This window comes from Culex pipiens, chromosome 3, assembly GCF_016801865.2.
Source record: "Culex pipiens pallens isolate TS chromosome 3, TS_CPP_V2, whole genome shotgun sequence".
Classification (NCBI taxonomy): Eukaryota; Metazoa; Arthropoda; class Insecta; order Diptera; family Culicidae; genus Culex; species Culex pipiens.
Window position 1 is genome coordinate 66,854,521 of NC_068939.1, and position 72,089 is coordinate 66,926,609.

The following is a 72,089-nucleotide window of genomic DNA, read 5'->3' on the forward strand; positions in this document are numbered from 1 at the left end:
CAACACTCGTCAAATATCCTATTTTGATTTTTCTTGCCGTTTTCTTCCTCAGGATAATCCCATTGAGATTTTTTCCGTCTTGTAAAAAATATCCACCCTCTGAAAAAAAACCTCCTTTTCCCCCCTCAAAAAGAAAGCAAAAGTCTAAGAAAAAGACGAACGGCTTGCTGAAAGCGCCCAATTTCCCGCGTTTTTTTCCTCGAAAAGAAATTCAAGAGTTGGGGAAAACGTAAAATTTCATAATGTTGAAGATCGGGGGGTGGTGGCGTTGTGTACAAGCCGATGTTTGTCATGCTTCCCTGCCAATAATTACCCTTATAATAGGCTTCTTCTACGTGGAAGAAGAGGGCGAATCTATACTATGAGCGTTCGTGTAGTGGAGCAAATTTTTGAAGGGGTGGGGACGAGGGAGTGATGAATTTCCTATTGCCTTAAATTCGATTAAAGTGATTTCCGTTTGATGATGGGAAAACGTCAAATGGATTTTGAAATTGAGCATCACAAAAAAATCAAGAAGTCTTTTAAAATAAAATAGTGTTAACGGTACACATCAACCAAAGCTTTTGCACCCAGATTTCTACTACAGACATTTTAGTATCTACAATACTACGGGAACTATCGATATAATTTTTTATTCATCCCCTAAATTACTGTCTTCGTAGTTATTTACAACATAGTTTGACCATTTTTTCAATCAGATTCTTGCAGGATTGGGTCCGTAAGTTTGACAATTTTGGAATAAGAAGACAACAACTTCCTTGGTTGCTGTGCACCCTTAAGAGCTAAAACTTGGAGATTTCTTCAAAAATCAACTTCCAAGCTAAAGTTCTCAATCCAGTATTCAAATAGTGGAAAATAAGTCAAACCATTTTCTCAAGATGTTTGCGATCGCTAGTCGCCATCGGCGAAACAAGCAAACAGAAATAAATAACAATCTCCCAGTGCAAACAATCGCGTTCCATCGCAGAACACAACTTCCACAACTCAGTCGGAAAAAAAGTATTCGATACGATACAACAACCCAACCCGGAAGATACCGATGCGGCATAATGGGAAGTTTATTTTTCCACTTGTTTGAAGCGGCGTTGAAGCATCAATTTGTACACATCTCAAGCGTATTGTCACAGATCTTCCCACTGGTGACGGTATAGTTTTGCTGTTCAAGCAGCAAAAATATTGACAGAGTATAATCCGGTTGGATTTGCTCCGGAGTCGTTGGAGCGTCTTGCAGAAGTAAAAACACACTGTTTCTTAACCCTTAGCTTTGTTTTGACGTTGCAATCACAAAAATATGCAATTATGCAACACAAAAAAAGAACAAAGTTCCAAAAAGGGTGCTTGCAGTTTATTGTTGACCCCTTTAGTTTTAAATTCACTATTGATGTTTTTTTTGCTTTTGCTTAACTTTGTTAAACATTGCTACACTCTTAAACATATCCTTGTAACAAAATCACGTAACACTTTTTAAAAAGTAAAAAACGCTTTAAATGAAAAATATACTACTCTGACTTTTTCAAATTTGAAAAGAATTTAAAATATCCTTGAAAATGACATTTCTCAGAGAATCAAAAAACTTAATTTTGTTTTTTTTTTCAAGCTCATTTTTCACATCAGAGAATCAAAATGTATCACAAAATGCTTTAAAGTTTAATGACTTTTTCTGATCTGTGGTCACATAATTCAAAACTTGCAAAATATCAAAAAGTACCTTGCACAAAAACTAGAAATGAAATTTGCAATGGCCTCATCTAACACGATATTTCTTTTTCCTTTTCTTCTTTTAAGGCGTTGGTTTCTTGACTGAGAGACAAAAATAAATAAAAAATAAAATGTTCGCTCTACAGATCTTTGGATTGTGAGTCGAATTGCCTACCAGCGACTCCACCGAGACAGGACCATGGAGTGTTTTTTCGAGCAAAAAACACGTTTTAGACCGTTGTATCTTTTTTTAGGGGCAAGCTAGCACCATACTCTCTTCAAAAAAGTTTTAGAGCACCGAATATAAGTCCGGTTTTAATATAGCGTGAAACGTGAATTTTATAAATATTAAAATAAAAAAAAGTTTTTCCCATACAGACTTTCATAGCAAATTGAATCGCTTTGCACAAAGTGGGGACTAAACCAATCATTCCCAAACATTGGGGAGTAGTTTAGGACCCCAAAAGGAACTGAAAATCGCCTTTCTGGAAAAGCGATTTGGATATTACACCCTAAGGCCCCCTCAAAGTTTTTTTTAATGACGGGCCGAATTTGCAGATCAAATGAGTATGCGGGTCAAATGTAGAAAACAGTTTGCCTAAAAAACGAAAATTCGTAATTTCAATATAAAAGACTTAAAAAAATACAATTTTTTTTGAAGATTTTTTAAAATTTCGGTTATTTTTTAAACAATTTCGTCATTGCAAAACATATTTATACATATTTTTAAAATGGTGACCTTAACTTTGATAAATTTATGTAACGGCTTAACATTATCTTTAAAAAATATAACTTATACAAAATCACTGCGAAATTATGTTCCAACAATTATTCCTCCGATTTCAATAAATTTAAATCTGCCTATTATCAGGCAGACTAAGATTCGTTATCCAACTGTCATAAGTTCGAATCTCGAGATGGAAGGTTTCTAAGTGCCAACTTACTAAAACTTTCTAAATTTTTTTGATGAAAATGATTTTTCAAAATGGGTCTGCGGGCCACAAAAAAATCACCTAGTGGGCCACGTTTGGCCCACGGGCCATACTTTGGTCACCCGTGCCCTAAGGGGTCATGCTTAAGCTCGACAATCAAAAACTAGACTACGAAAAAAAATAACGGATAATCGAGTCTGGACTGTAAAACTATGGATATTTTCAAGTTAAGTGGCGTATTTCTGTGATTTTTTCATCATACAAAGAATGACATATTTGATAATGTTAGATATTAGACATTTCTAATAAAACGACAACATTTCTAAGAAATTGTAGTAAAGTTACAGTATCTCAAACATCACTTAATATAAAAAATACAGAGTAGTTCCTCTTCGATTTCGTAAATCGACTTGTCTTTGTATTTTTCGATTTTTATGAAACTTTGTCAATAGATTCCCTATGACAGAAGAGGCAATTTTGCATCATTAGTTTTTCCGTAGAAGTCTCCATACAATTTTGCGGGCTGATGGGTACACAGCAAAAAATCCGATGGTAAAATCGCATGCAAAAGCATGCACATCACCTTCGTCAAAATAAACACTTAATATTACATACTGCATGTACAATTTTTGCAAACACAAAAAAAATTGCAACCGACGGGATTCAAACCCACCACCAACAGTAAGGACTGGCGCCTTAGCCCACTCGGCTATCAAAACGATGAAGAGTGGAAAGGATAAACGCATATATGAGCTTGACATTTCGGTCAACTAGGTTTCCCATACTGATGGGCTACATATTTTAAGGTGAAATATTACACAGAATTTCATAAAATAATGCAAAATTTATTTTACACCCAGGCCTTTTACACGCAGCTGGATTACTACTTTAGTTGCTGTGCACGTAAAACTATGAAAATCTGTATCTTGTGAAGGGATTTTGTGATCTATTTGGTGTCTTAGGCAAAGTTGTAGATTATGATGAGGACTTTTGAGAAAAAATATTTAAAAAAAATTTGAAAAAAATACTCATTTATTTATTTATATATTTTTTTGCTAGAGGTTGGATTCCCAAAAAAACGTATTATTTTTTCATTTTAAAACATTTTTGAGACTCAACAAGACATCTTTTGAGTTACAGTACAAAATCTGATTAGGCCGTTGCAAATATTTTTCAAAATTTATGTCACCCTCGCCCCCCCCCCCCTTTAAAATCAGTCCGAAAAATCAGGGGGCAAAAATAATATTTTTAATAAAAAACTTCGAAAATTTAAAGGAAATAGAAGAGTAACTAACTGAAAACAATTTGAAATGCATTTTCCTGCTTTAAAATCATACTAAGCATGTCTGGATTCCACCCCCCCCCCTTCGACTTTGGCCAGAGTCGAGGGACATAAACTTCAAAAACTATTTGCAACGGCCTTACTGAGTCTAAAATATGAAATTAAGAAAATTATCTGTTTGTATAGACAGTTAGAAAAACTCATTTTCATCAATTCGAATTAATTGTGAGGTTGTATCTCAGAAACTGAATCTCCAATTTTCAAAGTCTCAGAGAGAAATAATGGCACAACCTGATATTTTTAAAGGCATGCTAAATTTGGGCTCCCTGGACACGTTCCAGTCGACAGAATTGAGTGTTAATGAATTTCCTGCTAAAACATAACGTTGTAAATTTCGGGAACAAATGATATGATTCAGTGCTATGAAGCCAGGCACCTCCATGGTTAAATTATGAGAAAGAAAAACATAATGGAGTTGTTTGATTTCTTTTAAAGATTTCAAAGCATTTATGCCTGATATTTATAATTGAATTCTTTCGCAGGGAATTCACTTAAATTCTATTCTGTCGAATGATCAGAAAATCCCCTTTCAAGATACAGATTTTCATATATTTACGTACCCATTTTGTTTAACCAGCCCGCAAAATCATATGGAGACTTGTATGGAAAAACTAATGATGCAAAATAGCTTTTTTTTGACATAGGGCTTTCCCGACGAGTTTCATTCAAATAAAAAAAAAATGCAAAGTTGGCGAAAATCCAGAGAATTATTTAATTTTGTTGTGCACCGTTAAGAATTTTCTAAAAGATTCGTATTTTTTCGTTAAACGAAAAAAAGAATTAAAATTTCAAAAAAAGAGTGTCATGTTTCAAATTGTAGTTTTTATTGCGTTTTTCTTCTTCTCTTTTTTTTAAAAAGAAGATGTGGTAAAACATTAAAAACTTAAATTTAAGAAATTAGAACAGAAAGTTTGTCTGTTTGATAGTTTGATTTTTTTAAAAGTTAGAAATAGTTTTCACAAAACGAGAAATAAAACCAAAGAGGGTTATTACGATATTGACCCATTCCGCTTTTCCGTACCTACATCATTGAAAACTCGCTGAAAGGATGTATTACTTCCAGTGAAAGAAAAGGTACATCCATAGATTATCATGATTAGATATGAAAGTGGTGCAAGTCAAAAGCTCACAAGAGCAAACCTGAAGGATGGCGCCGAACGTCGAGAAAGACGACGACGACGATGTTTATTATTATCTTGCTTGTTTGTGTGCCTCGACGTCTGAGTACCTCTGCATTGAAAGGATCGCTGTCTGTGTGTGTGCATGTGTGTGTGTGTAATGAGATTACACTCCACATGTCGTTATTGCACCTGATAAGGATTCTCCGGGGACGACGTGTGGTTAAACTGCTCATTGAAGGGAAAAATCCAGGACATTGCGGTGGGTAAACATAATTCCGGAAAAGACGCTATAGAAGGACAACATTCTAGCATGCAGATGGTCCTATTTTGGACCTTGGATTGAATTAGGTTGATCGACATCACTTTAGGCTCAAAATAGGGACAAGACGGTGTTTATGAAGGAGGCAAGTTTCATTTTCCTCCATGCAAGAATTTGTGGTGCCCATTCAAGCGATAGCTTCACCCTAATGAATGTCATTAGCACAATTACGGAACCGAGCTTTCATGAAAAGCAATTTTTCCATTAGACTATGACATAATAACCTATTTGTGAAAACCCGTTGAGACAAGAAGACCGTTTCATGTCTTGTGGTGGAGCTTCGTCACCACGTCTCTTCCCCTCCACACATCGCGTTACCTTTCCAATTTATCTCTTTTGGCAGTATGTTGGAGGGGACATGATAAAAAAGGATTTACAGAGGCTTGGATTTATTGCTTGGCTGCCTGCGGGGGAAAAAAAGGATCGGCCTGGCGTGCAGTCGCCAGGATAAAGGAGCGTCTCAATATCGTGACGCGGAAGGAAGAAAACCAAAATGGGCAATATATTCGAATCAGGCGTAATTTACATGGGACCTTTGAACTTTCGGGATTGACGTTGTTGGCGAAAAAAGACGATCGTAAATTGTGCCGATAGGAGCGGGAAAAGATTGCTTTGCGATATGAAATATAGGGAGATTTATTTGAACTGAGAAGAGTTCAAAAGTATGTTGCAAAAAGAATTATTTCTTGATTTTGTCGTGAATTAAAAAAAAACCATAAATTCAAGAAATACCTATCAGTACAATTTTTTTTATAGATCCAAACGTTAAACAGTGGAATGTAGTGAAATAAATTAAAAAAATATTTTAATAAAGAAAACGTTACTTGATTCACCTTTAGGTGGTTGGTTCCTTCCTCACATACATAAAGTCAATACATTCACTAAAAATAGCAACATTTCCCCGAACATGTTTAAGAAATCAACTTTATTACTCATTTCTTTTGATAGGTTCGCAGACCTTCAATATTTCTGGCTCATCAGCAAGGTCTGATAAAAAACCTATCCAACGATAGTGAAAGATGAAAGATTCAGACAATATTTCGATCACAATATCTAAAATCCGGCCTCCAAAAAGTGTACAAATAACACTTAAGTGCAAATAACTTTTGAAAGGGTTGTCAGATCTTCGATGGTTTAGGCTCATTTGAAAGGTCTTTTGATTCTCTAACTAACGATGGGTCGCATGATAGATCCGGACATCATGTTTATTGAAATATCTGAGATCCGGCCTCCAAAAAATGAATACATAACATTTATGTGTTAATAACTTTTGAAAGGGTTGTCAGATCCTCGATGTTCTAGGCTCATTTGCAAGGTTTTTCGATTATCTCAGATCTTCAATGTTTTGGGCTCATTGGACTTTTTAATACCTTTCTAAAAAATGTGTGACATGATAGGTTTTCTTGCAAAAACCACTCTTTTTACAATCTTCCGGACAAACGTCAAAATCGTTTTTTTAGCATAACTTTTGAAGTGCTTAACTAAACTTGCTGATTTTAAATAGAGACCTATGGGACCCTAAGACGGATCGACAATTCTCGACTTTTTTTTTTATTAGGTCCTATAAACACATGAAAGACAATAGCTTATAGGACCTTTTCAAAAAAACTCTGGAATTTTTTTTGTCCACCCACCTACACGCATCCACACAGACATTTGCTCAGAACATGATTCTGGGTCGATATGTATACGTGAAGGTGGGTCTACGAGGTCAAATTAATAAGTTCATTTTTCGAGTGATTTTATAGCCTTTACTTAGTGAGGTGAGGAAATCAATACTACATCTTCAGAAAATTCAAGTTGCTTAAAGAATTTGAAAAAAAATTTCAATCATTTTTGAGGAAAAACGTAATTTTCCTGATTTTTATTCTTAATTTAGTTAAAAGAAACTCATGAAAGTCATCAGAAGTTTGCTCACGAAAACATTTCCATGGAAAAACTTGTTTGTGTAACGAAACGTCTGAACAAACAGCAAACTATTTCCTTCCTTCCTTCCGTTCGTTGGCCATTTTAAAAGCTTCAACAATGCCGCTCAATATCATCACTATATCTAAATAAACGACTTCTTCGGCTTTATGATGCGTAACAGGATACATTAATATCTGATAGAATTTATATTTGCTTTTTCCTGCCAGTGAATCGTCCCCATCGTCTTGGTCGTCGTCAACAACTTTCATCTTTACACAAGCACAACTCCACCCAGACATACAATGTCTGCTGCTGCTTCATAGTTGTGTGTGTTGGACGGTCGTCCGGGAAAGCCCATTATAGGGACAACAACTATGTTTGGCTTCCCCATCTAGGGCGATTCGAGGGGGTGGTGGCGGGTAACAATAGCCACAAAGGGACGCATACCACCACCACCCACACAACGATAAAAAAACACACATACACAATATAATGAGTTTTCCCCTCTCTCACAAAGTGAGTGTTTACTCTTTCAATTTTCTTGCTATACGTCCCGGGAACGATCTGTTGGGTTTTATTTTGACCCGATAGTTGTTGAAATAGTAGCCGATGTTTACTGGCAATGATAGTGGGTGGTGGTGTGGGTGTGTTTATGTTTCGCCTTTTTGGAATGCGAATAGGCTTGTTTGTTGATTCGCGATTGCAAACAAATACTTGAGGGTAAAAGTGCCACAATTGATTGCGACGTATTCATTGAACGGTTATTTTTAGACATAGCATTAAAAGCATTTTATATGTCAAGCAAGCTCAAATTTGTCATTACGGTGCACAGTGGTAGAAGAAAGCGTATCAGTTCACAATTGCATAAATCAGATCAAGTTTCCAAAAATCCGGATCTTCCGGTGGCCTGTACTCCGGCCACCGGTCCGTGCAGTGCGATTTTTCATCGGATTATTGTTCCTGGTGCAAAAACGAAGCTTTTGGTGTATAGCAATCGATGGTTTGCGCGAAATCATGTTGCGGTAATTTGTTAGGCCCTTTTTTCCCACTGGGTCAACGTTTGCATGAAAAATCTTAGAAACAACACCCCATCATTTGGAATATATATTGGAATATATATATTTGGATATATATATATAATCAATATACCCAGATTGATTCATTTCAAATTTGTTTGGGAAACTGTACCTGTTTGTAGAACATCATTTTATTTTGAATCCAACAAAGTGCATCTATCCATTCTAATGGTTCTGAAAATGTAACATTGTAGGAAAATTCGGACTCACTCGGTATTTTAAAGATGAATGCGTCAAAAACAATAATTCCATGCAACTAAAATATTTTCAAAAATCATTTACATCTTGCGGAATGTGAATGACTTAAAATAGAATTTGTATCACTAATTTAATGAAAAAAGAGCAGATTTGGTCCTGAAATTTAAATATATTTCTTTGAAAAATCCATGCACTGCCTTATTCTTAATAAATGCAAAATTAATTATTTTTTAAACCTCATGGTACTTGTAACATTACATGATCTTTTTTAAATGAGCAATATTCTACAAAATTGTAGATTGGCATGTAAAGTTACAAAAACATTGGCATGTAACGTTTCGATTATCCGAAGTTCGACTGTTCGGATCTCGTATCTTCGACTTCCGTGAAACCTTGCTCTTAAGGGTAATTTTGGTATCTTATCACGAATCCAAGGTCCATTTTTCGATATTTCGTAACGGTGTTAAGAACCCTTTATTTTTTTATTTTTGCTAGGACACTTTTTTCAGTGTTTTTCAGCAGGCGACATAAATATAAACATATTTGCAACGGCCTAATATTGAAAAACAGACAAAAATAAAAATGTTGATGCATAAACATAAGGGATTTGCATGTATTCTTCACTTGCTATCATAACTTTTTAAAAAAGCTTTTTGAAAAAAAGATGTTTGATCATTTTTGCTAAAATTTTAGAAGTGTTTACCCCTTAAACTTTGTTTTCGAAAAAATCAGCTAATTTTGCACGTGAATGACCTTTTTGTGCCTTGTACATTGAATAAAAAATAATTTTATCATGAACGTATCAGTAACTGGTTGTTTCTTAACATTTGACGTACATTTTTACTCGGGGTGACATTGACATTGAATATTTTTCAAATGGTAGGACTTGCTTCTAGATTAATATTTTTGAAACATGTTGTGGTGTATGTCACAAAATATCCTTGAACGTTTTTTTTGACAAAATAGTTTTATTCAATTTGTTTCGCAGAAAATTATTAAATTATTATTTTAAAAACTTTGAAGAGTACTCGAAAACAGTTTTATCCTACCGCGGTTCAAACTGCTATGATGAAACTTGTTTTTACTTGGGTTGGAGTAAATTTCAACTATTATTTGGTTTAACATTGTCCAAAGAGTTCGATAATGCAGTCCGCTCTTCGATTCGAGCTCATTTAGGAATATCTATAGATAAACATGATACTTTGAGAGTATTTAAATTAACCTTACTTATCAATTGTTGTTGTTGTTCATTTTATTGGGGGAACTTATCAATGATTTCATGCTTAGTTAACCTTCTTTAAAATTCATTTAAAAATTTGTTGAAAACTACTATTTCAAGTACCGTCAACATTAAGGTGCCCAGAAAAAATGACCCCCTGCTCCACAAGCGGAAAATGTTTTTTTTTGGGTTATTTTAAGCATCTGTGCAAATTTTGAGCGAAATTTGTTGAGGTTAACCCATTGATTTTAAATCGCCAATAACTTTTCAGGATTGAGTTTTACTGCTTTGGTATGTTCGCACAAGTTGTAGCGCATTAAATTTCCAATGAGAATCTCACTTTTGGGAATATTTTGATGGATGAAGCGCACCGTGCAGACCAAACCGTAAGAATATTAGGTTTTCCATACTTTTTTTTCGATTTTTCCCATACAAACTTCACCTTTGAGTATCAATGGGTACGTGTTGACCAATTTTGCTCATATTTTACCCAGAGTCCTAAAATAGCTCAAGGTACAATATTTAGCTTGTGGAGCGAGGTTTTGAGAAAAAGTCCCACCTTAGTAAACATTTATCTATCAAAATGGAAACATATTATTCCGTTTGTATTTAATTTGTATTTTTCGTATTGCAAAAAAAATACCCTCTCACTGTCACCCCGGCTATCAATGCAACAGTTGTTGCAAACAGAAAGGGGCAACTTTTGGTTTGGTTGAAAATTAGGGTGGTTTACTATTAGAGTGATTTTGAAAATCTTACTTTCAAGGAATATTTTAGGGATTTTTTTGTCTTCTAGAAAGTTGTTGGGCTTGCCAATTCAAACAATTTTGTCGAGACATCAAAAAATGTATCCCCTAATCTACGCCTTCTACACCCAAGTTTATAGAAAGTATCTGAGCAAACCATCAAAAATCAGTTTTTTGAACGTAGCAATTCAGGGTTAAGTTTCCATTTTCCACTTAATTTTGCGGTCTGGACCTCTGTTCAATGCCACCTCAGTTTAGAATAGAAAAAATGTGAAGGGTTTATTTTACTGTTTATAACATTCCTCAAAACCAAAGCCTGAACCTATTTTTTTATCAGTTTTGGAAAATTCGCTCTCCTTCTCCGTAGGAATTTGTCGCAAGTTGACACCCGACACCCACTCTCGTCCACAAGCAAGGCAAGAAAAGAAAAGACTTTGCACCAACATGAAAGGGGTGTTATTTAAAAATTAATATCTTTAATGAGACACTTTGTCACCGCCCAGCGTGAAACAGGAAGAAAATGCTCCCGCCAGAGTGGGTGTTGAGGGGGGACGTCATAATGGGAAAATGATCCCTCATTGTTCACCGTAATGAAGTGGGGTTAACCTTACACATTGTCATTCTGGGCTGGCGAGAGTGGTTGAGGGGGATGCTGGAGAAAAGAACAAAAGGACAAACTCCCCCCCTCCCCCACTTGGTTTTTTGATAAAAGTGGGGCGATGATGTTTGAGGGTTTGTGCTGCAAAGTGTTAAGTGTGACGGCTTGGAAAAACATTGTCGTAACGAGCGTTATTTTAACATGATTTGTGGTTTGAGGCAACGGGAAAATATCGTGTGACATGGCGTTCTGAGGGGACATCATCAGTCTTGTTGCTTTGAAGACTTTTGGTTAACATATTTTACCTTTTAATATCCGTTGTTGATAAGTGTTGCCAAATTATTCAGTCTGATGATCGTACCAATTCTCGAAAATAATATTTTTTGTTGTTTAAGTTTAAGAAAAGTATAGAGTTGTTGAAATAAGTCAAACGTTATCTCAGATCTGGCAGCACGGCCAGTTGTTTGATTTTAGGGTTCAATGCTGCCATGTTTGCTCAGTTGCCCAAATTTCCATCCCTAATGACTTCATTATGTATTCAAACACCGCCCGAAATCACGTGTCAAAGCTCTCCCCCGTGACTCTCCACCAAACCTTTTCCGTAATTAATTGAAATCGTCTGCCCTCGTCGCCAACTTTTTCCGGTTTTCCACACTAATTGTCTGGAAGTGCAGGCACCAGAATTTTCCCGATCGATTCCACCAACATTTGTCTTCTGGCAGTTCCTTCCAATGCCCGGTTCTGGCCGGGACAGGCCTGATGGCATTGTCTCTCTAGTTGCTGGAACCACTTGTTGAGTTGATTCCCCCCAGCCAACCGAGTCATCCATAAGAATTAGTCGTAATCTAGTTCAATAGTTTTCCATTTTCCTCCCCCGCGACACGGCCGCGTTTTTCCTCACTGGTCAACTTCAAAAGTCCGCACTCTCGAGGGTTCTCGTTTATTTCTCAATCGTTTCGCGATTAAAGCAATCAACAATATTTATTGTCTCCAGCGCTGAGGGGTGAACAGAATAAAAGGGTTGAACGTGGTGGCGGCAGACCGTGGCCATGGCGTTCTGCAGCTAACCCGACCAACCCTCCGCCCGTCTTGCTGTTCCCGGGTCAGAGCCACCCCGTTGTCGTCGTGACTGCGGGGTCACTCCCATCTGATCGGCTTCCGTTAGTTTAGACGAAAAATAGGGTAATGTATCAGCGTGAAAGGATTGAATTGACAAAACATTATAATTTCTGATAATTTACTTATTTTATTGTTGATCGAAAGAATTTGAAAAACACAAAATTTTGGTGATAAACAAAAAAACAAGTTTATCTCTGAAAAAAAAAAATACTTTTGAAGATCTGAAAAAGTTCCCTACAATTTTAAAATGTTTTTATTGAAAATGAAAATCGATAGCTTCCAAGAAAGGGACATTTCGCTGTAGGTCACTCAGCCGATTGGGACGTTTCACCAAATTGGTAACATGATGATTCGAAATCCGGACACTTTGTAGCATATCATTTTTGTTATTGCTGGCAAAAAGTCAAAGTAGTTATGTCACAGACATAACCGGAATGGCGTAGACTACGTAAAGTTTTGAGATGTGGACATAGAGTTTTCCATATCTTAATTTTGAAGAATAAGCTAGATACTTGAAATACATTAACGGAATAAGATCGTAAATGGGAGATGGACCCCCCAAAAAGACAGAACTTACACACTCCAGTCAACTCAATCGGACCGCAACTGCCATGTAACCATACTTTGAATGTGTTTGTAAATCTTTGACTAGAAAGCCTTTGTTCGTGCAAGACGGTATTTGTGTCCGTCCCATGTGTATTTACTTCTGTACCTTTTCGAGAACAATAAACTTGTATTCTGCCTCTTCGCGCGCTGACCACCGTCCGAGACGGTTGGCTCAGCAGTCACCACAAACTAGTTGTTTTATTTCAATCAATTTGGAAAATTCTACGCGCCTGGACAAGTAAAACACAACGTACGGAATTTAAAGTCGGCCCCTGGCCGAACAGCCTTATTTAAACAATGGAAACATCGAATGGAGGAGAGAAGAACGAAAAACGATTTTTTCGCGAACCGAATGAAAGTTTGGTAGCATAATGTGGAGGAGAGAGAGGGGTTGGGGGGAGCAGCCTCAGAAAGCTGTGCAATCTGTCACCCCCGAGGACCAACACCCAACACTAGTTCCTGAAAGGCATTTCACCGACTCATCACGGGTGGGACGAGAGACGGGGAGTGAGGCAACTCCGAAGAGTTGGGAAATCCTCACCCCCTACCACGAAAGATCCAAACGGTCCGGCCATCGAGAGGCAACTGGCTGACGGTGACGACGAGAAGGCGATGCGCGCTTCTTTTGCAGATCTGTTCCCTCTCTTTCCTGCTGCTGCTGCTCTGGGCTGAGCTTTCCTGCTGCTGCTGCCGGTCCGACTTCTGAGACGTGAATGATGGTCTGAAATCTGGCGCACTTTCTTATATATGTTTTCGGCCCGCTACTTCCCCTCCTTTTTCGCGACCGGTACCGGTCGCGCTGCTTGTGTGATTTTCCCCTCAAAATAGGTACTTGACCTTCCCGTCCGTAAGTGGGAAGCGATCATTTTGCTTGCAAAATCTCTGCATTTTGAAAACATTTTAAAACATTGAATTGTTTCAATAGTAAAACTATTTTGCCAACATTGAAAATTCAATAGCTAATTGCTGAATAATTTTCGAATCGAATGAAATCAAAATCGTGCCAATTCGATTTGAGGGAAGGAAGATATAAGCGATTGACGGATGACGGAATATTCCAGGGCCTTCGGCCCGGGTTTTTTGGAATGGCACCCCAGTACCTTCGACAAAGACGTAAGTCTACGTCAAAAATCATGTAATAAGTTGGAAATGTAGAAATATCAGCAGGATGTATGCAATGCATGCAAAAATGTCTTTTCTAACCATTTTTAATCGGAATTTTAAAATTAAAATGTCTTGTTGTGCTTCGAATCCCGGACACTCATAAAAGCTTATTCGAAATCCGGACACTCATTTTGCAAATGAATCGCACAAATTTCGACTGAAATTCTAACGAAAGCTTTCTTTAGAACTGAAATAAGCTGTTAACATCAAAACAATCGATATTTTGTTCAAAAAAAATTGCTAGAATTCAAGGAAGTCATAGCCATAAATTTCTGCTTTGCCTTTCTTTCAGTGAAGTGTTTCACATTTTTGGTAAACTCATATTTTCATTTTATTTCATTGTTTTGGCATTTACTACAGCGTCCAAACAAATTTGAAATAAAAGTTGATGTTAGAATTTATCAAATAACACAATTTTGACATTTATTACGCGAACTTTTATCCAAATAATTGATGAAATAAGAGATAAGTGTTCGGGTTTCGAAGCGTCCGGGAATTCGAAGCATGACGTTAATTCTCCGAAAGGTTTATTTGTTCTTTGAGAAATTCCAGCCACAAACAGGAATTTTAACGTACTATTTTCTCGACTCTCTCCGATTTCACAATCTCCTCAGAAATGTTGGACGAATGAAAATTGTTGGATCACCTACACCTTTAAATTTGACTTTTGAACTCAAAAATAAATAAATAATAAAAGTGACGTATTTTTTTCTTTCAGTAAGGCCGTTGCAAATATTTTTCAAAGTTTATGTCCCCCCCCCCCCCTTGAAAATTGGTCCGAAAAATCAGGGGGCAAAAAAATATTTTTTTTTTCAAAAAAATATCAAAATTTCAATGGAAATAGAAATCATATTTTACATGTTTGGACTCGTTTGAAAATATTTTGTACTTTTATGAAATTACAATGTACAGCACCGCAAAAAAAAATTTCTCGCAAAAATAAAATTTTCATCAGTAGGCGAAATATACCCTTTCTAATCAAACACCTATCTTCGTCATATGGAGAGTTTGATGCTCGATTAAAGCTCCAAAAGTACTATTTAGGCTGTAAACTTACCAGCAACAGCACCGCCTCGAGTAAGCACGCAAATTTATGCCACTTACTGGTCAAAAAGATCAAATTTAATGCACTTTTGATCATAATTTCTATTTTGCGAGACCATTTCTCATCATTTTGGTGGCACACACATCCACACGCAAGATCAGAGGTTAACTGCTAAACGAAAGTCGCCATCAATATCTTTTCACTTGCGCTAACGATTTCAAAGCGCTTAAGATATAAAATTGCTTCCAACTACCGGCTACATGTTCTTTTGACCGTTACTTAGTCACTCACTTGAAAAATAATCCCGAAACATGTAAATAATTAGCAAGCGCCATAAAAAAAACAAACTCGCTAAGTCTTTTGACGTTTCAATTTCGACCATCCATTCTAATCGAAGGCTGAAGAAACCCGAGCGAGAAGCGAAGGCAAATAAAGAACAAAGGGTGGCCACCAAAACCACCACCAGCGCTTGTGGTGTTGCCAGGAAACTTTCTCTATAAATGCTTCTTTTCGTGAGTGTTCGCTCAAAATTTCATCAATTTTGGCAGCACGAAGCAGACCCAAACGAGCGTTGGAAGAAAAAAAGAACTAAGCTGAAAATACAAAAATGGGCGAAGCCCAATGCACACGACTGATTAGAATGCGTTTTTGAAATATTTTTTTTAAATGTTTGTAAAAGGAATAGCATAACTTTTAATAAAAGTGAAAATAAACAGAAATGTTCACAAAAAGTTGCTCTACTCGTTGGTGTACTTGGTTTTACTGAATTTCAAGGAACACTCCAGATTATCCAGCATCATTCAAACAAGACCGCTTATTAGGCTTAAAATGGGTTTATTTCCCCTACTTAGAAATTTTGGAAATCAATGATTGCAAAACAACAAGACAGGTGTATGATGCATTTTAAAACACTTTTTTTTATTAAAATGTTGACACTGTGGCCTGTAATTTCAATTTTTAACTTTTATTTTTATTTTTTTGCCCTCCCCTCGACTTTGATCAGAGTCGAGGGACATAAACTTCAAAAAATATTTGCAACGGCCTAACAAAATTTTTTTTTTTTATTTTGTACTTTTACCCTAAAATTGGAGTTCTGCGACCCAATTTTAGTAAAATTTGAATGGTTAATTGCCTATTAAATAAAAAATGCATTTTTTTAATATTTCTTATTTTGCCACCATCTTGGATTTAAAAAATTCTAAATCACTTTAGAGTAGTTTATGGGTTTCGTGATTCGATTATCGGAAGTGAAGACCGCTTCTGGACCGGGCCTGGGCCGAAAAATATTTTTTATCAAAACCAATTTATGTTAGAAAGAATTCAAAAACTAACCACATTTTTAAATGCGAATTCATTTTAAAGAACTGATTATTTTGAAAATAATGCAAAAACTCCAAGAAAATTATGATATCATCTTCTATCTTGTTCAAAGAACTTATTTTGTTTAAAAGAAATAAAAAAATACAGATTTTTTTTTGTTTAGTAACAAATTCATTCATTAACTGGATAGGTTGAAAATAATGCATAAACTCCCAGAAATGAAAAAAAAAACACATCATTGAGATAGTCCAAATATTTTGAGGAATGTAAACAATAATGCGTTTTTTTAAATAATTTGATTTTCAAAATAAAAAACTCTGGTGAATATTTTATTTTTATTTTTTACTGTTAATGTATTTTTCACAATTCGATATCTGCAATTTTTTCATTCGCAAAATGTCCATTCGGAGAAACGATCGTTGGCGAAACAACTTTAGTCATAACTGACATTTTCCCGAAGACACCAAAACGATCATTTATTCCCACTCATGAAATAAGTTTCAAATATTAAATGTATTTTTGTGCGTTTTTTTGTTTACTTGAAATTTGAACTGAATTTTCGGTGTTTACCTGAAAAATCTCGAAATTGGAAGTTTACCCATAAAAGGCTCAATAAAATTTCAGCAGCTGTCCATACAAAAATGGTACGTAAATTTTCGAAAATCTGTACCTTTTCAGTTAATTCTCGAATGGGTACTAAATCTTCGGCAAAGTTCTACAACTGCTGAGGACTATTCTGATTTTTTTAAAATTAATTTAATTTTTACCCTGAAACATATAAAAATATGCAAAAGCAATTAAAATGGATCTTGGGAATTGAACATTGGCAAAAAAAGTTATGTACAAAATTCAATTTTACAAAACACACATTTTTTCAAACATTTCTTCAAAAGAAACAGATTTTCGGATATACAGTCAAACCTCGCATAAGAGCGCCTCGCATATGCAACTTTGCATATACGAATCATTCCACCTGATTCGGTTTTGTCGCAAGAGTTGCATATGCGAGGTACAGAGCTTATGGGATTTTGGCTATATGGGAGACATGGCCTATATTTTTGTAAAAAATCATCTTAACTATACAAATTTATAGTGTTTTGGAATCGTTATGAAGTCAGCTATACAGTATGTAAAAAAAGTATTTACACCCCTTGGGCACTATGCACATTTTGTGATGAAACATGTAAAAAATTTAAAGTTTGACAGGAACCTAGTACTACGTTTTGTTCAGAAACTCATGCCAAACATTTTGCTACAAAAAGCTCATGAAAAGATGATTTCTATAAAAAGTTATATAACAAATACTATTACGAAAATAAAAAAAGTGCAAAAAAAGTTTGTACACCTTTCGAAAAATTAACATAAATAATGTTATTTGTTAACAAATCACCATAAATCCAGTCTCCCAACTCCAAATAGGCATCCTTGACTGATTAAAAAAATAATTTGGATTGAATATAAAGTTTACTAACTACTTAGTATAAAAGTTTATATAACTCTGGAAATTCTATATAAAACTTATCTAAACTTAATTTTGCAAACTTTTAATTCAAATAAATGTTAATATATTACCATAGAATTGCTATATAAACAATTTGGAGTGGGTATAACACCGTTTTGGGGGTATTAGTATCGATAGAATAGATTTTTCGTTGGAATTTCGTACCAACCCGGAATTACGTCGTCGGAAAATCCGCCGGCTTCTGAGCCGGTCCTCAATTCACAAGTCAACCTATGTGGCATCAGAAAGGGCATAAAATTTCCGATCTTTTGATACCCATACATCCAGGTTTTCTATAAAACCCACGTTTTTAAATACCTAAGCAAAAACGTTGTTATGGTTTCGTTTGAGCAACCTGCCAAAAATGTATGGAATTTCGTAATTTTTGTTCTCGTGGATCAAACTTACTTTTTGCCCAGGTATTTAAAAACGTAGGTTTTAAAGAAAACCTAGATGTATGGGTATCAAAAGATCGGAAATTTTATGCCCTTTCCGATTCCACATAGGTTGACTTGTGAATCGTGGACCGGTTCGGATGCCGGCGGATTTTCCTACGACGTAATTCCGGGTTGGTACGAAATTCCAACGAAAAATCTATTCTATCAATACAAATACCCCCAAAACGGTGTTATACCCACTCCAAAATGTTTATTTAGCAATTCTATGGTAATATATTGACATTTATTTGAATTAAAAGTTTGCAAAATTAAGTTTAGATAAGTTTTATATAGAATTTCCAGAGTTATATAAACTTTTATACTAAGTAGTTAGTAAACTTTATATTCAATCCAAATTATTTTTTTAATCAGTCAAGGATGCCTATTTGGAGTTGGGAGACTGGATTTATGGTGATTTGTCAACAAACAACATTATTTATGTTAATTTTTCGAAAGGTGTACAAACTTTTTTTGCACCTTTTTTATTTTCGTAATAGTATTTGTTATATAACTTTTTATAGAAATCATCTTTTCATGAGCTTTTTGTAGCAAAATGTTTGGCATGAGTTTCTGAACAAAACGTAGTACTAGGTTCCTGTCAAACTTTAATTTTTTTACATGTTTCATCACAAAATGTGCATAGTGCCCAAGGGGTGTAAATACTTTTTTTACATACTGTACAGCTACACCAAATTTACAAGGTTTACGATGTTCTAGGTCATCCGAAACTTTCTCAAGTTAAGATCTATGTGTTCACCACCGTACTAGTATGAGGTAGGCGATTGGGACTTTGGTTTTTGACCTCAGATCATATCCGGATAGCCTCAGGGAGGTCCGGGGACTAGTCTACCGATATGTGGTGATGTTCTAGGTCTTCTGTAGAGTCCCGGGAGTTACGGCCGGTGGGTCTACCGCCGTAACAAGATAGAGGTCGGAGGTTTTTGACCTCAGATCTTATCCAATTAGTCTCAGGGAGGTTCAGGGGCTAGCCGATGTGTGGTGATGTTCTGGGTATTCTGTAGAGTCCCGGGAGTTAAGGCCGATGGATTTACCGCCGTAACAAGTGAGGTAGGAGGTTTTTGACCTCAGATCATATCCGGATAGCCTCAGGGAGGTTCGGGGACTAATCTACCTGTAGAGTCCCGGGAGTAGGGTCCCCGGATCTCCCTGAGGCTATCCGGATATGAACCGAGGTCAAAATCACCGGCCTCATTCTTGTTACGGTGGTTGGCCCATCGGATCTTACAGAAGACCCAGAACATCACCACATATCGGTAAACTAGCCCCTGAGTCTATCTGGATATGATCTGAGGTCAAAAACCTCCGACCTCTATCTTGTTACGGCAGTAGATCCATCGGCCTTAACTCCCGGGACTCTACAGAATACCCAGAACATCACCACACATCGGTAGACTAGCCCCTGAACCTCCCTGAGACTATCTGGATATGATCTGAGGTCAAAAACCTCCGACCTCTATCTTGTTACGGCGGTAGACCCACCGGCCGTAACTCCCGGGACTCTACAGAAGACCTAGAACATCACCACATATCGGTAGACTAGTCCCCGGACCTCCCTGAGGCTATCCGAATATGATCTGAGGTCAAAAACCACTGACCTCTATCTTGTTACGGCGGTAGACCCACTGGCCGTAGCTCCCGGGACTCTACAGAAGACCTAGAACATCACCACATATCGGTAGACTAGTCCCTGAACCTCCCTGAGGCTATCTGGATATGATCTGAGGTAAAAAATCACTGACCTCTATTTTGTTACGGCGGTAGACCCATCGGTTGTAACTCCCGGGACTCCTCAGAAGACCCAGAACATCACCACATATAGGTAGACTAGTCCCTGTACTTCCCTGAGGCTATCCGGATATGATCTGAGGTCAAAAACCAAAGTCCCAATCACCTACCTCATACTTGTACGGCGGTGAACACATAGGCCTTAACTTGAGGAAGTTTCGGATGACCTAGAACATCGTAAACCTTGTAAATTTGGTGTAGCTGTATAGCTGACTTCATAACGATTCCAAAACACTATAAATTTGTATAGTTAAGATGATTTTTTTATAAAAATATAGGCCATGTCTCCCATATAGCCAAAATCCCATAAGCTCTGTACCTCGCATATGCGTGCTTCGCATAAGAAACCCCCATATGAGTTGCATATGCGAGGTTTAACTGTATACGTACCATTTTTTAAAGGACAGCACCCAAAATTGTATTATCTTTTTCACTGAGATCTTTTAAAACATGCACAAAGGAAAATGTTCATCTTTTGTGCAAAACGAGAGAGAATTGAGAGAAAAATGTCCATTTCCGGTTTCTTTTCGCTCAATTCTCTCCCATTGTTCGTCGAATGTCTTCATTTTCTTGACTCTCGCGTCCTATTTCCTACTCCCTGATTCCTGTTTGTGAGCTTTACATGCATTGGAGTTCATCGCTCATAAATTTGAGTTGATTGTAAGTGCTCGTTTGAAAACCTACCAATGAAATCTAGAATATAAAGCCTTGCAGTGTTGCAAATGAGTCCCGTGATTCCCAGCGATGGCATTCTCTCTCTCTCTATCACTCCTCCCATTTTCCTCGACTGTGCGTTCTCACCGCTGAGTCTCTCAATCTCTCCGAAAGCTCCTAATCGCGAGACGGTGATTAGGAGCTGGCCACGCATGAGAGAGAAAAAGGGAATGTCAAACGCGAGTGTGTAAACACAAAAACGTGTTCGGCAATGTTCGGCGCAGAAAATATTAATACTAAGAGACGAGCAGTTGTATTTGGGGCATGAGTATTCAGTATAGAGAGCCTGGAGCTCCAGGCTCTCTAATTCAGTAGAGAAACTGGAAACAAAGGATTTTGCCCGATTGGTACCTCCGTTTGACAGTTCTCGTGCTTCGATTGGTACTTTGGTTTGAGATGGCCGTTCTCTAATAAGCTCCAGGTTTTCTAATATTCAGAATTGATAATTGTTGTTGCTTAGAGCTGATATTTTGATATTATTAACAGCCCTGGAGCCTTGTTTGGGGAACCACTGTCACAAAATTGTTCGTATGGTCATAGAAAAGACCCCCAAAAAGTCCGAGCCAAATAAAAAAATAAAAATAAACGAAATCGGCCAATTTCGGAGAGAATTGATCAGAAGAGATTCTTTTTCTTACATCAATCCCTTGGGCGTCGTCCATAAAGTATGTCACGCTCTAGGGGGGGAGGGGGGGGGTCTGAGCAAGTGTGACATTGCGTGTTGTAAGTATAGGAAAAGCGTGACAAAGGGGGTGGGGGGTAAATTTTGGCTGATTTTAGCGTGACGTACTTTATGGATGAAGCCTTGGGTATACACAGCTAAAAAAGTAGTAATCCAGCTGCGTGTAAAAGGCCTGGGTGTAAAATAAATATTGCATTATTTTATGCAATTTTATGTGATTTTACACCCAGAAATATCCCAAGTAACATTTTAGGCTTTATCAAAGCTGTCACAACCGCTATAAAACCTATCAGCCAAAACCAACATTAAAACCCCTTAGTCGTAACACACTTCCAGAACCTTGATAAACCCCACTTAAAACCCAAAAGGACCTCCGCACAATGTTGTTACGGGCTATTTATAAAACCTACATAGGAGTTCAAGGCTTTACAACTGAATCCTAACAACATCCGCAGGGCCTTGATAAAACCTTTGTTAAAACCTAGTCAGGAGTTATGGAAAAATGACATTTCATACGTCTTTAAACGTCTTATGCCAAATAGGTTTTATTTTGGCAAAAAATAAGTCTTCGTCTTGCCAAATGAAATTATGGAGATGGTTGTCAAAAATGGCGATGATAAATAATAGATATTAGAGGTAATCCAAATAATTTGAAAGCTTATTTCTCACAATTGATGGCTCAAATTCAGCTGCGGTTTTATTGATAAATGTAGGGGAGATAGAGCCAAAAAATTCAACTCGCTTCATCAAAAATCAATATTTTGTAATCATAGTGTTTAATGTTAAAAAATATTTTATTGCAATTCTTTGAAAAAAATGTTCAAAATATTTTAAAACATCTATCGCTATATAAATCATACCAGAAATTCAGCATAAATGTGTATTTTCATCAAATTTAAATCAAATTTTTCAGTTTTCTATTTTTCAATCAAGATGGCGGTCAATCATATTCAATCAGAGCACGCGTCTAGCGCCATATTTATGCACTGCTATTTGGCCGCGATAAATGCTCTTTAAGGAGCTTATGGTTTTAAGTGAGCTTTTTACATGCCTAATGGCACTTGACAGCTACAACACCCTAGGTTTTAACAAAGCATGCGATAAAACCGTTTGGCATGGCTTTGCCATCTGGTTTTCAAGCCTCTGTTAAAACTTTCATAAAACCTTATTGAAAGCCAGTCGGCTTTTATTTCCACCCGGTTTTATGTCCGAGGCATAAAACCCTGTTAGAACCTATTAATTAGCTCTTGCTTGTTGGTTGCGGTGAATGCCCAAATAAAACTATTAGGCAATCAAGATGCTACAATAAACCCTTAATAAAACTTGGTGGTGGCTAGCTGGTTTAAAAATGTTACTTGGGATGTAGGCCATCAGTATGGGAAACCTACTTGACCAAAATGTCAAGCTCATATATTCGTTTATCTTTACAACTTTCCATCGGTCTGATGGCCGAGTGGGCTGAGGCGCCAGTCCTTACTGTTGGTGCTGGGTTTGAATCCCGTCGGTTGCATTTTTTTTGTGTGCAAAAATTGTACATGCAGTGTGTAATATTAAGGGTTTATTTTGACGAAGGTGATGTGCATGCTTTTGCATGCGATTTTACCATCGGATTTTTTGCTGTGTATGTTTGATCAAGAAAATTTTAACTTCTTACTTCATCAGAATCTTGACAAACTTCTAGGCCACGTGGTTAATGTACGAAAAATAACGATTCTAAATGATTGTGAAATGTTTGAACTTGAAAACTATTATTTGGCATCAGTTCACAAATGTAGTCGGATAGTTTTTTATTTTAAATATTCATACAGTTCTGTTAAACTACAAACGTCTCAATACCTTACTCAAAATCGCCAACATTACCCCAAAAAAAAAGCACCAACGTTCAAGACGACACAGAACATACCAAGTTCAAGTTAGGAGAAGGCGAAAAAAAAAAAAAAGATTCCAGCATGAAAATTTATGCTCCAATGTCCACCCGGGTGGTCCAGTTTGTAGTCTTTTGTTCCAGTGAACGAAAAACGACGCTCGAAACGATTTGGTCGTCTGCAGAACAAGTCTGCGAGTGGCGAGCACAAAAGGATTTGAAAAATGTCATCACAAGCTTAAAGCATAGACTCGAAAAGCGGCGGGAACTCGCCGGAAGTGCAAAGGATCGTTTTGCTGGGGAGCTGCATGTGTTGCTGTCGTCTTTGAAGAATGTTTGGACAGAGAAAGAAAGAGAGTGAGTTTGGTGCGATGAAAAATGGGTTTGAGAGAATGACAAAAAAAAATCCTACGACGAACAGTTCAGCAAAATATGGCACACGCAATGGCACGAGGACATGATTCAAACAGTCAGTTTGCCCAGTTCTTACGAGGTTTGCTGGAGAGAGAGTTTGGATCAGGAGATTAATTGTTCTGGGAAACGGTTTTGACGGGTTATCTGTTGTCACAGCTCATAATTCATCTCCGATGGCCAAAGGACAACTTATCCGGATGTGTTCTACTTAATTTTAAAAAGTGGGCATTTTTGTTGAGTAATTCTTTTAAGAAACTTAACTGTTTGAAAAATACAAATGTCTTAGCTTATCTAACAAGCTTCTAATGTTAATACTTCAAAAACTTGCACAATTATCCCTCCAAAACCCAAAAAATCATCTTTGTATCGCAATATTGCACTTTTTTCCCAGTCATCCTTTTCGCGTCCACTATATCTCAAGCGCCAAGTTGTGAAATATGAAATGCAAAATTTACATTATGAGGTACTATAAATCAACTTGGAAAACCCCTTCTCCCCCTCCTCTGACGCCACTTTTCATTTCTTCCTGTTGCAATTCCACACTCCATTCAAACACCCGCCACACAAGGCTCTGGGTATTATCTTACTGAAGAACCTCCCACCCCACCGACCCCACCCCGGAAAAAGGTTATGACTAAGGTTAACCAGACGTGAAAGTGGTTATATTTCGCAATTTATTACACCCAACAAGCCCCGGCTCCGATTACGAACGTTTGTCGGGAAGGGGAAGAAGCGGCGATGAGAGTTTGAGCTTTTCACCTTCTTAGCGTAAGTAAGGCAGTGTCTTCACATTTCACCGGATATCATTTCAATTGCATTAATGTGAGCTTTAGTTAGGGTTATGTTTGGAATCTATTTAACTTGCTGTGTAAAGTTTAGGCTCGCCATGTGATTTGAAAAAAATATGTGTATATCATTTTAAATCCTCATCATTTTGACGACTTAAGTCTTGAGCTTGTTCAAATTTCTAATTGCTCTATTTTCTAATGATTACAACACATATTTTTTTTAATTATTGATTTTTCTAAATCTTTTAACATTATGTTTCCATAGACATAATGAATTTCCATCGTAAATTTATCAATTCGAATCAGTTGACTTCAAATTAGATAAAATTGAAGAGTAATTCTCAACTATTTCGAAAATTGACTCTCCTTTCTATTTTTTTTAAATGCAGAAAACCGAAAAAAATCAGAAAAATATAAGTAAAACTAGCTATAACTTCAAAACGGGACATCTTATCAAAACAAAAAAAATCAAAGTACTTTTCGATTGAAAAAAACAATTTTGCTTTTAATTTCAATATTCTCAAACAAAAAAAAGCAAAGGACTTAATACTTATTTTAAATAATGTTTGTACTAAAAAAAATTAAATGCGATTTAACGGTGCACATCAACCAGAGCTTTTGCACCAAGATTTTTGTTACAGATATTTTATTATTTTCGAAACTACGGGAACTATCGACATAATTTTTAATTCATCCCCTAAAGTACAGTCTGCTAAGCGAATTACAACAAAATTTGCCTATTTTTATTATCAGATTGTTGCAGGATTGGGTCCGTAAGTTTGTCAATTTTGGAATCAGAAGACAACAACTTCCTTAGTTGCTGTGCACCCTTAAGTTAAAAGTTTCACATGCTATTGAAAAATAATCAAGAATATCTTCAGATTTATAGGCATTTTTTATATCACAAGTTTTAAAGCAAATTTTGAATTGTTGATTCTTGCTACGAAATTGATTTTGGTAACAACAAAATTAGATATTTTTGTTAAAAAAAAAAAACAATTTCATAAGAGTTTTTTATCAACTTTGAAACTTTTGAATTCTTAACCTAACATGTACATACATTTCATACAAAGTTATTGAACTTAGTAAAATAATATTTCATTTTGATTTTTTCAAATTAAATATTCAAAGTAACTTTACCATTGGTCAATAAAAATTTCAATATGCACACTTTTTGGCTGAAATTTGTAGGAAATACAGCGATTAGTCACCCGGTTCTAAAAATAAAAATTTTCAACGAAACTAATTTTAAAGCACTTTTGAAGTAAACTTTTTTGTGAAAACGTACATGGACATTGTTTGGCCTACCCCAGTACATGTTTTTAAAATATTAATCTTGATAATATTTAAATAATAAACTGAAATCCTATCAATGTCACTCCGGTTTACGGTACCTACCTATTTTTTCGAAAAGTCCCAAACAAAACCTTGTATTTTCATATTTTTGTATTTTTGTATTTTTGTATTTTTTGTATTTTTGTATTTTTGTATTTTTGTATTTTTGTATTTTTGTATTTTTGTATTTTTGTATTTTTGTATTTTTGTATTTTTGTATTTTTGTATTTTTGTATTTTTGTATTTTTGTATTTTTGTATTTTTGTATTTTTGTATTTTTGTATTTTTGTATTTTTGTATTTTTGTATTTTTTTGTATTTTTGTATTTTTGTATTTTTGTATTTTTGTATTTTTGTATTTTTGTATTTTTGTATTTTTGTATTTTTGTATTTTTGTATTTTTGTATTTTTGTATTTTTGTATTTTTGTATTTTTGTATTTTTGTATTTTTGTATTTTTGTATTTTTGTATTTTTGTATTTTTGTATTTTTGTATTTTTGTATTTTTGTATTTTTGTATTTTTGTATTTTTGTATTTTTGTATTTTTGTATTTTTGTATTTTTGTATTTTTGTATTTTTGTATTTTTGTATTTTTGTATTTTTGTATTTTTGTATTTTTGTATTTTTGTATTTTTGTATTTTTGTATTTTTGTATTTTTGTATTTTTGTATTTTTGTATTTTTGTATTTTTGTATTTTTGTATTTTTGTATTTTTGTATTTTTGTATTTTTGTATTTTTGTATTTTTGTATTTTTGTATTTTTGTATTTTTGTATTTTTGTATTTTTGTATTTTTGTATTTTTGTATTTTTGTATTTTTGTATTTTTGTATTTTTGTATTTTTGTATTTTTGTATTTTTGTATTTTTGTATTTTTGTATTTTTGTATTTTTGTATTTTTGTATTTTTGTATTTTTGTATTTTTGTATTTTTGTATTTTTGTATTTTTGTATTTTTGTATTTTTGTATTTTTGTATTTTTGTATTTTTGTATTTTTGTATTTTTGTATTTTTGTATTTTTGTATTTTTGTATTTTTGTATTTTTGTATTTTTGTATTTTTGTATTTTTGTATTTTTGTATTTTTGTATTTTTGTATTTTTGTATTTTTGTATTTTTGTATTTTTGTATTTTTGTATTTTTGTATTTTTGTATTTTTGTATTTTTGTATTTTTGTATTTTTGTATTTTTGTATTTTTGTATTTTTGTATTTTTGTATTTTTGTATTTTTGTATTTTTGTATTTTTGTATTTTTGTATTTTTGTATTTTTGTATTTTTGTATTTTTGTATTTTTGTATTTTTGTATTTTTGTATTTTTGTATTTTTGTATTTTTGTATTTTTGTATTTTTGTATTTTTGTATTTTTGTATTTTTGTATTTTTGTATTTTTGTATTTTTGTATTTTTGTATTTTTGTATTTTTGTATTTTTGTATTTTTGTATTTTTGTATTTTTGTATTTTTGTATTTTTGTATTTTTGTATTTTTGTATTTTTGTATTTTTGTATTTTTGTATTTTTGTATTTTTGTATTTTTGTATTTTTGTATTTTTGTATTTTTGTATTTTTGTATTTTTGTATTTTTGTATTTTTGTATTTTTGTATTTTTGTATTTTTGTATTTTTGTATTTTTGTATTTTTGTATTTTTGTATTTTTGTATTTTTGTATTTTTGTATTTTTGTATTTTTGTATTTTTGTATTTTTGTATTTTTGTATTTTTGTATTTTTGTATTTTTGTATTTTTGTATTTTTGTATTTTTGTATTTTTGTATTTTTGTATTTTTGTATTTTTGTATTTTTGTATTTTTGTATTTTTGTATTTTTGTATTTTTGTATTTTTGTATTTTTGTATTTTTGTATTTTTGTATTTTTGTATTTTTGTATTTTTGTATTTTTGTATTTTTGTATTTTTGTATTTTTGTATTTTTGTATTTTTGTATTTTTGTATTTTTGTATTTTTGTATTTTTGTATTTTTGTATTTTTGTATTTTTGTATTTTTGTATTTTTGTATTTTTGTATTTTTGTATTTTTGTATTTTTGTATTTTTGTATTTTTGTATTTTGTATTTTTGTATTTTTGTATTTTTGTATTTTTGTATTTTTGTATTTTTGTATTTTTGTATTTTTGTATTTTTGTATTTTTGTATTTTTGTATTTTTGTATTTTTGTATTTTTGTATTTTTGTATTTTTGTATTTTTGTATTTTTGTATTTTTGTATTTTTGTATTTTTGTATTTTTGTATTTTTGTATTTTTGTATTTTTGTATTTTTGTATGATTAAATAATTCAATTTCATGTTAAAGGAAGCTCAAGAATTCGTAGAAAAAAAAACGCCTCCCCACCGGTAGTATTATGCTAAAATCTTCGCCCCACTTCCGGTCAAAGTTTTTCGTTTTTCCTGTAAACATTACGCAAAGCAAACAATAAAATTGGGATTAGGCTGAAGCTCGTTTTTCTTTACGAGCTGGTGGCGGTGGTGGCGCCCGCCGTGCCAACGATAAGAAACTTTCCTCCCATAGCTCATTCACCACCGTCTTGCCGTCACTAGGAAGGGGTTGAAAGTTGCAAAATCCTTAGAAGAAGCAAAAAAACAGTATCTTTCACTTTTATAACCACGGCACGATTGGAGCATATTTTTGCCGACTCTCCAAGCGATAGGAAATGAAGCGTGTAGACGAAATATATGGTGCTTTCCCAGAATTTATATGCTGCAGAGTGTGTGTGTGTTTTCTGCGGAGGGAGCTGAAAGTTTACTTTCACTTTCTTAGAGATACAGTTAAAAACTTTTGAGAAAAATTGTTTGTTTGAAATAAACATATTAAAAGATTCCCAATTTATTATGTTCTTAAATTTAATATTCTTAAAACAAAACAAAAAATTACAAAAATTGTGCAAATTCAAATGTTAAACATATTTTTAACTGTGGAACTCCCTTCTTGCCGTCGCCGTCGCCAGATTTTGTGTGTTCTTAATGGATTATACCGGGGAAGGAAGTTAAAAAGACCAAGACGACGAGTTAGTCCATACACAAACACACAAATTGAGAAGTTAATATCCGACAAACCCACATATTGGAAAATGCTGCCGCGAAGACTAGGCCAAATGTTTGCCAAATCATGGCGCTTATGTTAATTTGGGGTGTTGGCTAAGCTGATGCGATTTTCTGGGGATGAGAAAAACATCTTAGGAAAAGTTTGGTTGAAGTCAAACATGAGACTGAGAAGTTTTAGAAGCTCTAAAATAAACATTGAACGCATTGATTGAGGTATTCCGGTTTATATATTGAAAATACGTATTTTTGAAACTATACATTTTGAAAAGTCTTAATCATTACCTATGACTTTGCCGAAGATACCAAATCGATATGTAAGTCCCTTCTCAAAATATGGATTTTTGAATTTTTGCATGTCTTTTTTGAATCATCAGTGAATTACTCAGTAACCATCAAATAATCAAAGACTCGAGTCTTGCATTTCTATAATTAATCAATTTATTAAATAAAAATTAAAGGTTATAATATAATCTCCCTTATCCCTTATCTACAAAAAACTCCCCGTACTATGCCGCATCGCCTTCGCCCGTGCTACCAGCTCCAGCGCCTTCTTCTTGCTGCGCAGGGCACAGTCCTTGAGCGAGTCCGTCGAGTCGAGCATCACCGCTTGCTTCTTGCGCAGCGCCCGCAGCTTCTTGAGCGTTTTCGCCACCGTCGGAGAGTCCGCCGGCGCTGCCTTGTGCCAGTCGCCGTACTCTCGGTAGGCAGGACTTTGTTCTTTTTGCTGTTGGCTGTTTGCCGGAGCTTCACTACTTTTGCCTGGCTTCGGGGATTCTTGGTTTTCCTTGGTAGGTGTGATTGGTGGGGCATTCGTCAGGATTTGATTGTACAGGGCTTCGGCTTTCTGGTATTCGCCGAGCTTCACGTAGCAATTTCCCAGGTTGTGTTTGGTTTTGTTTACGTTCGGATCTTCCGGACCGAGCTTTGCTTCGTAGATTTCCAGAGCTTTCCGATAGAACTTCTCAACCTCGGTGTACTTTTGGAGGTTTTCACAAATAAGTGCCAGGTTGGTGAGCTGCTTCGCTACATCTGGATGATCTTCCCCGAGCACGTTCCGTCTGATGATGAGAGCCCTCCGACAGAGTGGTTCAGCGTCCTTGTACTTGCCACATTTTCCATACAAGACGGCGAGGTTGTTCAGGGTGGCTGCCACAGCAGGATGGTTCTCACCTAGAACTTTCTCTCGAATCGCCAGTGCGTCGATCAACAGTTTCACCGCCTCGCGGTACTTCTCCTGATCACGATACACCAAGGCAAGAATGTTAAGCATCGTCGCAACGTCCGGGTGGTTATGTCCGCTGGTCTTCTCCAGATCGTCCAGGGCTTGCTGACACAACGGAACAGCGACTTCGTACCGCCCTTGCGACGCGTACTCAATGACCAAGTTGTACAGCGTTCGCAACCTCGGAGGTGTCTCGTACCCGCTGTACTGACTCGGCGGGGTTGGCGATCTCCCGTCGGAACAGTCTTCCGTGAAAAGCTCTTCTATCAAATCCACGTGGGACTTCTCCAGTGGGTGATCCTCGTTGTCTTCGTACTTCTTCAAAGACAGCGTAAACTCCAGATGTTTCTTGTCCTCCTGAAGCTGGATAACTTCCTCCTCTGAAGTCTGCAGCCTTTTCTGAGCACTTGAGAGTTCTTCCCGCAGCCAGGCACTTTCCTGGTGCAGGCGTTTAACCTGCAGACGCAGTCGTTCTTTTTCGATCTCCAGCGATTGAAGCATCGTGGCCAGGGTGGTGATTAGGTGGGCTTCATCCAAGCCAAGTTCGATGTTTGCCAAGTTTTTGGTTAGAATCTCCAACTTGAAGGGGTTTGCTTTGCTGGCTTGGTGGGATGCTAAGGTGGTGTATTGAGATTTCAGTGCATCTAGAACGTGCATGGAAATTTTGGTGTTAGAGATGATTTGAGTACGGGTTAGGGTTGCCATCGTGATTAGATGGGAATATCACACTTGTGTCTTGACTGGATAACTACAGCAGTTGAGTAGCTTTAACTATTTTATATGACAAAATTGTGATACCAGCATTGGCCTTACCTAGCATACGGTAGAACTATCACAAATTAGCAGGTAAATTTGAAGCTCTATTTTACAAAAACAAATTTAGCATGCTAAAAAAAAGTATGAAAGTAGTGTTGTCAGATCTACAAAGAAATTTTAAGATTTTTAAAAGTTGCATGGTGTCGATTTCTGGAAAAGTCAGAGAAAACCTAGAATTGCCAGAGCAAGTAATTTGCAATTCAAAATATTTAAGATTAATCATGTTATACCAAAAGTGGTCTCTTGTTATTGAAGAATCAATTGTAAACAAACTTTGATTAATGAAACTCGTTTAGGCAAGGTGATAAAATGATTGAAAATGATCACCTTTAAAAGCCTACTAGTTTTAACTAATCCTCTACGCAAACAGGAAATGATTTTCATGTTCATATGTTGAATCATTTTAAATTTTCGAAGGGTTTCCCTCAAATTATAAGTCTCGTTTTGGATCATTGGCTTGTCCATATTAGATTGAATTCTCAAATTCCATATTTTAAAATGTCCCAAACATAAGGTGACAAAAAAGGCATCTTTTGAGCTAAAGAACAAGACTATAATTTTTCGATTTTTTTTGGCTTTATAGAGAAAAAAAAATCTTATTAAAAATATTGAATATCATATTTGCATGATGTAAAATCGAAAATACTATAAAACTGATCAAATTATTGCCATTAAGGGTTTAATATGGAAAAAAACATTTTTCTTAATTGTGACTATTACTAACCATTTCTGAATATTTTATGCAAAAAAAAATAAAAAAAACATTAAAGTTTGCATAAGAAACATTAAATTTGTGGTTCTCGTTTTTGGGATAGAAATATTTAAAAATAAAGAAACATTAAATACAGGTTTTAAAATGTCAAGCAAATTTAAATGTGAAAATTACCAGTTGTAGGCTTTAAAAAAATGATATTTTTCTCTAATTCTAATTTAAAGTGGCTGTAAATTAAAATCGGTGTGTGCCTTCAAAAAAAAACTTTTTTGATTAAAATAATCATAAAAAAGAGATTGAAATTATTTTCTTATGGTTTTGATTCTTCCATAAAAAAATCTTTATTCTCAAAAAATAGTAAATCGGTGGCAATTTTTTGCCAGTATTTTCTCAATGGCTCTCAAGGTGCATTTTTTGTTTCCTAAAACATTTCAAAATATTTCAAAAAGTTTTAAGTACAAACTATGGGAATTCCATTTAAAAATTAAACAGCTTTAAATATTACACCAAACCAATTTGACTATTTTGAGTTATTACTCATTGGTTTTCTTAAGAAGTCAAAATTTAAGGATACGAATTTTTACTTGGTTGCAATTCTTATAAAGAAAATGAAAGTTTTTTTTTTGAATAAAAACTTTAATTTCAAGCTTCAAACCATGGCAAAGGCAACGTTTGAAAATATTGCAAAAAGCTAATTATTTTTAAATCAACATGAACCCTTGCTTCAACTTTTTCAACCATTATTTTTTAATTGTTTTTTTTTTGTGGAAATGAAGTGAAATCAACTGAACTCAAATTTAAGGTAGTTACTATTACGATTAAAATATGTTTATCATAAATTTTGTAAAGGGAAACATTTTAAGCACGGATCACCTATACATTTTTGGATGTTGCATAAGAAAAATAGACAAACAAAATAAAAAGGAGTTTTAGCAAAATCAATAGCGGTTCAATGGTTTTCGTTTCAGAACAAAAAAAAAGTTTTACAAATATCACTTACTTTGAATATCCAGATTTTTTAATATACAAAAAGGGGAATTGAATGAATCAGGTAAGGAAAATGCGAGGGATATTTTCTGGGATTTGAATTGACACCATGAAAATTTAACTTTTGCTAGCTTCTTAAGCTCTATACTAGCTCTTCAACGTTGTAAATCAGGCCTTTTTTATTGCTTGCCTGCAGAATTCACATTCCACCTTCCTTCACTTTTAGCATAGCTAAATTTCGATTCATCTAGATTGAAACTTCATGGGGGAATCCCAATCTATAGCTACGAGCGTAATTTTGTTTTCATATTCAAAAATAAAACAAACGCCGGACACTTACTCACATTTCAAAACAACCTTGATAGTAGACTGTGTGCTTCTACTTTACTTCCCCAGTCGACTCAGTGTTCTCAAATCTCGCGTTCTAGGTCGTTATCAACCAATGTGCTACGTAGGTCTGGTGTTTGCCGAATGAAATAATATTGTGCTGTTCAAATTAAAAGCTTATTTTAACAATTTTCGGAATGGACTTTCAAAAGACCTCTCCCAAAAGTGAAAGAATTCCCCACGCAGCAATTATCGGCCTGGCAGGTTCAATTTATCAATTTCATGCACCATAAACTTACAGCCATTATCAGTGCTTTGCTATGTATACAGGTTTTAAGGTTCTGCTATCTCCGGTCTTCCCTATGGTTGGTCCACGACACACGTTCTTGAACGGTTTAGTTCCCGAACGTGATGTTTTTCAACTCCATCAAGATTTGAAGCGCCGGCCGGGAGGTGGGGGTGTCCTTTTGCCATAAAATCGATCGAATCGACCTTGATGGGGGAGGTGGTGGATTACCAAACAATTTCACAGCTGACGGTGGTGTCGGAAGTGAATATCATTACGTCGGGGTTTAACATGAGGGGCGTGGTTACTTCTAGTGCGTTGTGAACTATAGTGGTACCGTATTGGACAGAATATTGAAAACTTAAACATACTTGAAATTTGAGTTTTTGTTTACAAAATAACAATTTTACTAAAAACAATTTACATACAATTTAATGAATATTTTAGGATTGATGAACTTCGTCAAAAAAGCTCAAGATAATATTAATGAGAAAATTATTTCAGACCAATTAGAATTTTAAATATTCTGTTTATAATATAGGTTTTTTTTAAATATGGTTATCCAAATGTTAATCCCTGTATTCTTTAAGATTGAGACTATTGAAACGCCCTTCAATAATGCATGAAAATCACCATTTTCCACGAGTGTTGCCACCGTTTTCATCGCCAGTTCGTGCGTGATTTGAGTGGCACAGTATCGCCATTATCATTATCCGATCGACACCTTGACGGTATTCTCCTCAGGTGAAGGCAGGGAAATGGGGGAGGAGGACCGTTACATAACTCGCACCCGCACAACAAAACGCGCCTCATTACGATTCAATGCAAACAACACCCCACCCCCCTCCCCTTGTGGGGGTGCGTTTACAAGTGTACATGTGTGGGTAATGAAAGGAGGGAGGAGGAACGTTGAAAGCTTAATTTTCTCTTGTCACTCAACCGCCTTGATAACGCCGTGGTCCTGGTGGGATCGCAACGGGCAAATATTACACGCACACTCGCACGCTCATTACACAATCAGTCCCACATGGTGTCATGAATTTTAACAATGTTACGTTTTAATGAGACATGGTGCAAACAGGGAATGATTGTTGAATAAGATGGCTTTAATGCATGATTTTTAAATTTGTTTTATTTTTCCTTTTTCGTTTGTAATAAATATCATTTACATGTACTAAAATAAGTTTCTTAAATTACTTTTCAACTATTTGGGTCAACAAAAACTATATTCTAAGTTTTTTTTGCCAAAACATTGTTTTTAAAACTATATCTTTCCTAGTATTTCGTCACGTTTAACCCTTCTGAGCAATTCTCTATGAAATCAGTCTTTTTTCTTTAATTTTACTTTTTGTATTTTTTTTAAATCCTACTGATACTTTTTTGATGCCTTCAGTATGCCCAAAGAAGCCATTTTGAATCATTAGCTTGTCTGTATAAATGTCCATACACATTTGGCAGCTTCTCATTAGGGTGTCCAGAATATGGGACTTTTTTTCAAAACCTCGCTCCACAAGCTGAATATTGTTCCTTGACTTATTTTAGGACTCTGGGCCAAATATGAGCAATTGTTAATCTCAAAATGCATGGAAAACCCAAGTTTCTTACGGTTTGATCTGCACGGTGCGCTACTTCCATCCAAATATTTCCAAAAGTGAGATTCTCATTGGAAATGTAATGCTCTACAACTTTGTAGAACAGACCAAAGCTGTAAAACTCGATCCTGAAAAGTTATTAGCGATTTAAATAAGACATTTTTGTATGAAAAACAAATTTTTCGCCTACTTTAGGCTCGGGTATCAATGGGTTAATCTCATCCAATTTCGCTAAAATCTTACACTGATGCTTAAAAAACCCGAAACCGTTTTCCACTTGTGGAGCAGGGGGTCATTTTTTCTGGGCACCCTACTGCCCAGGAATGATATATAAAAATTCAAAACTCTGTATCTTTTGAAGGAATTTTTTGATCGATTTGGTGTCTTCGGCAAAGTTGTAGGCATGCAAAAAAATGTAGGTGTTGCAAATTATTTTTATCGATTTATGAAATTTTGAATCCATACTGATTTAAAAAAATCTAAACATCGGTCGCAATAAATTTTCAACTTAATTATTCGATATTAAATCTAATTTGCAATCAAAAGTACTCCAATGAAATTTTAATAAAATGCACCGTTTTCAAGTTAAAGCCATTTTAGGTATCTTTTTTGAAAATAGTCGCAGTTATTAATTTGTTTTAATTTGTGCCTATGTTTGCCAACTTTTGATAAAAAAAACTTTTGAAAAGCTGAAAAAATTCTCCATATTTTGCTTTTTTGCACTTTGTTGATATGACGCTTAGTTGCTGAGATATTGCCATGCATAGATTTAAAAACAGGAAAATCGATATTTTCTAAGTCTCACCCAAACAACCCACCATTTTCTAATGTTGATATCTCAGCAACTATTGGTCCGATTTTCAATGTTAAAATATGAAACATTCGTGAAATTTTCCGATCTTTTCGATAACAATATTTTCATTTTTTTTTAATTAGGACTAGCATTTCAAAAGGGACAAACATTTAACATTACGCCCTTTTGAAATGTTAGTCTTGATTTTGAAAGATGGGTACTCATTTAAAAAAATAAACAGCTGCACTATTTTCTAAAAAAAAAACACGTAAAAATGGCTGTAACTTGAAAACGGTGCACTTTATCAAAATTTCACAAAAGAACTTTTTGATTGCAAATTCGATTATACATCAAAAAATAAAGCCGAAGAATTGTTGGGATCAATATTAAGATTTTTTGAAAAAAATCAGTATTGATTCAAAAATTCAAAACTCGGTTAAATATTTTTTGCCCGTTCTGGAAATATCTGAAATGTGTGCAGTGTAAAATATCAGAAATTAAAAAAAATTAAATAGTGTCTTTTTAGCAAATCAAGTTTTAGTGACTTACAGTGAAATAAAAAGTAAACCATTTTTTTTTACCCTGTTATTTTTTTTTTCAGTGTTGTCTTTATTCATACCTACAACTTTGCTCAAGACACCAAATCGATCAAAAAATTCCATCAAAAGATATAGATTTTAGAATTTGTATATATGATTTTTGTATAGACAGCTGCCAAATATGTATTGAAAAATTATATGGATAAACTTAGTGCGTCCATCTCGAGAATTCCCGGTTTTGGAAAAAAAATCCCGGGATTTTTTTATATTTTGTTCCGGAAATTTCCGAAATTGAAAACAAATCAAATTTTGTTCTAGAAATTCAGATTTGCTTGTAGAAATATATGAAAAGTTGAATGCTTTTTAATCGATAAGAATTCCAAAGCATTAAAATATGTTTTTCGGCATTTATCAATATTAATTTGGCTTACAAGGGAAAATTGGTAAAATTTTTGTTTACAAATCCGCAATATACTTTGCGCCCAAAATATTTTCTTTGAAATTTTATTTATTTAAAAAAAGACTCTCGTATAATTATGACTTTAAACTTGAACATAATATCCCATTTAAAAAAAAATATTATTAATTTTACCAAAAACCGGCATTTGGATTAAATCTGGACAAAACGAACAAATTAAGACAGTTGTTTAAGCTATTTTTTGCATAATGTTCTAATTGTTTTAATTGATTTTGGTTACAACAGGAATAGAACAATACAATTAGTAGACCGATTCAGTCCCGATTATCCCCAGTTGGTGGTAATTACTTAAAGATAATTTTTAAAATATGTTTTTAATATAAAACATAAAATTCCAAACTCATCCAGAGTACTACATTGTCTGGTATAATTTTATCTGTTTTCATTTCTTCTTTTTTTTTAAATTCAATGAAATTGTTCATGCTTTCGTAGTCAAATTATATAAATAAAAAAAGAAATATATTTCAAAAATTGGTTCAATAAAATTCCAAAGCACATCAAAGAACAAAAACATTTGTTTAATGTGTTCCAAACTATCTTAAGACTGGTGTCCTTGTTCAGATTGAAGTGTAGCTTATCACCAATTAACAGTATTGTACTGATTCTTTGATTTATGCTTGAAAAACATAAAAAATATAATGAAAACATAGATTTTATTACTGCTTCAAAAATTTCCCGGGATCCCGGGAATTCCCGGGATTCAAAAAAAAATTTCCCTGTTTCCCGGGAAATTCAAAACGCGGGAAAATTGGACGCCCTAAATAAATTAATGATGCAAAATGGCTTCTTTGGGCATACCAAAGGCACCAAAAAAGTTTCAGCCGGATAAAAAAAAAAAAAAAAAACAATCGAATGACCGGAATCTCAGAGAATTTGTTAGAAACCTTGTTAGAAACAGGTATTTTCTTTTTTAATAATACTACAAACGTACCATGGAATTTGAACATTTTTTTCCATTTTCATGAACACTTGTTCACGACCGAGCCACGTAGCCTAGTGGTAACGCTTCCGCCTCGTAAGCGGTAGATCGGGGTTCAAATCCCGGCTCGGACCAACACAACTGGTGATCTTTTCTTTTCTGGATTCGATTGCTTAGTAAAGGGAAGGTAGTGTATCGTCACAAACTGGACCTTATCAAGACACCTTAGGAAGACAACCAATGGAATGTTAACATTAACCTTAACATGTTAACATTAAGTTGATTAATAAAAAAACTGTCACTGAATCCGCTTTGTGAATGCCGGCCCCGATACTCTTTACGGGTGTTCCCCTCAGGAACAGGGAAAGATTTACTTACTTTTTGTTCACGATTTTTGAAACTCAGTTTTCTCCTTGCAGGTTTCAAATTAATAAAAAAAATTCTTATTGTTCGAGCGTTCAAAAATAAAAGAGGCCGTACCGCCCCGCTGCCACGAGATATCGAAAAATGGAGTTTAGAAGCCCAAAAAAAATTACCTCCAAGGACAAAGTTTCTCTTACATCGAAGAGGATTTGAGAAAGTCGAGTACCGAGAAATGGCAGCGGGTTTTTAGCCATTTTTAATCAAAAACAAATATTAAAGGACCATCTTGCCCCATCGTCACAAGATATCGAAGGACACAACAACCTCTGAGAGTATAGTTTTATTAAAATTTAAGGGTGGTTATGACACCATTTTCCGATTTCGTGGGTAATCCCTGAGCACAATTTTTCACTTCAAACCGCTCAATTTTCGAACGTCAAAACTCAAATGAAATTGCCTCAAACATAAACGCATGCAAATACCTGACACAAATGGGAAAGTGGCTCAACCGGAAAAGAGCCTCTCAAATTCTGAAATCGATTCCCACACCATCGCCACCCTCAGCAAAACAAGCTAATTTGCATTCATCTCTTTATTTTCTTCTCATCCGGTGATGGGCTTGCGAGGAAAGTGCCTTTTCTTCGATGTTATCAAAACAGCATTTTGCCAGTGAGTGAGAGAAGAGGTCTTGACGAGTCTTTCTTAAGGAGAAGCATAGACCGACTTCTGGCTGATGCATGAAATGGAGTTGGATTGTGGAAGCTTTGCATTTTCCAACGAATTGGAACTGGAGTGAAGAGGAAAAGTGTTTGTTTTGAACGCAATCAATCAAATTATTTGTGCTTGCTAGAGTTGAGGAGATTAATGTGGAGCTGTGATACAGTGTTTCTTTCATCTGAAGTAGATGATCTTAGAAGACAAGTTAAGTGTTTTTCAATACCTCGATTAAATAGTAATTCAAATCTGTTTTCAAAACTTTCTTTTTCATTGACAAACTCCTTAAGTAAGTCCCTCATTGTTTCAAGCTGCAAAGGCCAAAAGTCCACTTCCTTAACCATTACCTTTATCCCCCTGGCCGTCTCTGATTCGCGTAATCCACCTTCCGGGTCGTAACATCAACCATGTCGAGACAATATATTACAAGTGTCGAGGCCCTCGCAGGCAGTAAAAAGGGGTTTTACAAGGGCCTCCTCTCTATTCATAGCCTTTTTCCTTCCGCTCGTTGTCACCCTGACTGACTGGCTGGCGAGAAAAGTCAAAGGAACATTTCCTCCGCCCGGATAGACTTTCACACCGCAATGTCGTTAAATGTTCTGAGTGATGGTCGGGGAGCGAGAAAAAAGGATTCCTTTTAACAGCATCTCACCTCATTTTTTGTTGCTGTTGCGATGGGATGCAAAGAATGCGTGTCCTGGTAGGGTGTCCTAAGTTTTTCTATTTGCCTGAATACAAATTTCTAGCCATATCGCGAAACTGACTTTTCCTTTTTGGCAATGCTATAATTTTTTAAGACATTTGCAAAATTTGAAAATAGTAGTTGAAAAACAAGTTGCAAAAAGAAGATTTTTTCAGCACGAGTCGTACAGTGCTATACAGTGCTGAAAAAACAAAATTTAGCAAAGTTTTTGCGATTCCAAAAAACGTCTTTTGAATGGAATTTTATGTCAAACATCAATGTGTTAAGTGAATTCATCGTTCAAAACAAAAGAATATTGAAAAATTTTACTTTTCGATGCTAGTGCTGAAAAGTTTAATTTTTCAGCACCCATTTGGTATTAAAAAGTATTAATTTCCGTTTTGTTATTTTTGGTAGAGAAAAGTAGGCTCGAGAATGACAGGAAAAGTAAGTAGTTTCACGACGGAATTGCAAAAAAAAAAATCATAAAATCATGTTTCGATGAAAAATTTAGTTTGCAATCCAAGATTACGTTAAAACATTTGATAAAGTATTATAACTTATTTTTTATGAGAAAATAAAAAAGATTTTGATTCGATTTTTTCATGTTGAAAAATAAATCTTTGATGGAAGTTTCTCATGTTTAAAAAAATCTTTTTTTTAGATTTTATGGATTCGACTCTAAGATTTTAATATTTTAAATGGTATAAATAAATATGATGCAAATGAAGTTAAGTTCTTCGTAGCACAACAAATTTACAATTAAACCTAGAACACTGAAAAACTAAAATGATTCAAGTATTTGGTTGATTTTATCAACCTTGTCAATCTATCTTGTCATCCGTAACATTGGTAACAAAACTTCAGTGTTCGCTAAGTCAGAAGATTTCAAAATAAACAAATATTGATTTTGTGTTAGAAAAACGAGTTTAAGAATTATTTTAAACTAAAATTGTTTATGTTGAATGTTTGTGGGGTTTTTTTAATTGACTTTTTTGGAAAGTGAATTTATTTAGACAAACGGCTATTTAAAAAAAACTCGGCAACACTTCTTTATAAATTCTAAACATAAACATTCTGGCAAAAATTGTTTGTTTCTTGAAGAAACGAAAAAAACATCTGAGTATTCGAAAATCTGTATCTTGAGAAGGATTTTTTTTATCGATATGGTATCTGCAGTAAAATTGTAGGTTATGATTACACAGAAAAAAAGTTGAATTTTGGAATGTTGAAAATTTGGTAGGTTGAATATTACCTTTTTTTGAGTAATATTACATAAAAAATGTGTAAAAATGTAAACCTGATGAATATTCATCAAAAAATGATGATAATTCATCATTTTCTGTGGTAAAATTAATCATTTTTTGACACAAAATCTGTCACCATTTCCTGATGAATATTACCATATTTTTTTTTTCTGTGTGGGCTGGTACAAACTTTATCTTAAGTTTTTGTCCCTCGGGTCATGCGAAGGAAAAGTGGTGGGGGGAAGATAGTAAATTTAAAATTTCATGCCTAATTTTCAAAATTTCAAAGCAAGTAATATCAGCATGGCGCTACTGGGCTATTCTCCACAAAATCGGACATTTCAAAAGGGCGTAATATTGATTTTTTAATCTCTTTGAAATCATAGTCTGAATTCCGAAATTAAAAAAAATGAGAGGATCAGAAAATTTAAAAAATGTTTCAGAGATCCAATCTTCAATTTCTCCAAGGCAATTTTATTGGAAATTTTCTCAGCCTTTAGAAAAAAATATTTTTTAAGAATGGACAATCATGGATACTATTTAAAAAATCGATTGAATTTTTCAGTTAAAATTAAACTTCAAGTGGCTATATCTAGAAAACGGTGCACTTTATGAAAATATCTGTGCAGTACTTTTCAATTGCAAATTTAGTTTAACATTAAAATCTGAAGTCAAACATATTTTTTTAGTAAAATTTATTTTTTTCCAAAAAGCACAATATTTCAAAAAATCATAACTTGGCGACAATAGTTTTGTCCATGCTTTTCTATAGCTTAAAAGTTGCATTTTCGTCTCTTAGACAGTATACAAAAAAATACAAAAGTAAAAAATGTGGGTTGTGGGAAATCATATTTTTCTGATAAAAAATCTAATCCAAAAATCAGCTTTAACCAATTTTCAGAGTACCATTTTTTTCTTAATATTTCCTACAACTTTGATGAAGACACCAAACCGATCAGAAAATTTCTTCAACCAATGACACAAAATGGCTTCTTTGGTCATAGGTAAGGCCCTTAAAAAGATTGAGCCTATTGAAAAAAATTGAGCCTATTCAAAATTTGCCGAAAGTCTAAAGCTTATTCTTATTATTTTAAATTGTTTATAATCAATTGAGCTTATTTTCCAATTAAAAAACCTTAATTTTTAGCTTAGGTACCGTAAAACGGGGTGACTTTGATAGCCGGGGTGACTTTAATAGGTTTGCGATTTTTCTGCAAAATGAAGAGTACAATTAAAATACGTAAGGAATGCATTAGAAACATACTGACCGTGGTAGAGAAGTGTTCAAAGTACCTCAAGAAGAACTTTTCATAACATTATGACAAGTTTAAAGAGTTAGTTAACTATAGTTAAGAAAATGTTGATTAAAGCCATTATTTAAACTTCTTAAAGTGTCATGATTTTCTCAATGAACATGATTTTTAATCGGAAAACGGAATGCATTTTCGGATTCTTTGGAAATTTTTCACTAGGAGAAGGTTAAAAAATAATAAATAATATGTGTTTTTCAAACACAATTAAAAAAAATCTCCCAATTTATAGGCAATTTCAGTTGAACAAATTTCATGTAAAATGTGAAAACTTGTGATTCGTGCTTCAAATTCAGTATAAAATGCAATATAAATCGATAATTTTATGAACAAAACTAGTTTTAACTAATTTCAGGCAAAATTCCGACTTTTTAACAATTTTACCTAAAATTTATATGTATTTTGCTTAAAAGCTTATACACTTAGTTAACTAAATATAAACATTGATTTTTTCTTAATATCTATATCAGCTACTTTAGTGATGGTACATTTAACGTACAAATAAAGTTTGAACATCTTAAATATGATTTTAACAAGAAAAACTATGACTATCAAAGTCACCCCGGAATTAAAACTAAGAATTTTTAACGTAACTATTTTTCTAAACATTATTGAAAAAACTTTTTTTCCGAAATAGTGCATGGACCTTGTGTGGTCTACCCCAGTACATGTTTTAAAAATAATAATCTTGAGAAAAACCTTACCTGTTGGAAAATATTCTAAAAACAATTTGAAATCCTATCAAAGTCACCCCGGTTCACGGTACACAAAAAATCCTGATTTTTCAATTTGACTTTTAATCATTTTGATATTGGTACCGGGGATTATATTTTTTGAAAATTAAATGATACTTTAAAAAAACAAAATTGTTGTAAAACTTAATTTTATAAACCAATTTTAGATGCAAAATCAAATTTGCACTCTGCAATGGCTTTAAACATTTTAAACATTTTTTGGTAATGATATTTTCTAGTTATAAATATTTTTAGGTGATATTTTTCGGAAATATTTTTTTTACAGCTTAAAAACACTTTATGTAGGAAAAACTATTTTTTCAAGCCAGATATTGCAGATTGCAGCGATTTTTAGACAATCGTGCAACTTGTGGAAATCTCTATACAAAAGTGCACACCTCAAACAACAGCAGAAAAAAAATTGTCTAAGACACACTCCCCTGTCTAAAACTGTTTTAAAGTGTTCGAAAGCATCAAAGCTCAGTTGAGACACGCACCACTATAGGCAAGCGGGGGGAGAAGGGGTAGGATTTCAAGTGTGCAAATATTTGGTGTGCAGATATTATTTTCAAGGGTGGAGAATTTGGTGCAAAGTTTGCAATACAATGTCCTACAATATTTATTGATGACTTTAATTTATTGATCGGACTGCTGGTTGCTGAGATAAAGCTTCCTAAGTATAAATTTTGTGAAAAATGAGTTTTTCTCAGTGTCACCTAATTAGCCTTCACGATTCCCTGAAACTATAGGTTCGATTTTAAAGTTTTGTAATATTTTATTGTTTTTGTTATAACAATAGTTTTCAAATTCGATCATAATTTCAGACACCCTAGTAAATTTACTTCTTCCAGGGACAACCTTTTCTTTTACTGTCTTCTTCTTCTTCATCGCCAACCCAAAGAATGGCAAACCTGGAATCCCCTTGTACTATTAATGTACTTTTGATACCTCGTTTTATGCTTTTCATCCCACCCACAATCACCTTGGAAGAAAGACCAATTCATTTGCGTGGGGGACCACATTGAGCAAACAATGCACAGTGGTCCAGATCGCAAAATTAAGTGGAAAATGAATTTTCCGAAAAATGGTTAAGTTTTGGAGCTTTGGTGTCTTCAGAAGAGTTGTTGCAAATGGAAAGGGGCAACTTTTGGTTTGGTTTAAAATTAGGGTGGTTCACTATTAGGGTGATTTTTAAAATCTAACTTTCCAGGAATATTTTTGGGAATTTTTTTTGTCTTCTAAAAAGTTGTTGGGCTTGCCAATCCAAGCAACTTTGTCGAAGACACCAAAATTTTATCTCGTAATCTACGCCTTCTACGACCAAATTTAGAGAAAGCATCTGAGCAAACCTTCAAAAATCAGTTTTTTGAACGTAGCAATTCAGGGTTAAGTTTTAGAGAAAAGTGTTATTCGGAGCACTTTTAGAGCTCTAAAAAACAAACATTTTTATTATCTGACAAGTCAATTTGGACTTAAGGGTCAAAAGTTACAGCCATTTTAATGTAAAAAAGATGCAAATTTAAAACTTGAATATCTCGAAATGGCGCAAGCCAAATTTTAAGCACTAGGTTGCATTTGAAAGAGCAGATCTAGCACTACAAACGCTGAAAAAATCTCAGGGGTGTTTTTCTTTAAACTCGAGATATCTCCATTTGAAAAAGTCTAATTTTCAAGGGAAAACCATATGGGACCACCCTAACGAAATTCGAAAATTTTCCAAATATATGTTTTTCCATGTAATTTTGCCCGCTGAATCTGAATCTGCCCTCAGAATTGAGCCAAAGTGTCGAAAAATCGATTTTTGGTCATATTTTTGGTTTAAATGATAATTTTACATGGAAATCCAAAATATGACCAAAAATCGATTTTTCGACACTTTGGCTCAATTCTGAGGGCAGATTCAGATTCAGCGGGCAAAATTACATGGAAAAACATATATTTGGAAACTTTTCGAATTTCGTTAGGGTGGTCCCATATGGTTTTCCCTTGAAAATTAGACTTTTTCAAATGGAGATATCTCGAGTTTAAAGAAAAACACCCCTGAGATTTTTTCAGCGTTTGTAGTGCTAGATCTGCTCTTTCAAATGCAACCTAGTGCTTAAAATTTGGCTTGCGCCATTTCGAGATATTCAAGTTTTAAATTTGCATCTTTTTTACATTAAAATGGCTGTAACTTTTGACCCTTAAGTCCAAATTGACTTGTCAGATAATAAAAATGTTTATTTTTTAGAGCTCTAAAAGTGCTCCGAATAACACTTTTCTCTAAAACTTAACCCTGAATTGCTACGTTAAAAAAACTGATTTTTGAAGGTTTGCTCAGATGCTTTCTCTAAATTTGGTCGTAGAAGGCGTAGATTACGAGATAAAATTTTGGTGTCTTCGACAAAGTTGCTTGGATTGGCAAGCCCAACAACTTTTTAGAAGACAAAAAAATTCCCAAAAATATTCCTGGAAAGTTAGATTTTAAAAATCACCCTAATAGTGAACCACCCTAATTTTAAACCAAACCAAAAGTTGCCCCTTTCCATTTGCAACAACTCTTCTGAAGACACCAAAGCTCCAAAACTTAACCATTTTTCGGAAAATTCATTTTCCACTTAATTTTGCGATCTGGACCACTGTGCAATGGGCATTATCGCCCGAATGGGGCTACTGCCTACTTGTGATGTGTCCTCGTTACAAATTGTTCGAAAATTTACGGTCCTTAAACAATTTTTCCCATTCTCACCGCCGGTAAGCTGCCGGTAATGTGTTCCATGTTTTGCAATTTATTGGGTAATCCTGCCTAGAACAAGTCCCACTCTCCACCACGTTAAGGTGGCCCTCGTCGAAACTGTTTATGAGGGGGGATTATTCGTACATTTTTCTGTTTCACACTATACCTGTCGGTTCGGACGGAGTTGGTAACTAATTCAGACCGTAATGATGAACAGAACTTTCGTGGTTGGTGGTTCGTTTTAAAATGAACGGCGGTGAAGTTTGAGCAGTACCAGGCAGCAGCAGTACGAAAAGTACTCCTATTTGTCAACGAAATTGGAGATTATTTGGTGTGAAGATGAGAGCAGTACAGTCAAGTATGAGTTTACAGTGGTGTTTGGTATGATTGAATGGTATAATAATGAACAGAATTCTCTCCTACTTATTGCATAGAAATTTGTCATAATTTATTATTGATATTTTTCATAAGCGCAAAAAAAATCATGTACATCAATTTGAAGTAAACTGTTTGGTTTAACATTTGACACCACTGATCAAAAATCGCTTAAAATCCACCAAAATCGCGGTCCACCGGCATAAACGCTTCTGATGAATAATATCGATGTGCGATCTCGTCTGTACAGGTCCGGTCCTCGACATTCCAGCAGGATAGTCGAAATTCAATCCTGCCAGCTAGTGCATGGCTCCAATTTGCACCATGGCGGGCGTAACGTTAAAAGAGTGGGCTTGTACACCATTTTGAACAGCGAGCGAGCGTTCCAAAATTGAAAACTTTTAATGAAAGTGTCACGTCAATCTCTGTTGCTGGCACCTACTCCACCCAGAACTCGGGCCTGAATCTGTTGCCGCGTTGTTCGGTACGACACGCTCTTCAAACGCTGTATACTGCTCTACGTATCGATAGCTGTGATTTGGAGGTTGTTGTACTGAGACACTGTGGGAGATAATTATGCTTTGAATTTAATACTTCGAATTGCGTATTGAATGAAAAATTTTCGACTAAAAGTTTTGACCACTTCGAAAGTCTCACTGTGCACTCCCAAAGTCATTTCACACTGTATTGAACGTTACGCTGTTGCTGCTACGCTGTGTGTCCGGCGTGGCCATGCTGGTTGCCGTTGGTCATGGTTCTGGTTCTTCGCGGTACAATGACATCGGGGTCCTTTTGATGGATAGGGTGCGAGCAGGTTGCATCGGATGTTTTGCAACAACACTGTCGGTCGAGACTGGAAACGGTGCCCGGTTGTGAAAAGTGAGAAAATGAAACGGTTCCTCTGCAGGTGTGAAGTTGTTGGTAGCAATTTTGTGTCAAGTTATTGGGATTATGGTAAGGATGTTGAACTGGTTGGTAAACCTGTGGATGGAATTAATTAGGTTAATTTTCAAATTATTTTTACGAAAATAGTTTAACCAAAAAAAAAACAATTTAAATCATTAAACATTAAACATTAAACATTAAACATTAAACATTAAACATTAAACATTAAACATTAAACATTAAACATTAAACATTAAACATTAAACATTAAACATTAAACATTAAACATTAAACATTAAACATTAAACATTAAACATTAAACATTAAACATTAAACATTAAACATTAAACATTAAACATTAAACATTAAACATTAAACATTAAACATTAAACATTAAACATTAAACATTAAACATTAAACATTAAACATTAAACATTAAACATTAAACATTAAACATTAAACATTAAACATTAAACATTAAACATTAAACATTAAACATTAAACAATAAACATTAAACATTAAACATTAAACATTAAACATTAAACATAAAACATTAAACATTAAACATTAAACATTAAACATTAAACATTAAACATTAAACATTAAACATTAAACATTAAACATTAAACATTAAACATTAAACATTAAACATTAAACATTAAACATTAAACATTAAACATTAAACATTAAACATTAAACATTAAACATTAAACATTAAACATTAAACATTAAACATTAAACATTAAACATTAAACATTAAACATTAAACATTAAACATTAAACATTAAACATTAAACATTAAACATTAAACATTAAACATTAAACATTAAACATTAAACATTAAACATTAAACATTAAACATTAAACATTAAACATTAAACATTAAACATTAAACATTAAACATTAAACATTAAACATTAAACATTAAACATTAAACATTAAACATTAAACATTAAACATTAAACATTAAACATTAAACATTAAACATTAAACATTAAACATTAAACATTAAACATTAAACATTAAACATTAAACATTAAACATTAAACACTAACATTTGTTTTTGTTTTTGTTTTTGTTTTTGTTTTTGTTTTTGTTTTTGTTTTTGTTTTTGTTTTTGTTTTTGTTTTTGTTTTTGTTTTTGTTTTTGTTTTTGTTTTTGTTTTTGTTTTTGTTTTTGTTTTTGTTTTTGTTTTTGTTTTTGTTTTTGTTTTTGTTTTTGTTTTTGTTTTTGTTTTTGTTTTTGTTTTTGTTTTTGTTTTTGTTTTTGTTTTTGTTTTTGTTTTTGTTTTTGTTTTTGTTTTTGTTTTTGTTTTTGTTTTTGTTTTTGTTTTTGTTTTTGTTTTTGTTTTTGTTTTTGTTTTTGTTTTTGTTTTTGTTTTTGTTTTTGTTTTTGTTTTTGTTTTTGTTTTTGTTTTTGTTTTTGTTTTTGTTTTTGTTTTTGTTTTTGTTTTTGTTTTTGTTTTTGTTTTTGTTTTTGTTTTTGTTTTTGTTTTTGTTTTTGTTTTTGTTTTTGTTTTTGTTTTTGTTTTTGTTTTTGTTTTTGTTTTTGTTTTTGTTTTTGTTTTTGTTTTTGTTTTTGTTTTTGTTTTTGTTTTTGTTTTTGTTTTTGTTTTTGTTTTTGTTTTTGTTTTTGTTTTTGTTTTTGTTTTTGTTTTTGTTTTTGTTTTTGTTTTTGTTTTTGTTTTTGTTTTTGTTTTTGTTTTTGTTTTTGTTTTTGTTTTTGTTTTTGTTTTTGTTTTTGTTTTTGTTTTTGTTTTTGTTTTTGTTTTTGTTTTTTGTTTTTGTTTTTGTTTTTGTTTTTGTTTTTGTTTTTGTTTTTGTTTTTGTTTTTGTTTTTGTTTTTGTTTTTGTTTTTGTTTTTGTTTTTGTTTTTGTTTTTGTTTTTGTTTTTGTTTTTGTTTTTGTTTTTGTTTTTGTTTTTGTTTTTGTTTTTGTTTTTGTTTTTGTTTTTGTTTTTGTTTTTGTTTTTGTTTTTGTTTTTGTTTTTGTTTTTGTTTTTGTTTTTGTTTTTGTTTTTGTTTTTGTTTTTGTTTTTGTTTTTGTTTTTGTTTTTGTTTTTGTTTTTGTTTTTGTTTTTGTTTTTGTTTTTGTTTTTGTTGCTCCATAAAATAATCAATTCAAATTAAAAAAAAACATGAGACATGTCATTTACTGCATCCCTGACTTCAGCTTCAAAAATCCTTCCTTGTTGACGACAAAACCTATATCAGCGTCCATTGTCAATTGCTGTGACTCGCAAGGGCGTTGGCACCATCTGCAACTCCAAACTCTCGTGCTCATCAAAGCAGAGAGCAACTTTACACGCAAAATGTTGCCCTTTTTCAATTTTATGTCTCAACAGACTTCAACATGTCATTGCAAAGGTGTGCGGGCGCGCCTCAATTTCGAAAATCCCACGAATTCCGTACAACGACCTTTCAAATTTCGGTTCATAAACGAAACGAAAACTAACCTAGTTGGAACGGTAGTTTTGATTGGTGATTGGACTTCGATTTCTTGTTGCACCAAACTGTCAATCACAAACTTTAACCGTTCGTCAGTTTGAGTTGATGTTCTGTTTCGTGATTTTTTAACTTTATTAGTTTTTCATTTGTTTTATCCTAATTGACATTTTTTCAATGAAATTTGAGTGTAATTAAATTGAAGCATTTGAGATTGTTTCAATATTCAATTTCAAAAAATCTCAACCTTCTTGACAAGGATTTTATTGCTGATGATTCGACCCTCAGGGCCGCTCCCGGGCAGCGATTCTAATGAAAAGAAATTTAATTAAAAGTTTGCTCTTCGAATCCTCGCCTGCTCCTCTGTCAGGCGTGATGAAAAATGGATGTGACAAAAAGTCGACGTCGAAGCACTTATTAATTTGAAATTCAATTCCGTTTCGCTGGCCGTCAATTTTATTTCATCGCCGCTTGTCGTTTTGAACAGTGTTGTGACATTAACTGGCCTGGCGATTTTTTTTTCTTGTCTGAAGAGTTTTGTAGCTCAAATTGCGTTGATTTGATTTTGTTTCATTTTTGTTATAAATGTTTAAAATGTTGTTTATTTATTTATGTTGTAAATTGAACTCGTTTGTATTTTCAACAACTTCATAAATTGCCGATCTCATTCCCTCAAGTCCACTTACCAAAAACCCATCTCCATTAATTTGCCATTTGCCCAAAATGACGCCCATTTAAATTCCATCTCAACCGACTGTCAATTAAATCCTTATTTATTCAAGTGTCGATGATTCCACGGGCAACCTATTCATGCTCCCCCTCAAATACCCCTGGAGCAGATTTTTCTAGCAAAACATAAACTACGCCGGAGAGGACCGGCCGGCCAGGCCTCGCGCATGAATAACTCTAGACGATACAGCCCGGGGCGAAAAATATGTGTGGCACATTCTACACGGTATCCAGTCCACCCACCCACCCTAGAGTAGCATTCTCCTCATGTTGGGCTGGAAACACAACGCTGCTCATCAACAGGGAGTTCGTCTGGGGCTGGCTGGCTTGGAGTTGTAAGAGACAAGTTAGCTGTGGTGTTAGAAGTTGGACGTACACATGAGGAATGGTACCGTAATTTAAGACATTTTTGAATTGTTTTACTACAAAAATTATAACATTTTTTTTTGTGATCTTCGAAATTTTTTTATTTATGCAGAAAATTTCCAGGAAACCGAAAAGTTGTAGTTTTAAGTTCTGAATCAGCTAAAAAATCAAAGTTTTTGCCTGAAAAATCAGGTGTCAATTTTTATGCTTTATGGTTTCAACATTTTAATGAAAAAAGTGTTTCAAAATGCATTATTCACCTGTCCAGTTGTTTTGCCATCATTAGTTTCCAAAATATGTAAGTATCGACGAAAATTTTACTTTTACGAAAAATATTTTTTTTGCGGTGCTGTACTTAACTATCTTATCTATTTATCTTAACTCTACTATCTTTACTCTACTTTCTTTACTATCTATCTATTACAATCAATGCAGAAAAATGCATTTTAGATTGTTTTCAGTTGATTAGACTTCTATTTTCATGGAAATTTTGAAGCCGTTCGTAAAAAAAATTTTTTTTGCCCCCTGATTTTTTAGACCATAAACTTTGAAAAATATTTGCAATGGCCTAAAAAAAATATTTCAATCGAAATTTAAAATTGTCTTTAGAAAAGAAAATTAAACACTTCGAGAATGTGTGTCGAGAAAAGTCTGGAATCCCAAGCATACTCGCTTGAAAATTATTTTCTATTGTCTGAATAATTATGTAATATGTGCTTTGTTTAATTTTTTGATTTAATTTTATTTTTCTAATAACTTTATATGTTTTGTTGATTTGAATTTTAAATCGTTCGATTGGAAGCTAATTCAAACAAAACTGAAGAAAATTTTAATCATTCTCTCCTTTTTTTAATTTATCGTAAAACGGGGTGACTTTGATAGCCGGGGTGACTTTGATAGGTTTGATATTTTTCCGCAAAATGAAGAGTACACAATCAATATGTACGGAATGGTTTGGAATCATATTGAACACGGCAGAGAAGTGTTCAAAGTACCTCAAGAAGAACTGATGCTTTTGACTGATTCTTTCACTTCAGTAAGTTGGAATAATGTATGTTTAAGGAACTTTACTAAAATTAAGCGAAGAACTGCTCAATTTCGAGCAAAATTAAGGGGGTCTAATAAAAGACAACGAAAATCCAAACTTTTCCAAAAGTGGACCTCTGTTAATTTAACCTACAAAAATGAAGAAAACTGTGTATTTGAGCAAACTTTTTTCTTAAACATACAATAAATGCTTGTTGTAATCAATCTTAATGATTTTTTTCAATCGTGAGTATGAATATTGCTGTTTTCATGTTAAAAATGCCAAAGTTGCTGAAACTGTAAGAATTTTTAATCAATCAGTACTAAAGTTAATTGTACTTAACCGAAGCATCATAATTGAAGTTTGAAATGATATTTCATAATAATTACTCAATGACAAAACTTTTTTTTGTAAATAAACATGTGTGGTTTTATTAGCAACTGCAAACAAATCTGGTTGGTTTTGGTCAAAATTACTTTCTTTAAATAACTTTTATGTTTGCAATGGTTTTTGACACGTTTTTTTTATCTTTTTCGGAAATAAATGTCTTTAAAAGTCTGTCAGGTTGTTATGTTGTTCTAAGCTATATCTGTTAACAAAATTTATTTGTTTACTTTAGCAAATGTTTTTTTTTCTTTATATCTATCATAAGACCCACACCATGAATCAAAACATTAAATATCGTTTTTTTTTTTATAAAAAAAAAACACTTTGTTTCAAATAGCTATTTTTCTACACAAAAGCAATGAATAGATGAAACAAATTGTCAGAATTGTTTAAAAGACTTCAGATTTCAATGTTTTATACAAAGGGTTATTAAATAGTGCTTAAAATATTGAACAATTGTCAAAAACGCTCGACGGCTTTACAAGGGGGTCCACTAATGGTTAAAATACCCTAAAAAATGTTTAAAGAATTAGTTTCTTCAAAATTTCGCATGAAGCTACAGTTTACGTTCTTATCTAACTAAAATAAAATTGAAAATATTGGAATACTGATGAACTATTGAATTAACATATTTTTTGTAGGATTAGATATTTTTATTTTCTTAAGAACAAAGCTGCTTCTTATAAAAAGAACAAATTTTTACATAATGTTTTTTTTAACTATCCGCCACTTTCTATTCTTTTCCTGATGCAATCAAAAAACGAAGAAATTTTTCTAAATGTTTAAAATAAACCATAAAATCATATTTTATTTTTGAGATATATTTTTTCATTGGTTCAGTTTATTTTAATTTGTAGAAATTATGAGGACCTCAAGAAATAATTCAAAAAAATGGATCGAAACTTAAGTTATTAATATTTTTTAAATTTTAAAATTATTTTCGGTGGTAGATGCTCACTTTTTCATTACAGCAATACAGGAAATTTTTAGATACTTTTTTCTCGACCCTCTAAAACTTTCTAGTAATGTAATCCTATGCATATGTAAGCCATTTTTGTGTATATGAGTGTATATTATGACATTTGGAAAGGGCGTAAGTGTTTTAAAAATGTTTGTATTTCGTAATTTAAATATTGCTGTATCTCGTATCAAAAAGTGTTGTAGAAAATTTGATGGATGGGATTTCCGAAAAAATACACTTATAGAAAAAAAACATGCCACTTTCATGGGATTTTTATTATATTAAAGTTTTAATTTTAGTTTTTGTCAAAACAGCCTAAGATGTTACAAAAAGACTCGCAAAAATATAGGATAGAGCAACTCCCCCAACAAAATACAAAAATTATTTACTGAAACTGTTTTTTTACTCTAATCGTCAAAATTTTCAAAAGTCGAATACGGGAATCGATTACATTAAAGTCTCCATATTGACTACTGTCCTAAGTTCTTGTGAAGTTACATCGGTTTTAAAAATAAAAATGTTGAAAAAAGGTATTTTTAATGGTTTTTGGCAATATACGCAAAAATTGCTTACCTAAGCGCAGGATAACATGTTTTCAAAGTTTCATTGAAATCGGAAAGGGTTCGGTACAACCAATTCCCTATTTGACATGGAATTGCTCATAATCAGTTTTTTTTATCATTTTTTGGGTAAGAAATTCCTATTTTTGAGGTTCTGGAAAAGTCTGGAATTCATACACGGGATTTGAGTGGCCACTCTGAGTCTAGATATAATGATAAGGTAGAAATGAAGATTTAAAAATTATTGTATAAATGTTCACAAAAGTTATTTTGGAGGAAATAATGCCCACGGGGTTTATGTATGGCCCCATTTTTTTTTTTGATAAAGTGTGCTTTTCTCCAGATAAAGGTATTTTGAGGGTCACACCTTATCAGACTTTGTTTATAGGACTGCTTGTTACTGAGAAATAAATAGCCTACTAAAGTTTAAAATTGTCATTACGGATAGAATTGAACGTTTCCCGAAATTCAATTACAAAATTGTTCCACAAATTTGCTATAATTTCAAAGGATATAAAGTACCTAAATTTACAAGCTGGACTCTTAGGGAAGGCGACCTATGGATTGTTAACATTCAAATATATATTGTTTTAAAGTAACTTCATTGCACTTTATCTGAACCATTCACGATGGAAAGAGGCTGTTCAAAAACACGAGATTATTCAACATATTTTCTTGCGTGTACACTGTGTACACACACACACACCTCCCACCATCACCCAGCAGGGCACTCAAAGGCAACGTTTTTCCTTTCAAAGGGAGCAGAGCAAGGCAGGAGCAATTTTCCCCGTCGAATCCGGTCCCCTTTTAAAATGTCCAAAACTCAATTACGATGCGTTCCTCCCGAGTTGGGCGGGTGGAGACGATTTGTGTGCATGCACTCGGAGTGAATTCTGCCTAACATAAATTCGATGGTCTGACGCCCGAAGGACAAAACCCGAGAGTGCGTGCCACGCTGGGATTGACGCCGGCGTTTCTCAGATTGAGAAAGCAGATTCACACGAAGGAGAGGAGGATTATCTGCAGCATTACGAGGGGGTGGTTTTGGATTTTCAGGGCCCGAAGAAGTGGCACTCCAAGTGTTTAGCCGGTCCTTGATGTTCCTGCCAGCAAATTGGTTGCTTATCTTGGGTGGATTGCCAGAACAGCCGGTTGTTGGGTTTGTAGGAATCAGACCAGGCGTGAGATGAATGTAGAGTTGATTGGAGATTTATTGGATTTGTGAGAGCATGCTGATGGAAGTGTCGATGAATTGCGAAGCAGTTTAAAAGGAAGTTAATTGGAAGCTTTTATGTAGTAAAAGCATTATGAGTAAACATCAATTTTATTTTCTAATTTCGAGAATTTGTTTCAATTTAATGATATCTCAAATTTGATTAAAATTCAACAGCATTATATTATTGAAGTACTATTATCAAAAATCTGATGCACGTCACCTGTCACTTTAATAACGTGTCAATCCGAGTGATTTCACCAAATTTGAATCGTTCGTGGACACTTCCTCATGAACCCATGAAGGATGACACAACAAGGGATCAAAATATGATAAATTTGCATAAATTGATTATCACTCATTTTTGGCGTAGGTTGGGAAGCTGCTCTGTTGATTGCACCTGAGCTGTTGTCAGTCGAGATGATTGAATCTTGCATCTCATAACACTTGTTCGTAAATTTATCGTCAACAATGGCGTGAAATTAATCGGGTTTTGGCCAAAAATTACGAGCTCTTGTTTTTGGTGAAAATTGTTGAAATTTAGTATGATTCTGATATTCTGGAAATGCAATAATTTTGTGGGGGTTAAAAGTACTTAAGTGTTATCTTTGAATTAAAATTTCCTTTCCCGCAGCTACTCGACTGGTTCCAATTTGCTGAAACTTCCCAATTTGTTGGGATGTGTTTACCATCGGAATTGCTTCATCCAGAAATGGGCAACAAATTTCTGTCGGGCGAGCTTATTTGTTCTGGCGCGTGCCGAGCTCATTCTAGAGCTGGTAATCGTTCTCTGCAGCATCAACCGACCCCCCCTTTAGTCACGAATTTACAACTTGCGGGGTGATAAGTTCCCCTGGGTTGGGATTTTTGGGGTAGCGGGGGGAGGAGGTGGTTTGATGGAGTCTGGTATCCTCTTTTCCATTTCTTTTTTTATTTAAACCGTAAACGAGTGATGTTGGGGTGTTTTTTATGAGAGTATGTTTGAGGAGGCCAGAAACTGAAACGAGCGGAAATGTTTGTCAAACAACATTAAAATGCAAATTTTTGATAACAATCCACCTCCCCCCGCACTGGCGTGCTTGCTTGCTAACTGAATAAAGTTCAAGCTGGATTGATGGGGATGGAGTGGAACCGCTAATGTTTCGCGATGTCTACAACTGAGGGGCAGTGAAGGGTAGTTCGAAGTTTCAATTTTTTTTTTGTCAGATTCGGTCACCCTAAAAGCCAAAAACAAAAAATACGGGTCTAATTATTTCACCAAGGAACCTTACGCCAATTTTGGGCCCGATGGGACATTTTTTTTGTTCAGGCCGTGATGTTTTCGTAGGGAATTTGTATTTAAATATTATTAAAGTTTAATGTATTTCTCAATAAGAATGACTTCAAATCGGGAATAGTATCAGATTTCTTGGACAAAAATACACTGCAAAAAGTTGAAATTAGTTTCTCTGTTGCAAGTTTTAAGTGTCAAGGAAAATTAACTCTAAAAAAACGTCAGATTTATAAGCATTTCCAGTAGAACAAGTTTCTTAGAAAAGTTGGAAAATTCATGAATGCTACGAAATAGGTTTTGTGACAACTTTATTTTTAATTTATCTATTGGATTCAATGAAAAATGATTAATTTGAAACTTTTTAATTTCTTATTATCGTTTTTTAACACAATTTACAAGGCTGGTGCAATTTTTTTTAAAGTTTTGCCTTCCTCTTCAAAGCCGGCCCAAAACAAAATTAAAAAAAAGTTCAAATTTTCAATGTAAATTTTAGTGCAATCAACTGAAATCTATTTAAAACGCATTCCCCTGCGTTAAGAATCACTTTAAGCATGTTTTGGTTTGTTTAAAAATCATTTGAATTTTAGTGAATTCGATGTAAAAAAATCAGGAAGTTTATTTTTTGTAATTTTTTTTTCATCAAATTCTACATTTTTTGAAAATTAATGATTGCGTATAAAGTATGGGTGTATAACGCATTTTCTAATAGTTTTTCATTGAAATTCTGAATTTCTGTCTCTAAAACGAAAATATGCCTGCTGAATCCAAATCCAAATCCAGAATTGCTTCAAATGGTCCCAAATGTGAGATACACCTCTTTGAAATGTTAGTTCATGTCAAAATTAGCTCTATTGATGACTATTTTACAGAAGAACTATTGATTAAACAACTTAACCAATATATGTATCTTAATGTTCACGTTTTTCCCTTTCCGAAACACTTCTCGTTTTATAGCCATTTAAAAATTTTAATTTTTAGGTGGTTCTCATTCAAGTTTTCCCAACTTGTATGCAAATCAAATCTTACAAGGATATCAATAAAAAAATCAAATATGTTTTGCAGAATGTTAAATAAGGCTGTGTCTCGTCAATCTTGTGGATCATTATTAATGTAATTTTGTCTAATGAATCTATTCCCATCATTAGATTTATTCGAAAAGGTCAGGATTTTTGATTATTTGATGATTTGTTCAAAATAAAATCTATTTTATGTTTAAGTTTGTTTCAGAGATGGCACAATGTTGATGTCTCTTCAATATTTTTGATCAATTTGATGTTATTTTGTCTGCTAAATCTATTATCATCACTAAATTTATTCGTAAAGGTCAGTCTTTTGCGTTAAAACAAAACGTTGCAGATTTTATCGAAAAAATCTATTATATTTTAAATTTTGTTTCAAAGATGGCACAATAACGATGTCACTTCAATCTATTTGATCATTTTTAACCCAATTTTGCCTGCTGAATCCATTCCCATATTTAGATTTGATCGAAAGGGTCAGGTTTTTGTGTGGCGATTGTTTAACGCTCCAAATATCCAAAAAAGTGTCCACGTGGTTTATGGATGACCCTTATTTAGGTATTGCTGTATCTCAAAGCCATCGCATCGTAGTAAAAAGTGGTCAAACACAAACTTGAAGCAAATTTGATGAACTTTCTGAAAAAATACACTAAAATTAAAAAAAAAAACACGCTATGTCTACGAGGTTTTTTGATGTAATGGTTCAAAGGTTATACAAGTCCAACAGTTTTTTTGAGAAGCGATCAAAATTTTCAAAGGCATCTTAGAGAATTCGAATAAATTAAAACATGTTTTTATGGTGACACCTCTAATTTTTAACTGACGCTACCTCGAAAACTTTAGTTTTTATTTTTAATGTAAAGAAATAAAACTTTTGTAAAAGTTTCTAATCCTTTCAACAAAACTTAATTCAAAATTTTAAAATTCGGTTCAAAGTATTAAACGAAGAAAATTATTTATGAGTAGACCTCTTCAAAAGTTATGCTTGATTTTAATGTTTTGAAATATTTTTTTTATTAAAATGAAAGATTTATTACATTTTATCAGTGAAATGTGATGTGAAATTCTTTTCAATTGCAAATTCGATTCGGTGTTTAAATTTTTTTTAATTTTTTTTTGTTATTTTTTTAAATGTTTAACTCCGAAACCAGATGTGTTTGGTCTCCTAAAACATATAAAAAATCTAAAATACAAATGCATGACCAGCCCTCAAAATTGTACCGAGACTTGTACCTATGAAAAATATACAAAATTACTTTTTTTGACGTTGCACAACTGAGCCAAAATGTTAAAAAAATCGATTTTTGGTCATATTTTGGGTTTACCTGACAATTTTACAAAGAAACCCAAAATATGAGCAAAAATCGATATTTTTCACTTTTCTCTGAAACTTAACCCAGAATTGCTACGTCCAAAACTTCACCAAGGACGAAGTTTCATCTGAATCAAAAAATACAAAGAAAAGTCGACTTGCGAAAACGTAGAGAACTACTCAAGTCATTAAAACCTTACATATATCTACTTTTTATTTTTCAAAAATTGTGTCATTTTTATTGCATAGTTTTGAACAAATGTTGGAATTATAAACAATTATATGTGATGTTAAGATCCCTCAGCTCCATCAAGGACGAGAGGGGGAAATATTAAATAAAAAATGTTCAGCCTCGTATGAATTTATGAAAACACTTTTTCCTAAAATTTCACGGCTTTTTCCACATGTTCCAAAATCCAAAATTTGCCATTATTTGATTATCAATGCAAAAATAAACGTTATCTAGCAAATGTAGTCCTCATAGTTCACAATCGATTTAAAAATTATTTTTTTGTGAAATTCAAATGTTTAGCAATATTGTTTGCCCTACCTGTTTTTTCAAGAAAATTTTAAAGAAAGGGGGTGAGCGTGGGTCAAAAACATAAAATAAAATTTACATTTATGTTGTAATTTTTCTTCCATTTAGACTGAAAAGGTGACACCAGAAAAGTGGTAAAATTACACATTTTCAAATGTAATTTTTTCTGACATAAAAGATGTACCCCTTTCCAGATGCAATATTACTATTTTTTTACTGTGTAGTGTGAATGACGTAGTTTGTTTCAGTGAGTTTTGCTTAGCAGTAATGCGCTCAAATTTATTTGCTTGCTCCTTAAACAACTCAATCAACGTTGCATGTTTCAAGTACATCAATTTATCTGCAAAATCTATGTTTTGCTACCTAACAAAGCAGCTGGTAACAAGGTTTAAAATACATGATTTAAATTCAAAATTGCACCAAGGAACAAACCCAATCCCGTCATCCACTAATCACGGATGCTTGCATGACTGCCCGCAAGTGTTAATTAATAAGCAGGAACACAAAAATCCACCCTGCATCAGCAGCAGCTCTAATCAGCCTTTCTAAGCCTGTCAGGAATTAATTCCTTGTACGAACACCTGCCCACCAAGGTGAGCAAAGTTCGTGCATTAAATTATAATTTTCAAAGAGCGCCCAACCGAGCGTCTCCGTCAATCACCTTCCGGTCAGCAACATGAATCGAGCCCAATCGCCAATCAATTGCCAATTCAAGTGAAACAAATTGTTGTTCAATTAAATGCAAATCAGCAGCGGAGTTCGATGCACTTTTGACCGGACTCAACATAACGCGTTCCCAGGGAGAGGTGGGAGATGAAACGCCGGGTTCTGCGAAGCAACTATCGGAATCTAATTATGAAACAATCAAACGGCGAACTGACATGGCCCCGGTTGTTTGTGATGTTCGATTTATGATCGAACACGTTCCCACTAGACTCAGTTGCAGGGAAAAAGAAATTTGAAAATTTTAACTTTTAAAAATTATTTTTTTATTGAATTCAATGGCATCCTTTTTTAAAGACAACAAAAAACTCATTTCAGTAATGACAGTGTTGCCAAATCTTCAAAGTTTACGTTATAAGATTTTGTGACTTCTTGTTCTACAAAGAAAGGTAATTTTAATTTAGGTGATCATATTTTTGGTCAGCGTTGCCAGATATTTCTCAATAAAATTTGAGAATTTCTGGCAACCCTGACCAAAAATATGAGCACTTAGAAAATAACCTTTCTTTGTTGATCAAGAATCAAGAAATCGTTTAACGTAAACTTTGAAGATTTGGCAACACTGTCATTTCTGAAATGAGTTTTATGTACTCTTTGTAGAGAACTGGCAACCTTGTCGTGAGTTTGAATCTAAGATATTTACTGAACAATTCTGGCTAATAACTATGAACTTTTAAAGATCTTATTGAATTTCAGTTGATGGACGTTAAATATGTTAAGGCCTTTCTATATCCATCAATTGAGTAAAATTCACAATTTGTGATTCCAATGAAACAGAGTGTACCTGACTAGATGATGATTTGGCCTAAATGTTACCAGAATCGCCAACATTAGATCGTGATGGCACTGAACTGATGATGCTTGGCGTGTTATGCTGGGCTCATAAATTGCGCTTGCAATCAGCTGTAATTTTGCTCCGGTGCAATGTTTGTGCTGTCCGGGATATCCATTTCGTGGTGGTGGTGGAGTGGAGATTATCGTGAATTATGGAGCTTGCACCGCGCGGTGATTACTATTGATGAGGTTGTTGGAACGGGTTGTAACTTGTAACCTGGTGAAGTGATCGAGCGTGACGAGTTGTATTGTTTAACGTTACGGTTTAAAGTTATTTTAGAACATCGATGAATCGACTAAACATTCAAGAATTTTCTTATAACATGACTGGAAAACTTTAAAAAAGCTTCATGAAGCCGTCTTAATTCCACAGATTTGATCAACAAATTGAATCGAAATCAAGCTCATATAATTCGATTCAGCTCCATTTGCTCGACCAACATCTAAAAGCTGCACTCTGTCGTCTATTCCACGACACACAGTCACACATGCACCACTCGCTGCCAATATAAATATCTCCGATAATAAATTGATTTAAAGTGACAGTTATGGCGATTTATTGCTGGTGGTCAGCTTGCTCGTTTGTAACCCAAGACCCCGAGAGAGTCCGGCACAGGCTGGCTGGTTGGCTGGCCGGCAGGACAAAAGATCCGGCCATGTACTTCCGACCAAGAAAACAACTCTCTCCTGGTCTGGCCATGGTGCTCGTACGTGTGTGTGTTTGTCCGTATGTGCGTTTGATGCGACAGAGGAAATATGGCCCATAAGGCATATTGCTTTCACCTCCCAGACCCAGAGCACACGAGAAGGAAACTAAGCTCATCCCACTTGAACTTGAGATCTTGAGGCATAGCGGGAAATGTGGTCAAAATGTGGTTCGAATATGTTAGTGTTCTCTGGTTCTGTTGTTCTGTTGTTCTGTTGTTCTGTTGTTCTGTTGTTCTGTTGTTCTGTTGTTCTGATGTTCTGTTGTTCTGTTGTTCTGTTGTTCTGTTGTTCTGTTGTTCTGTTGTTCTGATGTTCTGTTGTTCTGTTGTTCTGTTGTTCTGTTGTTCTGTTGTTCTGTTGTTCTGTTGTTCTGTTGTTCTGTTGTTCTGTTGTTCTGTTGTTCTGTTGTTCTGTTGTTCTGTTGTTCTGTTGTTCTGTTGTTCTGTTGTTCTGTTGTTCTGTTGTTCTGTTGTTCTGTTGTTCTGTTGTTCTGTTGTTCTGTTGTTCTGTTGCTCTGTTGCTCTGTTGCTCTGTTGTTCCGATTGTTCTATTGTTCTGATGTTCTGTTGTTCTGTTGTTCGAATATTCTATTGTTCTATTTTTTGATTACTTTTTCATTTTGAACAAAGATTTTTCAATTATTTTCCCATTGTGCCTGTAAAATCAGAAGACGACACCAACCCGTGACCACCAGCGAAAGAAGATATTGAAAATTCTCGTCTGACAAAATCAAATATGTTTTTTTTGTCGCACAAAGCAAACCCCATTACATTCGGGAGGAAATGGACTGCGGATTGGAAGGAAGGCTGGCTGTTGTCATCGCCCGTCTTTCGGCGGAAGAAACCGGAAATCACGCACGTGATGGAGACATTTCCGCACCCGAAGAAGGGAGTGAAAGCTTTTTCGAAGAGACGGATGGTTCCGAAAAGGTCTGCCAAGGGGGAAGGCGTAGAAACAAATGTGACTGCGGAAAAGTTTATGAGCTGTGAAATTGACAAATCGATTCACCATCCGGATAATTACGGTTATTGGTTTTCCTTTTTGGGGAGGCAAACTTTGCGATGACCGCAAGTGGGTGGGTGACGACGTGGGAGACATTTCCGGAGAAGTTTTGGGTAGTGGGTATCTTTTGAAGCTGAATGGGAGAACCAAAAACGTTTTCTTACATATCTGGGTAAAAACAAAGGCTCCCTCAACTTGTCCTAAGCTGAGATATGGGGAACATTTCAACAGTTGATTAATTCAAAGTCTAGGAACGAGTTTACTGGTACTTAATGTTAGGCAACTGAAGAAAAAATAAAATAAAGATGACCTGCAAAATAACTTATAGATGGGGATAGTTAGAGGAAAGGAGGCGTTTCTTTACTGCCATTTACTTTTGACTGATTATTTTCTTTACTCCAATCAATTTGAATTGAAAAAGTGATTTGATTTTTTTTAATAAATATCCAGAACCGAAGACTTTTTTCAAAAGTTTGTATGAAGAATGAGTACGGATGAAAATGCCATTTACAAATTCGATTAATGTAGAAAATAACTAAGAAGAAAATCCGAGTCAATTTAAACGAAAAAAAGTGCTTCACTTAAAAAATGTTTTTCTTGTTTTAAAACCCAAATTAAAAAGCCGTGAATAAAAATAAGTAAATTTCATAGTTTTTCGGCCGATATTTTAATTTTAAAACTACTAGCACGATTCGTAGGTAACCAATGTTGGATCAACTGCATGTCAGAAACGAAATACGAATCTGTCAAGATAATGATAAATTTGTTTAATTGAAAGGTACAACTAGAGTGTCTTATTTTTCGTTGGTAAATAATTAATTTCCTCGGTAATATGATTTTTTTTCTCAAATTTATTGCACTAATGTTTTGAAAATGTATTAGATTAAAAATAAAATAAAAAACCCGATTTAATCCCACCTGGGGTGATATAGAGCCTTTCTTACTAAAGAATATAACAATGGTAGAACTTCTTTCAATTCATAACATCGACTTTGTTTATTTATAACGTCAGCACAAAAGAAAGTCTTATGTTGAAAGCCATGTATTATAAATAATATGATTTCCAAAAGAAATAAAAAACGCAATTTTCACCTAAAGAATATTTTCAATCGTACAATATGTTTGTACATTTATAATCAAACAAGCGTTTATGACAAACGCGATCATAGCAAGCTTCCCATGCGCCAGTGACAACGCAAACCGCGGTTTTGGTTTTCTATCTTCGGTACGAGCCCTTTTGTGTGTTGGTATTTTGGTTCATCATTCCAGCGTACCAAGCCAAGCAAAACCGAGGTACATGTGAACCGCGTGTGCCGCACGGTGCAGGGAAGCTAGCCATTCAGCTTCTACGAAAGTGACAGAGTCAGAGATAGCTATTTTTAACAAACGCACCACTACACACTCAATCGCGAGAATCATAGGTAGAAAGCCATTGGCGTCGCCAGCATTGAAAACTTTGAAAACGATATAAACGATGAAAAGCTTAGAAAGCTCCCATTGGAATCCAATGAACCCTGTTAAATAAACTTACGAAATCACGAAAAAATGAAGTCTACTTTTAGGCGATTTTAGGAGCGCACGCGAAACAAATTGATTGTAGCCGAATGAATGTCCTAAGTGACAAAAGTTTTTGCATAAAAATTGGACAGTTATGCTAAAACGGACAGGGCACAAGAAACCGAAAAGCTACGATATCCTACATGTTGTAGGAAACATCGGTGGACAAGCTACTACAAAACGAGTATAAGTCGAGCCGCAAAATATATGCGCCAGCATTCTCGCGCTAGTATTCGAAGCTCAACTTGACAACTTGTCGACTTGGCAACGAAGCGTCGAAAATCGATGCAGTGTGATTTTTTGACGATTTTTCCGATTAAAATTCATGCTGAATCGACATATTTACGAAGATGGAAATGACGTCCTGCCTTAAAGTAAAACCTATACCTTTCTTTAGTAAGAAAGGCAAAATTACTTTTTTGATCTTATTTAATTCAATTCTACTACTTATTGAACAGGCAAGCTCTTCTGAAAAATTCAGCTAAAGGAATTTTTAGATAATCTTAAAGTCAAAAGCATTATAAGCAACAGAAATCACATAAATTATGTGTTAAGAAAACAAACTACCGTAAACCGAAGTGACATTGATAGGATTTCAATTTATTTTTAGAATATTTTCCAACTTATTTTTTTACCAAGATATTTTGTACGAAAATGTCCAAAATTTCAAATAAAACCTCTAAAGCTTTATTCCCTTATTTCCAATCACTTTACGTGCTTCAGGAAAAATGTTCCCTGCACCATTTCCCATAAGAAATTATATGATCTGAACCATAAATCATGTCCATGTGGGTTTATAGCAATAATAAATTGAAATAGGCGAAATTTCGTCCCATAGAAAAAAAGTTCAAAAACTTCAAACGAGAATAACTTTAATTTTTCCCGACCAAAGATTTTCGTTCACTCTGAAAAAAGTTAAATTTCTGAAATTCATTGATTTTTTGCATTTTTGTAATATTTCACCGTTTTGTTTCACAAGTTTAAAAATAAGCATTGAAATTTAGGTTTTTTACCCCTGCCCCTCGACCTCGACCAAAGCTGAGGGACGAAACTTAAAATACAGTTTGTAGGGGAACAGCATCTAATTCCAGCGTGCCTCAAATGTTGGCAGGTCAGAACTTTGACATTCAATAAAAGCTAATTAAAAGCGTTTTCAACTGAAATCGAGTGATAAACAGTTCAATAAGAAGTGAGCTAGCAAGTTTCTATAAAAAGTTTTGCAAAATTAGTTGTTTAAATAGTAAAAATCAGCAAATTGGATGGAGTTAGGAGCGAGAGCTTAATCTACCAAACTTACGAGAATTTTCCTTACTAGCCTCAGCGTTGTTATATTTCAAAAAATACTAATCATTTCCCGTCCAGAGCAAAACCAAGATTTTTGAAGTTTTTGTGTACCATGGATTTATTTATATAATATTCAATCACATTTTTTTATTTTTATTATAGATTTATTTTACCTTTGTTATAACTGCTCAAATAAACTGATATCTGATTTTTTTTTGTTCAAGTTGTTGTTTCAAGTTGTTGTCAAGCCATAAACACACCTACACACTTTTTTGTATCATTAATTTTGCTGTAATAATTAGAACCAGGATGATGCCAATTTCAAATACATTTCAAAATTACCAGAAATTCCTGGGATTTGGACGCTTAGGTACAACTGTTCTTTTTATGAATTTAAATACATTTTGTTTCCTCAGCTGAGATTTTCTTCGTCCTAACATACTAATTATTACATATTTGCAAAGTTGATACCTCAAATCAATATCAATAACCCCACACAAGATGGTTATGATTCGAGAAAATACAAGGTAGTTATGTAAACTCTGAGATGTGAGTTCAAACACACCCATCCACCCACACACTCGTTCGTAGTTATCACACATCAGAAGTACAGAGTTGACTTTTCCTTATTTGCCAAGTGAACATCCTTGGTGCAGATCCTGGCAGCCACCATGTAAGTAAGTTTGTTACGCAAGCTGCTGCTGTTTGCTCCCAGCCAGGTTGCTCATGTTTGCCCTCAACTCATTAGTCGAGTTTGTGGCCGGGTGAATTACTTACACGAGTCCCGGGGGGAAGGGGACGCTTGGCGAGAGGGGAAAACGTAATTTTCACATTATTAATGTAACCAGTACCACCGTATAATGAAGTGCTGCTGCTGCACGTGCCCAGGGATTCTGTATCACTCTGAATATTCAAAACCCAATTCATTAAATATTCGATGCCGATTCCATCTGGTTGGTAGCCGCTGCTGTTTTTTTTTTGGGTTGCGCCAAAAAGCTGTGCGGTTGAAAGGGAAAACCAAAACCCCCAAATTTGCATACTGCCAGAACCGAAATTGGAAATCGATTCCCCACCATAACCGAAAAAGCTGGGAAGGGTTTGGGTTTGATGAAGATTCCATCAACTATTCGATGCCAACTGTGTATGTGTGTGTGTTTGTAGCCATAAAGCATACTTTAGTAATACAACAGCCACTACTGGGGCTGCAGATTGCATGCAAATTTTGGTAGCAATCGTGGAATTGCAGAAGTTTTATTGTTTGATTTAAATAAATAAACTGGTGTCTAGAAAGAATCACAAATTCAGCATTTTTATGCAAATTTTAACCGATGAAAAACTATTTATGTCAGTATCAGAAAATACTTAAAATTGATGACAATTGAGGTCCTCGGCAACGGGGAACCATTTCCGGGGGACCGGAACAATAGTTAACAAGTTATCGCACCCTGGGCAGGGTTCGGCCATTACTCATCAGATGGCTCGCACTGTGCTCCTCTATTCTGGTGCTGAAGGTGGTGTGCGGTTTTGCATCTGCAATAACAGTTACCATAACCGTTACCAGAGTAGATGATGACTGCTGCCGGCGCGGTCCAGACTCCAGAGTCGTTTGTTAGTTTTAAGTGTCGAGGGGAGTCTTTTCTTTTTTTTTTTTGCAATTAATCGGAATTGCTTCAAAAATAAAATAAAACAAAATCTTTGTTAGATTTATATTTTATTATTATGATTTTGAGCAATTCCAGCTCAAATCAGGAATTTTTCTATTACTTTTGTACCCGACCCTCTCCGATTTAAATGAAACTTTTTAGACATGTTATCCTAGACCTATATAAGCCATTTTTGTGTATCCCGAGCATGGGTAAATAACAAGGGAAATGCGTAATAATACCTTTCTCTGGTATTAATACCAAATTTTGGTATTCCTGGACCCTTTAAAATTTGTCTTAAGGATTATGCAAGAGCAAAATGTGCTATCATACCAAATAAAAGGTATTGTTTTGATATTGTAAAATTGCAGAATTTATCAATGGTCGAACACCACATATTGGTATTCTTTTGGTATTACAGTGTTTTATCAAATTCCTCTGAAACTATGGGAAAATTTTGACCAATTTTGACAAAATAATTAATTTTGCCCCAAAATGATGTCTCAAAGCGAATGCTTTCATTGAAAACCGGAAATTTCAAACTTGATTTTAAACATTTTTGATATACCCCCTGAAGAAATGACTTGACATTGTGGAAAAATTTCTAAGTCAGGATGCCACATTTTGGTATTATTTTGGTATTGAAAGGTTTCATCAAATTCCTCTGAAACTATGGGAATTTTTTTTATAAATTTTGATGAGATAATTAATTTTGCGCTAAAATGACTTGAAACCCAAAAGTGTTAAAGCTGATTTTCAATTTTTTTATATACCCACTAAGATTTTTTTTAAAGCGTTGAGATTTCTCTAAGTTGGGATAACCAACTTTGAAAAACGAGTTAATCGACAGATTATAAAATTTTGGTGAATTTCAATCCAGTTTCATTTTAATAACACTTATTTTTCAATCTTGTTATTTTTTAGAATCTTCAAGAACTTCAAGCACAGGCCGTTCATCAATGACAAATGCATTCAATGTGGTGAAGAATATCACTAAGAACAACATGGAATCATCAGGTGAGTAGATTTGGCTGTTGCATATGGATCATTTCCGTTTTTTCACTGACTGCAACTGTTGCACTAAAAATGGTATGAAAATACCAAATTTTGGTATTTCTTGTGCAAATACCAGCGACCAAAATGTGCTCTTGGTTGCCCAGTAATAGATGGTAAAATACCATGAAATCATACCAAAATCATGTATTTGGAAGACCACAGGAATACCAAAATCTGATTTTCCAAGGGCGCGGGAATACTTAAAAATTAAACCATGGCAATACCAAGTTTTGGTATTCAAGCAATGTTCAAAAATCCAGAAGACCTCAACTTGGTATTGAAATGGTTTTATTTTGAGGTATTATTTTACCCTTGGAATAACATGGTTTGGTATTGTTGTGCCCTTCCACATACTAGACTTTGGTATGATTTCATGGTATTTTACCATCTATTACTGGGCAACCAAGGGCACATTTTGGTCCCTGTTATTTGCCCAAGTAATACCAAAATTTGGTATTCCCGTGTTATTTACCCCTGCTCGGGATATGGAGCCAGTTGCACTCGAAAATGACATTTGAGAAGGGCGTAAGTAATTTAAATATTTTTGTATTTTGTAATTTAAAAATTACTGTAACTCAAAGCCGTTGCATCGTATCAAAAAGTGGTCAAAGACAAACTTGTAGAAAATTGAACGGGCCTTCTGAAAAAAATAAACTGAAAGGAAAATACACGTAACTTCCATGAGATTTTTAAATTTTTAAGTTTAAAAGCCAAATTTGAATGTGATGTCATGACTTTTTTTCGTTCATAATGTTTAAGGAAATAGCCTTAAATGTAACAAAAAGACTCACGAAAGGAGGATGGTGTGTCTCTCCTAAAAAAATACAAAAATCATTTACTAAAACAGTTTTGTTTGAAAAGTGGTCTTAACGTCAAAATTTTCAAAAACCGATAGTGGAAATCGATTCCTCAGACAATTTTACATAAATGTCTCCATATTGACCATTGTCCTAGGTCCAATCCTTGTGAAGTAACAGCGGCTTTAAAAATAAAAATGTTGAAAAATTAGGTTTTTTGATGTTTTTTTTTTGCAATTTCTAAATGACAGACTTGATTTTTCAGTCTCGAAAATATTTTTACCGGAAAGCTCGTCCAATTTCCTATAAGTTTGCCTTAAACACCATTTGAATTGGATGTGACCTTAATTACATTGCTCATAACTGAGAATAGTTTTTTTTTCAGTGTGCTAGAAACTTGGATAGTAAATAAGCTTACGTAAATATTAAAACGGAAAAATTAAAAAGCTGTCAAAGGCAAACTTATGGAAAATTAGACGAGCTTTCCGGTAAAAATATTTTCGAGACTGAAAAATCAAGTCTGTCATTAAGAAATTGCAGAAAACCATCAGAAAACCTAATTTTTCGACATTTTTATTTTTAAAGCTGCTGTATTTTCACAAGGATTGGACATAGAACAATGGTCAATATGGAGACATTTATGTAAAATTGTCTGAGGAATCGATTCTCTCTATCGGTTTTTGAAAATTTTGACGTTTAGACCACTTTAAAAAAAACAGTTTTTGTAAATGATTTTTTTGTTAAGAGAGACATACAGTGAAACCTCTTTTTACGCGGTGGCGTTACGCTTTTTAATTCGACGATTTCTCTGGAACGACGAAATTTTTTTGCAATCTTTTAAAAGCAGTTTGTAGGTTTTGTTCAGATCTACAAAACGCTTTTTGAAGCATGCAAAAATATTTTATGGTTTAAGAGAAATCGACGAAATAAAAAGCGTAACGCCACCGCGTGAAAAGAGGTTTCACTGTACCATCTTGCATTTTTCATGAGTCTTTTTGTTACATTTAAGGCTATTTCCTAAAAAATTTTGAACGATAAAAATAGTGACATCACCTTCAGACAAATTTCTTTTAAACTTAAAAATTGAAAAATCTCATAAAAGTTACGTGTATTTTTCTTCCGGTGTATTTTTTTTTTTTCAGAGAGCCCGTCCAATTTTCTACAAGTTTGTCTTTGACTTTTTTGATACAATGCAATGGTTTTGAGTTACAGTTATTTGTAAATTACAAAATACAAAAATATTTGAATTACTTACGCCCTTCTCAAATGTCATTTTCGACACAAAAATTGCTTATATAAACCAAGGATAACATGTCCAAAAAGTTTAATTGAAATCGGAGAGGGTCGGGTACAAAAGTAACAGAAAAATTCCTGATTTGAGCTGGAATTTATCTTTTGCTTATGATATTTTCTTTAATTTTTTTGACGATATTTTTTACCTTTTACTGTCTGTTTTAAAATTAACAAAATTATTTCTGTATTAGCATTAATTTTGATCAATGAACAATAAATCCAATTATTTCCGAAAAACTTTCCCCTCTTCCAAAGTCATTACTCAAACCCAGGGAAACCTTCGCCAAACTCTCCTCACAATTTGTTACCAACGTTTCCCACCTGGTTCCCATTTTCCCTTTTTCCGAGAAGTTTCAACTTTCGCAGGGCGCGACAAAGTGCTGCGCCGCGCTCATTAAAATTATAAAATTTTAAACAACGCCTCATTTGCAAAGTTTTCCTTTTCGCCCTCCCCGCTGGAGGCAAGTCTGGGAGTGTCACCTTGCCCGAACGCTTTGAAGTCGCGTCAACTTCTTGGTTCATTACTCTTCAAAGTGGAAATCACTTTCTTGGCAACGCAGCGCGAGCGCGCCGTGGACGGGATTCTAATTGATTGATTATTGTACACGTTTCAAAGGAAATTGTTTGAGTTTTTAAAATTTTTGATTTCAATTTTCCCCTTGAAGCGAGCTCGCCGGGTGGGGGAAATCACGTGCTGATGTTAAGTTTGAGTACAAATTGTTGTGAAACTCGTTTCAATTATGAGTATGCTGTTGCCCAAATTAAATTTTTAATGTTTTTACGCTTTCTTTTTTCGCGAGGAAGTTCCGGGGGAAAAGGGGCCCAAGAACTTAATTTGGTTCAATTGTTGGGATAAAAGGTGCGATTGTGTTTCATTGTGCACTGTATTTTGCTCTTTAAAAGCTCACGGAAAGCCCAAAAGTAAGGCTTTTGAATCTTTTCGCAAATTGTTTCTTCTTTGTACCATTAAGATCTTGGATTTGTTTGGGACAGCATGGGTTAAAACTTTGATAACCTTGTAGGCGGTAGTAACATTTTTGCCAGTCAAAGTTGTGTTCATATTTTAACGATTTTTTAAGGCAAAAATTGTGTTTGAATCTATTCTACACGGTTAGAAATCCTTTGACCAAATCCGGTAAACCTATGTTGCGGAATTTTCAAATATTGAAATTTTACCAAAATCGCTTATATCTAATTTCGATTTTGGAAACATTGTAGTCGATTGTGAAAACATTTAATTCTAAATTGAAAACAAAAATCGGACTGGTTTGAAAAACAGTTCAATGTTTACAAATTCGACAACATAATGTTACCAGATTTGCTTACGGGATTTTTATTTGTGTATATGCTTATAATCTTTAAAATACGATTAAGTCAAACTTTATTCCACATAGCAGATATCTCAAGAAAGGGCAAATTCCTGAAAAATTTAATTTTTGTATTTTGTTGTTTCCTACTTTGGATGAAAATTTGGATGTCTCCATAAAATGTTTTTCATAAAATGCTTTTCAAATATTCATAAATCTGTATTTTGAGAACGGAATTTCTAGTCGAATTGGTATCTTAAGCAAAGTTGAAGGTTGCTCAGAACTTTTCAACAAAATAGTTACACTTTGAAAAATCCTTTTTTTATAGGACTTTTCATACAAAAAATTATTTGCACTGAATTACCATTTTTTGTAAACTTTCACTTTTTGAAATGTTTTAGACAACAAAAATGTCATCTTTTGAGGTATGATATAAGCTGGACAAAATTTATTTGGCAGTGTTGCCAATTTTCGAAAAAATCATATTTTTTTCGTCGGAAATTGATGAAATTTTCTTTAAGGCTCTGGAAGGCATCATTCCAGATCGGCCAGTTGGCGATTTTGATTCAGAATGATTCAATCAAAAAATCGTTTTCTTTGTGTTGATTGTAGAAGCATTTTACATAACGTGAATATTTTTTCATTCCAATTTACTATTTCGGAACCCTGAATTCAGAACCATCATTGACAGTCGTTGCCCCAAAAGTGAAGGATTCCTTCTACGACCTTTAACTTATTTTAGATCAAAAGTCATATTCGCAATAAAAAAGAACTTTGCATAAATTTTCTAAGTTTTACTATTATAGAAACATTTTTACGATTTTTTTTCAAAGACAATGTAGCTTAGAACAATGCACAGTGGTCCTTTTCGCTAAATTAAGTGGAAAATTGATTTCCTTTGAGCTTTAAGAAGCGTTGTTGTAAATGGGGAGGGGCAACTTTGACTTGGTTGAAAATTAGGGTGGTTCATGATTAGAGTTTTTTTTTTTGAAAATATAACTTTGTCGATGACACCAAAGTTTGATGTTGATGTTCAACAAAAATCCCGGGATGTTTCCGAAACCGGGAATTCCAGAATCCTGGGAATTCAAATATTATGTCCCAGGAATTCCCAAAATTGAAAAAAAAACACAAATTTTGGTTTTGAAATCAACATTTGGTTGTGGAAACACATGAACAGTTGAATATTTAGAAATCGATAATAATTTCATAGCAGTAATATTTTTTTTCATCAGACATCGGCATCTATAGCAAGTCACGACAAATGTATCGAATTAAAACAGCTGTGTAAGCCAATTTTTTGCATTTTTTTATTGATTTCGGTTAAAACAGGAACAAAACAAAACAATTAGTACATCGA

At 34.0% G+C, this 72,089-nt stretch overlaps 1 protein-coding gene across 1 annotated transcript; it reads right to left on the bottom strand.

Annotated features, from left to right (window-relative positions):
* Positions 1–29,484: 29,484 nt before the first annotated feature.
* LOC120423508 (kinesin light chain-like) lies at positions 29,485–30,925 on the bottom strand. The gene has a single exon (XM_039587349.2). It carries the CDS (start codon positions 30,923–30,925, stop codon positions 29,486–29,488), a length of 1,440 nt encoding a protein of 479 aa, XP_039443283.1. The 3' UTR covers position 29,485.
* Between the last annotated feature and the right edge of the window lie 41,164 nt (positions 30,926–72,089).

Coding starts and splice junctions, on each gene's coding strand:
- LOC120423508 (XM_039587349.2), bottom strand. CDS start 30,925: ATGGCAACCCTAACCCGTACTCAAATCATCTCTAACACCAAAATTTCC.